The following is a 71,554-nucleotide window of genomic DNA, read 5'->3' on the forward strand; positions in this document are numbered from 1 at the left end:
AGTGATCAAAGAACTAGGGTTCTTCGAGTTTCACAAACCTGAGAGAGATAAATAATACAATCGTAATACAATAGCTCTAATTCTCTCGTAAATCTGTAATTTTTATTAAGCAAAAGCCAAAATCCCTTCCTTGAGCTATCTTTCTCTATTTATAGGCTCAAGGAGGATTACATGAATTTGTTACAGATATTCTCTCCTAATTAATCGGATAATCAGGAATCATTGGAGACAATCTCATAATTGATTATGATCTTCAAAAGTTCATCTCAAAATATGTAGAATGTACGACCATGCTGGTCGTAAGGAAAACTCAATTGCCATGCCTGTAATGTCTTATTGGTCGATACTCTAACAGAACTCTACCAGGTGTCAGCCACGTGTTTAAAATTGCCTGCCACATCATCCATGACTGTTTTTTGGATAACATTTGCCCCCCATGTTTATTTATTACGACCAACAATAAATAAACTTTAAGGAAATGACTCTTCGATTACCCCACTAGATCTGTCAGAGGAGTTCGTGCATCCTTGGGAAAAGTAACCTACCCCTGTCCAATCACGGCTTTTCGGTTCCCAAGTAACCTATTGACAGCTATCACCCTTCCCCACGCTTCGAAAAGAGGAAACTGATGATTACTTCCTCTTTCATGCCACGAACAAAAATTATATATAGCCTTCTTAAAGTCTTCTTTTCCTTTTTACGCAAGTTATTTCTCCTTCAAGAAACCCTAAAATCTGAACCTTCATTCTCTCTGAAGACCATCTTTCAGTGTTTCAAGAACCAGCCGTCTATTCGTCTAGCTCGAATCTTCTTCAAACCTCCACGATCTTTGCTTTGGTAAGTTTCGAAACCTTTCTGCTCTTTATTTTGTCGTGCATGCCTCTGTGAGTTAACTGTTAAGTTCTGGTGTTGTCTGTGTTTTTGGGTTGAGATGCATGAAAGTAGGGGATTTATCGGGTGATAGTAGATAGGATGATTTTTCTTTGCCATTTAGAAGTTATGAGTTAGTTTGATAGCCGAGATCATAAATTTATGACGTAAAACCGAAGTAAAAATTCGATTTTTACGCTAGTTGAAAAACCGAGTTTTTCCCGCCCTTAAAGGAGTTGAAAAAGCTTTTTCAAAAACTTTTTACTTTCACTTTTTTATCTGCTTTTCAAACTGTTCGTGCGAAAAAATTAGTTTTTTGTTAGAATGTTGCTGTATAAAAGTTTGACTTTTATACACGACCAGCGTTATTCTAACAAACTTTCTAGATTCTCCATCCTCACCTCCCCATTTTTCTATTCGCAGATTTTAATGCCAGATTTGTGGGGAGGTGAGCGGCCAATCGACGACGATCTTCTTGCACAACTACTTGAAGGCGAAGAACAGCCGACCCAGCGTGTTCACGAGATTCCCTTCTCAAGACTTTCTTCTTCTAGACCTCAACCATCACCACCTAAAATGGCCCGCTCTAAATCTCCAGGGAAAAAGAAACCAAACCCTGAAAACAATCCAAATCCTCCTGCCCAGCCTGATTCGCAGGCTAGGGTTCCCTTGACCAGTGGTCGAGAAAACGTTGCCCCGGACCCTCGAATTCAGGTCAGGGCTCGCCCTCGGCATTCAAACCTTCCTGATGTCGAGTGGTATCTTTTTCCCACCAGCCAGGTGACTCCCTGGATGCTTGCCAATTACCTTAGGAAGTATCCTCTCACCGGGGTCAATCTCAAGATCCCTGCTGTTGACCAGAGGGCTAATTTGCCTGGGGGCGTCTACAGCGCCTGGTCAAGGTACCACATAGAGGTGGGGGCTACCCTTCCTCTACATCCGTTCTATCAGGGGGTGGCAAACTACTTCGGTGTTGCCCCCTTTCAAATTACTCCAAATGGATATAGAATGCTTGTTGCACTCTATATCCTTTACAAACTCAAAAAATGGCCAGAGCCCACTCCCCACGAGGTCAACTTCCTTTTTGACCTTAAGTCCAACCCTCAACAGTACGGGACGGGCTTTTTTCACTTTTGTCACCAGGAAACAAACTGCACGTTCCTGAGTGACACTACCCATATCTCCAACGTGGGGAAATACAATCAGGAGTATTTCCTCATGCCAGACATGACTACGAACAACTTGGCCTTCGCTCGAGGAGGTAAATGTCCTTTCCACTGGTCGCTACTTTTCTTAGCAAGTTTCTTTGTACTTATCTAAAGTATCTTGTGCCTTTCAGGACCATGGTTACGCCCGAACCCAACACCAGACATGGTGTTGAGGTCCAACACATTGGCCAGGATGGCTGATGCTGAAAAAAGCGTTAAGTCTCTGGTCACTAATGAAAACTTGAGGCTCTCTGGCCTCCTGACCCCTCGTCAGGAAATGAGGGAACCCGCGGTGGCAGATGCCACTGCCGAGGGGCATCCCGAGCAACAACCCCCAGTGTCCCCTCCCCGAAGGAGACCGACTGGGATTACGATCAGGGAACCAACTGGCGCCCCTCCAGCAGAAAGGCCTTCTGCCCCCCAAGGGAAGGGGAAACAAAAGGCAATAGAAGTTGTCGTAGACTTGGATGAGTCTTCAGACGAAAATGGTACTGTTATTTCGCTTTTAAATAGCTTGCCAATTCCCTGTCACTTATTTGACGGGGACGGCAATTTTACGTATACTCCAAATCTAGGGCCAGACTTCTTCGTGCCAGAGAGTGTGTGTATGACTAGTAGAGTCAGTAGTGTAGCGACAAGTAGTAGTAGCTCGGGTATTGGACTTTGTGATTTTTCCTTACTTCTTTTTTTTTTTTTTTTTTTGATCAAGAAGGAAAAACTTCATTGAAACAAAACAGACAAATACAACCCAGGCCAAAGCCTTAAAACCGGAACCAACTAACAGACTAGATCTTCCCTCACATTACATACAATTGAAGCTTCTGTAAAAAGAGCTTAAACTGAGGGGAATCTGTCCTGGTATGAACCAAACACAATCTATACTTCACTAGTGTAATAATTTCTTTAGCTATACAATAAGCAGTCAAAGAATAACCTTCATGTAAGCATCTATTCCTATTTCTCCAAATACTATAAACCACAGCGGCTAGAATCAAGTTTAAAGTGAGACTAAGACTATTACTAAACCCAACATGTAAATTGACTGTCCAAGCCGAGTACAAATGGGACCAAGCAGGGAAACCAATCCAGGTGAATATGACCTCCAGCACCTTTAAGGAGAAGCAGCAGTCAAAAAATAGATGCTGGTGGCTCTCCAAATGATCAGCACAAACCGGACACAGTAAGCTAGATAAGTGCATATGAACTTTGGCAAGATTATCTCTGGTCAAAAGGTAAGAATTGAGCACCATCCAAAGCATAAATCGATGCTTAGGAAGAATAGACCGATGCCAAATAGTTCTTTTATACTCAGCTATTTCCTGGTTTAAACCACTGATATAGAGTAAGGCTGGTTTAAACTTCCCAGAACAACCAGCAGCCAACACCTCATTTTTACTAAACTTATTTCTGAGATGGCACAGTTTCCGCCAGTACCAACTAGTGTCCAACTTCAACCCATAGCTCCAAAAATCAGCCCCCTTCAAATAGACGTGTTGCACCCATTTGACCCATAAAGTATCCTGTTTATTCGTGACTGCCCAGATATACTTAGCCAACAAAGCTCTATTCCAACTGGACCTTTCTCTAAGCCCGAGGCCTCCAAAAGCCTTAGGACGACACACCTGCTGCCATGAAGCAAAATGAAGCTTACTTCGAGTCCCCGAAGCCCCCCAAAGGAACTGTCTACACAGTTTATCGACCTCCTTAATAATGCTCTGAGGAAGAATGAATACATTCATCCAGAAATTGCATAAACCGAATAGAACAGATTGGATGAGAAGCAGTCTACCTGCATAAGAAAGGTGCTTGCTAGACCAGGAGAAAAGTTTCGTTCTAATTTTTTGAATAATGATCTCACAATCCGAGTGCTTCCACTTTGTAGGTCTAAGAGGGACCCCTAGGTAATGCAGAGGAAAGGATCCTTCAGTGAGATTCAACAGCTGACAAATCCCGTGTTTATCCTCTAGAGGAACTCCTCCAAAGTAAATCAAAGACTTCATTAAGTTTAATTGAAGCCCAGAAGCCTCACCAAAAACCCCAAGAGCACACTTAAGAACATTAACAGCCCTAATATTGCCTTTGCAAAACAGAATAATGTCATCGGCAAAACACAAATTAATCAAATTAATGCTCTTACACAATGGATGATATCGGAAAAGAGGGGATCTGGAAGCCCACTGAATGCTTCTAGTCAAGTATTCCATTATGATCACAAATAAGAGCGGAGACATAGGATCCCCTTGCCGTAATCCTCTTTTTCCTTTGAAACTGCCCTGAACCCGGCCATTTAACAGCAAGAAGTAGTTAGTATTTCGGACACATTGCATCACCCAACCTATAAACTTCATAGGAAAACAAACCGCCTTCAATAGGTTCTCCAAAAATAACCAATCAACGGTGTCGTACGCCTTACTTCTTTTTTGATGTACTATAATTTGTCATCTATTTTTGTCTTACTATCTGCAATGCTTATCTTCTTCTGCAGAAATGGCCTCCCCCAATGTTTTCGACTTATACTAGACTCAGGAGGAGGAGGAGGAGGTTCCCCTGGTCCGACGGAGGAAATCGGCCAGGAGACACGACGATGAATCTAGCCAAGCACCCTCGGCCAAGAAGGGTCGAGCAGGTGATCCTTCCAAGGATGGGCCCTCTAAGCAACCTTCTGCTCAACCACCTACTCCTGCTGAGAAGGAGGTTCCGCCTACTCCCACAAACCCTTCGCCTGCGGCTCAAAAAGAACAGGCCCAGCAAGCCAAACTTCCTAGGGCCAGACTCTCAAGCCGTTCCCTGCTATCAGCTAAAGATCGCCTTTCTCATATCCTGAAGCATGACTGTTGCAGGGAGGCAATGGATGAGGTTGAGAACATGGGGGTCGACTAGATCCTCAACAGGGCTCTTAACGAAGTGGCCAGTGTAAGTACTCTTTCTCTTTTTGCGATCTTGGCTCTTATCTTTCCTTCTTGTAATATAGCCTAACTCTTACTCTTTGACTGCAGGCCATGCTGACAATGACCATTGCTCATACTCGCGCTAGCGCTAGCATCGAGCAGTCTCAGGCGAAGGTCATCGAGGAGCTTCAAGCCACAGAGGCTAGGCATGCTGGGGAGTTGGAGGTGGTCACCCAGTAGAAGCATGCCCTGGTGGAAAAACTGGCAGAGAAGCAAGCTTCTCAGGAAGCAGAGGGATGACTACCTGGAGTCCAGCTGAATCCAATGGCGTGAAGTTAAGAAACTTAGGGAGGAGCATCTCGCTAAGGACGCGACCATTGCTGTTCTTAAAAGCCAGATAGAGCAGCTTAAGCTCACCAACGCCAAGGACCTGGAGAGGTATAAGAACGCGACACTTCGGTGTTTCTACGATTTTTGGAAACACAACCAAAGTGCCAATTTCAGTTACCTCCCAGAAGATGCTAGGAAGACCGAGCTAGCCCGCTGCACTGCTCGGTTAGCTGCCGAAGAGAGAGCTAGGGTCCCTGCTTCCCCAAGCATTCAGCCAGCCGCCGAAGTGGAGGGAGGAGAAGCTGGATGAGAGGTGGTCAATCAAAATGCTCCAATGGATCCTCCTGCTCCTCAAGCTCCTTAGAGTTTTTTGTTTTTTTTTTTTTTTTGCTTTTCTTTAATTACACGACCTACTGGTCGTGATGTAAAGACCATGATTTCTTTTTTAATTTTGCTGCATGGGCAGCATATTTTCCTTTTACTTTTGAACAATTACATCCAAGCAGTACTGCTTGCGGTGTAAAAGAATTCCCTTTGATATTATAATATTTCTACTTATTATAACATCTGTTCGCATGACCGAACTTAGCATAGTACTTTGGCTTGATTTAACAAAATATAAATTTTGAAAAATACTCTAAGTACCGTAGCATGCTTTCACTTATTTTTTTCATGTGTTTACATACCTCTTGGTATGCTTTGCTATCGATGTACCTTATATGCCCCCCAAGTGACTGAGGAGCTTTAAGTCATTGGTCACTTGCCTTGACCATGACTTGTACGACCATTACTGCTTGGCATAAAATGCAACACTTTTAATACAGCAAAACAACACACGTAATGAACAAATACTTGTAAAAAAAAATTACAAAGGTTGGCAAGAATGACTGGCTGTGCACAGTCCCTTATAATTCTCGTATTAAAATGGACTAAACATGTCTTTACGAGTGATCTTTTAAAAATATCTTACACTTATAAGCGATCAGTCATACAACATGACGAACCCTTTTTCAAAACTTGTAAAAAGTAAAAATTAATACAAGTCAGTCCTTTAAGAAGGATTGTTTATTGATAATACTTGCGTAGGTGTTCTCCATTCCAATAGCGCAGAACGAGATCTCCATTTAAGCGTGCAAGTTTGTATGTGCCTGGGTGAAGGACTTCTTCAATCTAGTAAGGTCCTTCCCAGTTTGGTCTGAGTACTCCAGCAGCTGGGTCGCGGGTGTTTAAGAAAACTCGTCGAAGTACTAGGTCCCTGACGCTGAAATTTCTTTCTTTTACTTTCGAGTTAAAATACCGGGCGACTTTTTGCTGGTACGCAGCTACTCGAAGTTGGGCTTTTTCTCATTTCTCCTCAAGCGAGTCTAGGGACTCCATTAATAGTTGGCTATTCTGGTCTTGGTCGTATGTGATTCTTCGATGTGAGGGCGGATCTAACTCGACTGGCAACATGGCTTCATACCCGTATGCTAAGGAAAACGGGGTATGACCTATTGCTGTTCGATGAGAAGTTCTATACGACCAGAGTACCTCGGGCAGCTGTTCTGGCCATGCTCCTTTAGCTTCTTCGAGCCTTTTCTTCAGGGTATCCTTAAGTGTTTTATTCACTGCTTCGACTTGCCCATTTTCTTGTGGATGCGCGACTAAAGAAAAGCTTTTGACGATTCCATGCCTTTTGCAGAAGTCTGTGAATAGGTCACTGTCAAACTGGGTGTCGTTGTCTAAGACAATCTTCCGAGGCAATCCATACCGGCAAACAATGTTCTTGATGACAAAGTCAAGAACTTTCTTTGTCGTTATGGTAGCGAGTGGCTCAGCTTCGGCCCATTTGGTGAAGTAGTCGACTGCTACAACTACGTATTTTACTCCACCCTTTCCCATTGGCAAGGATCCAATTAAATCGATCCCCCATACTGCGAAGGGCCATGGACTTTGCATCTGCTTTAACTCGTTGGGAGATGCACGTGGGATCTTGGAAAATCTCTGACACTTATCACATTTTCGCACAAACTCCATTGAGTATTCCTTCATAGTTGGCCAGAAGTAACCCTGCCTCATAATCTTTTTCGACAAGCTCTGCCCCCCAGGGTGATTCCCACAGAAGCCTTCATGTACTTCCCTCATCAGTTTTTTAGCCTTTTCTGGTGTAATACATCTGAGCAGTGGCGTGGAGTATCCTCTTCGGTATAGAATACCATCGACCAATATGTACCTAGCAGCCTGTCTCTGAAGAGTCCTGGCTTTGTTTCTATCTGCTGGTAGTACACCATTCGTGAGATACTCCAAGTACGGTGCCATCCATGTATCTTTTATCCGAATTTCCATACTAGTTTCATCTGCGCGTATGCTCGGCTCGCGTAGTCGTTCCACTGGCACTATATTTAAAGTGTCAGCATCTTTTGCACTCGCGAGTTTGGCTAAGGCATCTGCGTTTGAATTCTGATCCCGAGGTATTTGCTGGAGGGTATACTTCTCGAATTGCACCAACAGATCTTTGGTTTTGTTCAGGTAGGCCACCATTTTCAGGCCCCGTGCTTGATACTCCCCTAAGACCTGATTCACTACCAGCTGTGAATCACTGTAAATATCCAGCACTTTTATACTCATGTATTTGGCCAACCTTAGTCCAGCGAGTAGTGCTTCATATTCGGCCTCATTGTTTGATGCGGTGAAATCGAACCTAATAGCGCAGTGAAATCGATGCCCTTCTGGCGTTATCAATATCACTCCTGCTCCTGCGTGAGATTCATTGGACGATCCGTCCATGAATAACTTCCACGAAGGAGCTTCGACTTGGGGCTCAGGCGCACTAGGTTTTTCGCATTGCTCGTTACCTGGGAGCTCAATGAATTCGACGATAAGATCAGCCAAGACTTGTCCTTTTACTGCTGCTCACGGTGAATATGTAATATCGAATTGCCCGAGTTCGACTGCCCATTTTAATAAACGTCCAGCCGCCTTTGGTTTTTGCAGAACTTGCCGAAGGGGCTAGTCAGTTAAGACTGTGATGGGATGGGCTTGGAAGTAAGGACGTAACTTCCTTGAGGCCAAAATTAAGCAATAGGCTAATCTTTCGATGGAAGGATACCTCAATTCAACCCCGATTAACCTCTTGCTAACATAGTAAACCACCTTTTGAACGCCTTCTTCTTCTCGTACTAGCTCCGCACTAGCAGCATATTCGGTGATCGCCAGGTAAATGAACAAAGTTTCTCCATCTATAGGCTTTGATAAAACAGGAGGTTGTGCCATGTGGGCTTTTAAGGCTTGGAAAGCCTATTCGCAGTCTCCAGTCCACTCGAACTTTTTGTTGCCTCTAATTAGATTAAAGAAAGGGACGCATTTATCCATCGACTTTGAAATAAATCTACTGAGTGCGGCAATCCTTCCAGTTAAACTTTGCACATCCTTAATTTTCACTGGCGATTTCATGTCGATCAAGGCTTTGAACTTTTCGGGGTTGGCCTCGATTCCTCTTGAATTAACAATGAAGCCCAAAAATTTCCCTGATCCTACTCCGAAGGAACATTTGAGAGGATTTAGCTTCATCTGATATTTGTTCAAAACATTGAAACATTCCTGTAAATCCATCACATGTCCTTCTACCTTTTTTGACTTTACCAGCATGTCGTCCACGTACACCTCCATGTTTACTCCGATCAACTCCTTAAACATGTGGTTAACCAATCGCTGGTAAGTCGCACCAGTGTTTTTCAGTCCGAAGGGCTTTACTTTATAACAGTATAACCTTGTATCGGTCCGAAAGCTAGTGTGATCCTCGTCAAGGGGATGCATACTGATCTGATTGTATCCCGAGTATGCATCCATGAAAGAGAGGATCTCATGTCCTGCAGTTGCATCGACCAGCTGGTCGATTCTTGGGAGTGGGAAGCAATCTTTCGGGCAGGCTTTATTAAGGTCTGTGAAATCCACACAGGTTCGCCATTTGTCGTTAGGCTTGGGAACCAGTACTGGATTAGGGACCCACAATGGATAAAATGCCACCCTAATGAACCCATTCTCCTTCAGTCTTTCAACTTCCTCTTTTAAGGCTTTCGATCTATCCTTATCGAGCAGCCTTCTTTTCTGTTGCACAGGTGGATAACTCTTGTCAACGTTCAGGACATGACTGTTAACTGCAGGATCTATCCCAGCCGTGTCTTTATGTGACCAGGCAAAAACTTCCTGGTTCTTTCTCAAAAATTCCACCAGTGCGTGCTTCGTTGTTGCTTCTAAATTTTTCCCGACCTTTACAACTCTGGTCGGGTTTTCGTCAAGTTAGACCTCTTCAAGGTCCTCGATGGGTCCAACATCTTCCTCAAAATCCCCAAAGCGAGTATCTAAATCTCTATCCTCACTTTGGGCAACACCCTATTTGGTGACTCCATCACCGGATTGGGCTTGTGTATCAATGGCCATCTGCAACCTCTCTGGGGGAGTGCTCTTCAACGTTCCTTTCTTTGCCTTCGTGATTGAGGCATTGTAGCATTCCCTTGCTTCTCTCTGATTCCCCAACACGCGTCCTACCCCTGCGTCTGTTGGGAATTTCAAGGCTAGGTGCCATACTGAGGTGACGGCCCGAAGGTCAACCAGTACGGGCCTTCCGATTACAGCATTGTACGCCGAAGGACAATCGACTACTATGAAAGTAGCGAGTAATGTCCTGGTAGCAGGCGTTGTACCTGTTGTTACCGGAAGTCTGATTGACCCCATTGGGGTGAGTCCCTCACCAGAGAAGCCGTAAATTGTTTGGTTGCAGGGCTCTAAGTCCTTGACAGACAATTTCATGCGTTCCAGCGAAGATTTGCACAGGATGTTTACTGAACTTCCTGTATCGACTAGTACTCTCTTCACCATCATGTTGGCGATTTGAACATCCACGACCAGCGGATCAGAATGTGGGAACCGGACATGCTTGGCGTCGCTATCAGAGAAGGTTATTTCACCATCCTCTGATCGAGCCTTCTTTGATGCCCTGTCCTCCATAGTCATCATCTCGATGTCTTGGTCGTGGCGTAGGGTCCGAGCATATCGTTTCGTCGCCTTTCCACTGCTTCCCGCAAGGTGCGGGCCTCCACAGATTGTGAGTAAAGTGCCAGCTACGGGATCAGGCTGCAAAGGTGGCGGCGTTGGCGTGCAGGCGCCTGCTCGTTGCCACCTGGAGCCTCTCGTTGGGAAGTTCCTGAGGCCCGTACATATCTCCTCAAGTGTCCTTGTCTAATAATGAACTCGATTTCATCCTTTAGCTGGTTGCATTCATTTGTATCGTGTCCGTAGTCGTTATGATAACGACAGAACTTGGTTGTATCTCTCTTTGAAATATCCTTCCGAATAGGAGCGGGACTTTTGTAAGGCACACTAGAACTCGTGGCCTGATACACCTCTCCCCGAGACTTGACAAGGGCAATGTAGTTAGTGAACCGCGGTTCATAACAATTTCCCTTAGCGCGTTTATTTTCAGAGGTGGAAGGCTCATTATGCGGCCGCTTCCCCCCATTCTTGCGATTGCCATTGCCGTTCTCGTTGCCTTTGCCGTTATCGTTGGGTTTTGACCCATTGGCGGCTTTGGCGGGCTCGGCAGTCCCCTTATCCTTGCCTGGGGGCTTTCCTTCGATGGCGATGGTATCCTGGGGGCCCTCATCTCCCACTGTTTTGGCTCCAGCCGCTGCTCGAATGAAGCGTTGGACGTAATCCTTCAGTGGCTCTCCTTTTTGTTGGCGTATCTCCACCAGCTGGTTCGCCTCAATTGGGTGCACACGACCCGCATAGAATTGTCCGTAAAATTCATTTATGAACATCTCCCAAGAAACAATACTTGCAGGAGCGAATTTGAAAAACCACTCCTGTGCAGCATCAGAAAGTGTTGCAGGAAAGATCATGCACCGAGTGTCTTCGGACACTTTCTGAATGTCCATCTGTATCTCAAACTTGTTGACATGAGATACCGGGTCACCATACCCATCAAAGTTCAGAAGCATGGGCATCTTAAACTTGCTGGGAGTTTCTGCCACAACTATACTCTGAATGAAAGGAGTGCCCCTTCTCCTATCGTACTCGATATGAGACGTTCTTCCCCCGACCAGCTGTTGTACTGCCTGGTTCAAGGCATCTTTTTGGGCTTGCACTGCATCAGGAATCGCCGGGGCCTCTGCTGCTGGGGGAATGTACTCGTCATGCTGTTCCCAATGATCATTAAGTACATCTCTTAAATCTTCGTCTCTTCGCCGTTGCTCGCTTGCTCCGAGCCGATTAAAGACATTATTTTGCCTGGGCTGCCCCCCAGCGTTACATCTCTCGAGTTGGTCTTCCCTAGGTGGTGGGCTTCTGCCCCACCTCTCTCTTCATTTCTTCGACCGGCGTTTCCCCTGCCAAGTCGGCCTCGTTGTAACCATGGCCATCTCTGAAACTCTATTAACTATGGTGGGATCGACTGTCCCCTCAGTTGCCCCCTCGGGTCGGAACTTCTCGAGCGTCAGAGGGTGGCCTGCGTTGGTCGGTAGGTCCCCATGCATTATCATGCTGTGGGGGGCCCCGGACCACAGAGCTTAGCTCTGAGTTCCTTCTGTTGCTAGAAGGACGGTGCCCCCTGCTCGGTGGGTTCGGCTCTTCGCCCCTATGGCGTTTAGGACTACGGGGCTGCTACCCGACCCTATTATGCCTTGGCTGCGGGGGATTTCCTCGACCAGCCTGGGATGGAGGCTGTGTTTCAGGATCCCTTGGTGGGACATCCTCCTGAGGCATTGGCGGCTGCTCGAGCCTTTGGGGGCTCGACGGCTAGATCGGCGGGCTAGGAATGAGACCCCTTTAGGGTGGACCATTTGCGGGTTGATCAGACTGTGAGGTAGGTGCAACCTGACTACTAGCCAACTGCAGGGCTGCCATGGCCTCCCTCTGACGACGGTCCATCTCCGCCTGTCTTTCACTCAGTTCCTGGCGATGTTGCTCTATCTCTTGTTGCTGTCGCGCCATAATCTCTGCAGCGCTTTCTTGGCTGGCCCTCAAATTGGCCAGTTCATCCTACAATACCCCCAGGGTATTTCTCAGCATCTCTGAATCCAGTTCTTCCTCATCAAATTCCAAATGTGGCTCATTTTCAGCCATGTTTGGAGGAGGAGGCGGTTGAGATGGTGCAGCGCCAGCCACCTGCCCAGTTTTCTTTGTTGTTTTCGCCATTACTATTTCAACGATTTCGTATCAAGCCCTCAATGAAAGCACCAGAATGTTGACCCTTGTTTTGGTCAACTGACACAGAGTCAAAAAGCTTGATGTGGATAGATGTGTTGGAATGAATATAATGACAAAAACAGTAAAGGACACAAGAAATTATAGTGGTTCGGCCCCAAGAACTGGTAATGACCTACGTCCACTTAAGCTATTATTGATATGAGATCTCAAAGGAATGATCAAAGAACTAGGGTTCTCCGAGTTTCACAAACCTGAGAGAGATAAATAATACAATCGTAATACAATAGCTCTAATTCTCTCGTAAATCTGTAATTTTTATTAAGCAAAAGCCGAAATCCCTTCCTTGAGCTATCTTTCTCTATTTATAGGCTCAAGGAGGATTACATGAATTTGTTATAGATATTTTCTCCTAATTATTCGAATAATCAGGAATCATTGGAGACAATCTCAGAATTAATTATGATCTTCAAAAGATCATCTCGAAATATGTAGAATGTATGACCATGTTGGTCGTAAGGAAAACTCAACTGCCATGCCTATAATGTCTTACTGGTCGATACTCTAATAGAACTCTGCCAGGTGTCAGCCACGTGTTTAAAATCGCCTGCCACGTCATCTGTGCCTGTTTTTTGGATAACACCACAAAATACATATACTGAGTTGAACTCACAAAATTATTACTAAAAAATATATATACTATGCTAATAAATTTATATACTACTATTAAAATGTATATACTATAATACAAAATTATATACTACTTGTACGCCCTGATTTTCCCACGGGTTGATTAGTGAGCTGAGCTACGGCCTAATCATGATTATCTCGTGGACATCCCCACTACTGGAGCTACCGTCATAAGATCATACCTCCTTAGCTCGAGGTAACCTAAGGGTTCACCTCTGATAACTTAAGGACAGAGTCCGGGCCCTGAAGGCCGAAGGTCGAGTTAAGTATCCAGCTCGTAGTACGAGCTAGAGTTGGAGGCAGTGACCTTTAGTAAAGTCAGCCACGCAAGGTAAACGTGCATATATCAGACATCACGTGTCTGATATATCCCTGACTTCTCAGACACGCAGCAGGAACGTGCATATTCAGACACCCACGACTGGGTTGGGCCGTGCGGCCCATTATCTCCTTACCTATTCATTTGACCACACTTATGTGTCAGGTTTAGGAATTAATCAGGAATGTCACAGAATTGACATGATAGGTAAGAAGGTCACGGGATGACCTTCTTACCAACTCCCAGGTGCCTTCTCCTATAAATATGGAGACCTTGGGAGTTAATAGAGGTTGGATTCTTTATTGTAAGAAATACCCTGTAATCAAATACCCAGTATATAACAATAATACTGACTAGTGGAGTAGAAGGATTTTAACCTTTGAACCACTCAAAAAACGTACTTTGAGTCACCATTTCATTTCCTAAGATCCTATATCTGTTTCGGTTCAACACAAGCACTAATCCCTTTCTCTTCTTCTCTTAATTTCCTGTTGGCGAAGAACCGCGTCAACAGTTTGGTGCTTTCATTGAGAGCAAGTTCGATTAGTGCTGACGCAAACATCCAACTATGGTGACTACTCGATCCAGGCATGGTAACGAGGCAGAACAGCATGATGGGTAGGAGGCTCATCATACTGCCATCCCTGGTGAACAAGTTCCTGAAGCCCAGCAATGGCCAGGAAAGCAGCCGGCGGGCCAAGATGACACCGGAAGTTCGGCACCCCGGCCACTTAATCCAAACCTGTGTTATTACACTACGGTGGAGATGGAGAATGCTCAGCTGAGGAGCCAGCTAGCAATAGCTAGCCAATAGATCAAGGATGCGTTGGCCCGACTACCCCCTCTCACAACCGACGCTAACGTCGGAGAGAGGCAAGGCGAGGCTACTAAGTCTCGCTGGGGTAACCAGTCCAGGCATAGCCGCTCGGACAGATTTCCGACAGCCAACTCCACTCCTTCATCACACCATCGAGAGGCAAACTTCGAAGAAGTGCCTGGAGCCAGGCAACAGCAATACAGCCGTTCGGTCAGAACGTCGACTCCTAGCTCCCAACCATCCTCGAGAGCGCCCAGGGAGCTCGAGGAAATTCCCGAAGGAGAACCGGGGAGGGCTCGCAGCATCAACCCGTCCCCAACAACCATCCTGCGCCTCGTCCAAATCGCCAGGCTCGGGACCAGACAGAACCAGGATCACCTCTCCAGTCAGGCATCCTCCGTCTCCAATCAGATATCCATCTCCTCCTCGGCCCATCCGAGATATTCCAGCCTACGGAAGTGGCAGGAGAGATCCGCCATCAGCTGGACATTCCCGGTGTAGCAGGGCACCAAGGGAAAGCCCAGGTCCTCATCACCAATGGCGAGCTCCAAGCCTCTCTAGCAGGAGCTACTGGACCGGCAGTCGCCGGAGTGACCTTTCTGGCGAAGACCTGCGTCAGCGCCTAAGTTTGGCACAAAGCCCACAAGCCACTCGGGGAGGCGATCTGTGGGATTGCCTTAACTCCCATAGAGGGGAGCAGGTAGGAGGAGACAGCCATGCTCGCTCAGGGGGGGCCTTTTCTGAAGTACATAACGGAGGGAATGCCCTAAATAACCTATCTCAAGATAGGAGGGGCAATAACCCACCAAATATGTACAATGGATCTGGAGCTGTTGAACAGCCCCGGAATAACCAAGGACATCAGGACCAAACCCTCGAGCGCCTGGCCCAGATGGAGGAGCTGATGAGGAAGCTCCTGTCAGAAAAAGAAAAAGATGAATATGATTCTGGGGACGAGATGAAGCTCTTTGCCCCCAGCATAGCAGCAATGGCTTACCCACCTGGTTTCCGTATGCCGCACCTGTCTAAGTTCAATGGAGACGGAGACCCGTCGGATCACCTAGGGATGTTTAACACCCTGATGATGGCCCACAACATTGGCCCCGAGCTGAGGTGTCTAATCTTTCCTTCCACACTGACTGGACCTGCCAGGCAGTGGTTCAAGCAAGGTAAAAGACAGTCAATCAGCTCCTGGAAGACTTTCTCGGCAGATTTCAAAAGAGCATTCCGAGCATCCCAGGCTGCCAGCGTTCAGGCCGACTCTTTGGCCAACGTGAGGCAACAGCCCGGCGAAACTCTAAAGGCCTACCTGAGCAGATTTGTGAATGTCGCTGCTCGGGCCAGAGACGCGGATGATAGCTCCAAGCTCATGGCCATGAGAACTGGAATCCTCGTCGGAGGGGATCTCTGGAAAGACATACAAAGAAAGGGAGTCAGCTCGGTTAACGAATTCCTTAACAGGGCCCAGGAATGGATAAACTTGGAGGAAGCCGAAGCCTCAGCTGCAGGAACCAGCCAGGTCCCTGATCAGCCCGCTGGAGTTGGGACGGAGGTCATGGCAGCGACCCAAAATGTCACACAAAACAACCAGCTCGGTGGAGGCAAAAGAAAGGGGAATGGTGAAGGCAGCCAACACGGCCAAAAGAAGAATAAGTCCGTAGACAAGTTTAAGCCCGTCTACACTACTTACACAGAGCTCACCCAGTCTAGGGAGAACATTTTCCTAGCTAATTATACTCGCCTCCCCTGGAAGAGGCTCGAGCCGTTGAAGCACCAAAAGGGGAAGAGAGATACCTCCAAGTTTTGTCGCTTTCACAACGATGTTGGCCACAACACCGATGATTGTAGGCATCTAAAGGATAAGATCGAGACTCTCATCCGAGCCGGCCCCTTGGCTCAATACGCATGGAATAGAGTCCCAGTAGGTCGACCCGCTCCAGAGGTCCCGGCCAGTCAGCCCGGGTCTCGGATAGATCAGGACGTCCCTCCTCCCTTGGTTGGAGGGGAGATATCCACCATCTCTGGAGGACCACATTTTTTTGGCACGAGCAGGGGCGCCCAGAAGAGATATGTGAACAAACTGAAGGCGCATAACGGAGTAGAGTTCGTCCCGGAGCAGCGCCTGCCAAAGCAGCAACGATTGGAGAAGCAACCGATCATTTTTACGGAGGAAGATGCGGGCCATGTCCAGTTCCCTCACAATGACCCTTTGGTCGTGGCAGTTCAGCTCGCCAATCGGAGAGTGAGGAGGGTGCTGATCGACAACGGGAGCTCGGTGAACCTCCTATTCCGATCCACGTTAGAGAAGATGGGTTTGACCGTCGCCGAGCTGAAGGCGACCTCCATGATGTTATATGGTTTTTCGGGAGAAGGATCGACGGCCATAGGGACGATCAAGCTGGTGATCACCCTGGGAGAAGGACCTCGAATAGTCTCGAAACTCCTCGAGTGCGTGGTCATTAACTGCACCGCTGCGTACAACGCAATTTTGGGGCGACCTACACTCATGGCATTTGAGGCCGTCACTTCCATTCGCCACCTCGCGATGAAATTCCCTACTTCCACGAGAATATGCACTGTCCATGGCGATCAGCTCGCTTCCAGGGAATGGTACAGCATTTCCATGAAGGGAAAATCTAAACCCGGGCAGCTGGCAATGGCCATCCAAAGTGATGAAGAGGAATCTCAAGAACCCTTAGTTGATCCTGAGATTGAAAAACCTCAAAGCGCCGAAGGGGAAAATGTCATCTTAAGTGAGGATATTGACCCCCGAATAGGCGAGGACAGATCTGAGCTCCAGGCTATTGAGGAGCTCGAGGAAGTGAACATTGATCCGCAGAATCCATCACGGATGGTCAAGCTCGGGAAAAACCTCAGCAGCAAGAGGAAGGCAGAGCTGATCAGATTTCTGCGGGATAACCTGGATGTGTTTGCGTGGTCCCATGAGGACATGGTGGGAATCAGCCCGAGTGTCATCATGCATACACTTCATCTGGATAAAAGCATTCCCGCCAAGTCCCAGAAGCAAAGACGCCTAGGAACAACCCGGGCTGAAGCCTTGGAGGAAGAGGTAGCCCGGCTCAAAAAATGTGGCTTTATCCGTGAAGCCAAGTTTCCAATATGGGTCGCCAACCCCATACTGGTCCCGAACCCAACGGAAAATGGCGAACCTGTATAGACTTCTCCAACCTGAATAAAGCCTACCCCAAGGATTGTTTTCCACTACCAAGGATTGACCAGTTGGTAGATGCCACGGCGGGGCACGAGCTCATGTCATTTATGGACGCGTACTCGGGCTACAATCAGATCTCCATGAATCCGACGGATCAAGAGCACACCAGTTTCATGACCCCGACTAACGTTTATTGTTACAAGGTCATGCCGTTCGGGCAGAAGAACGCCGGAGCTACCTACCAAAGGTTAGTAAATAGAATGTTCGCAGACCAGATCAGAAAAAACATGGAAGTGTACGTTGATGACATGCTAGTCAAGTCAAAGAATGTCGATAACCATGTTTCCGACCTGGAAGAATGTTTTAAGATACTACGGGAGTATGGCATGAGGCTTAATCCACAGAAGTGCACTTTTGGTGTCGCGTCAAGGAAATTCCTGGGGTTCATTGTCAATACCCGAGGAATCGAGGCAAACCCCGACAAGATCAGATCACTGCTCGAGCTTCCCTCGCCCAGATCGCGAAAAGATGTCCAAGGCCTGACAGGAAGAGTGGCGGCCCTCAATCGGTTTATTTCCAAGTCCACCGATAAGTGTTTGCCCTTCTACAACCTGCTCCGAGAAAACAAGAAGTTCGAATGGACAGAAGAGTGCGAAAGCGCATTCCTCGACCTGAAGGCACATCTGGCCGAGCCGCCCGTACTATCCAAACCAAAAGCATGAGAGCCTCTTTTTCTCTACCTAGCTATCACTGAGGATGCAGCCAGTGCCGTATTGGTCACAGAAGAAGACCGAGTTCAGAGACCAGTCTACTACATCAGCAAGAGACTTCTCGGGGTGGAATCCCGGTACCCGTTGATGGAGAAATTGGTGTTCTGCCTTATCACGGCCTCGCGAAAGTTCAGGCCGTACTTCCAGTCCCACTCGATACACGTCATGACCGATCAGCCTTTAAGGCAGGTTTTGCAAAAACCTGAAGCTTCGGGACGTTTGTTAAAATGAGCAATCGAACTCAGTCAGTTTGAGATTTTGTACACTCTGCGAACTGCTATAAAAAGTCAGGCCCTGGCCGATTTTATGGCAGAATGCACGGGATTCCAGGAGGATCCCGCGGAGGACTCACCCCAAGTCACCTCGCCCCAGGCGTCGTGGAGGATCTTTGTGGATGGTTCATCCAACGAGAACGGCTCCGGAGCTGGAATCATTTTGATATCCCCCGAGGGACGTAGATTCCACTCGGCGCTGAGATTCGAGTTCAAGTCCTCCAACAACGAGGCCGAATACGAAGCTTTGTTGGCCGGGCTGAGGATAGCCCAGGAGTTGAAGGCGAGCTTCATCCATTGCTTCAGTGACTCCCAGCTCGTGGTAAACCAGGTTCTGGGCGAATATCAAGCACGGGGACCCAAGATGGCCGCCTATCTGGAAAAGGTAAAAGGTGAGCTGTCCGCGTTTAGGCAAGGCTCGATCGAATAGATACCTCGGGAGCAGAACGCTAACGCAGATGCTCTTACCAAGCTCGCCACCTCTGAGGAAATGGAGACCTTGGGGTTAGTACCAATAGAATTCTTGGAAAAACCAAGCATAGAAGATGTCAGGACGGAGGTCGAGATGATCGATGCCAGGCCGACCTGGATGACCCCCATCCTTGAGTATCTCGTCGAGGGAAAGCTGCCTGAAGGGTGTAATGATGCACGGTGAGTCCTGTATCAAGCACCGAGGTTTACGATGGTGGATGGGGTGCTATACCGACGTGGGCACTCCCTACCTCTCCTCCGATGTGTTCTTCCAGGCGAAGCAAAGGCCATCCTGCAGGAAGTGCATGAGGGTTTTTGCGGAGATCACACTGGGGGGCAGAGCTTGGCCCTAAAGGTCCTGAGGCAAGGATATTACTGGCCCACTCTGTCCAAGGATTCGATCTCGTATGTCAAGAAGTGTGACAAGTGCCAGCGATTCGCTGCAGTTGCCCGAGCTCCTCCAGTCGAGCTGAAGATGATCTCGTCCCCATGGCCGTTCGCTATTTGGGGGATCGACTTGGTGGGCGCCCTCCCTACTGGAAAAGGCGGGGTCCGTTACGCCGTGGTAGCCATCGACTACTTTACGAAGTGGACCGAGGCAGAGCCTTTGGCGACGATAACATCCAAAAAAGTGCTTGACTTCGTGGTTAAAAGCATTGTTTGCCGATTCGGCCTGCCCAAGAAGATCGTCTCCGATAATGGCACTCAGTTCGACAGCGACCTGTTCACCGAGTTTTGTGAAAGGTACGGAATTGTGAAAAGTTTCTCCTTCGTGGCCTATCCTCAGGCGAATGGCCAGGTCGAAGCTGTCAACAAGACTCTAAAGGCGAGCCTCAAGAAGAGATTAGATGAAGCGAAGGGGGTCTGGCCAGAAAAGCTCCCCCAGGTCCTATGGGCATACCGGACCTCGCATCGGACTCCTACCGGTCATACTCCTTTCTCCCTAACCTTTGGGAGTGAGGTAGTCCTCCCCGTGGAAATTAAGGTGCTTTCACATAGGGTCCAGTCTTATGACCAAGATCGCAACCACGAGCTACTGTGCAATTCCCTTGACCTAGTTGATGAAAGGCGAGAAGATTCGCAACTCCAGCTCGCCCATTATCAGCAAAAGATCACTCGCTATTTCAACTCCAAAGTCAAAAAGCGTGCCTTTAGCGTTGGCGACCTGGTCCTAAGGAGAGTCTTCTTAGCCGGTAAGGACCCCAAAGATGGAGTCTTGGGACCGAACTGGGAAGGACCATATCAAGTCATCGAGGTCATTAAGGAAGGAACTTATAAGTTTGCTCGGCTTGATGGAGGGGCAGTCCCGCGGACTTGGAACGCCATCCATTTAAAGAAATACTATCAATGATTCACTTGTAAGGCCTAAAAGGCCATTTTTTATGTATTAAGCAACAAGAATCCGCTTTTTCTTTATATTTGTACATGTTTTCAAGTGTAATCTAAAGTAACCACGAAAGACCCTTTCCCAGTTACTTGGGGGGCATATGGTACCTGGATATAACCAGGTCACCTTAACGACTTAGAAGTTGATTCATATCGATTGATCGTTGTTTTTCTTAAAAAATGCGAGATATTGGTAAGGGTTAACGCGAACTAAGTCCTATCCTGGATTTAACCAGGTCATAAAACTTAGAAGTTGATTTAAATATGTTGATCGTTGTTCTTCTTAAAGAGCTCGAGATATGGATAAAAGTTAACACGAACTAAGATTTCAAATTAAGTTCCTGGATATAACCGGGTCATAAAACTTAGAAGTTGATTTAAATCTGTTGATCGTTGTTCTTCTTAAAGAGCTCAAGATATGGATAAAAGTTAACACGAACTAAGTTTTCAAATTAAGTTCCTGGATATAACCGGGTCATAAAACTTGGAAGTTGATTTAAATCTGTTGATCGTTGTTCTTCTTAAAGAGCTCGAGATATGGATAAAAGTTAACACGAACTAAGTTTTCAAATTAAGTTCCTGGATATAACCGGGTCATAAAACTTAGAAGTTGATTTAAATCTGTTGATCGTTATTCTTCTTAAAGAGCTCGAGATATGGATAAAAGTTAACACGAACTAAGTTTTCAAATTAAGTTCCTGGATATAACCGGGTCATAAAACTTAGAAGTTGATTTAAATCTATTGATCGTTGTTCTTCCTAAAGAGCTCGAGATATGGATAAAGATTAACGCGAACTAAGTTTTTCAAAAATTGTAACTTAAATGCGTAGGGGCAAGAAAGAGAATCAATTAAAAATAAAATTGAGTTAAATTGTCTCGATTTGGAAGCACCTCATGCAAAGGTTACACACAAAAAATGTTAAGTTAAGAATATTGAAGGAAAGGGCACGAGCGGGGAAGGCCCTAAGCTCCGCCAGGTGGCCCCTTGGAGGTCGTTGTCTCGCCCTGCTCGGCTGCGCCGGAGCCATCCCCGGCCTCGGAGGGTGCTTCTTTATCAAGGCGAGCTTGGAACTTCACCAGCAAGCGCTCCCAGAGGTTCGCTGACAGGAAGGAGAAGTCAGCGTCCGGATTGTAGGCCCAGCAATGGTAGAACAGGTCTTCCAAGGCCTTCTCCGAAGCTGTCCGCTCGGCCTCCAGGGCGGCCTTGGCCTTAGCCTTCGCTGCATCTAGGTCTGTCCGCGCGGTGGCAAGGGCGGTCTCGAGCTCTTGAACCTTTGGGCGAGTTTTTTCCAACTCGGCCTGCGAGGCCGCCAGGGCATCCTTAGCCGCTTGCAGAGAAGTCTGGTGCTCTCTCCTCATGTCCTCGAGCTGAGTTTTGGTCCTAGCGATGCTTTGATGAAGGGCAATGGCGCTCTGCGAAGGCGGAAAGGCAATTGCCTTAGAAAAAAGAGAAGAAAGAAAAAAAAAAAAAAAGGCAAAGTGTAATAATAAAAAGCCATAAAAGGGTAAAGTCAGCTTACCGTTAGGGTCATGCCCAGTGAAGACTCCAGCACGCCCATCGGGCTCATTGTCTCGATGGCTCGAAGCTCCTTCTCGTTGAACTTGTATATGTGGTTGACGGCGTAGTTCGCGGACTCATACACCATTCCCCGAAAGGCCTCTAGGATCTTCTCCAGGTCCTGGGGATTGACTGGGATGCGTACCTCGGAGGGTACAATCGCCGAAGCCCCGAGCTCCGTTCCTGCGTCCCGGGCGGCGGATGGAGCTTGCGGAGGGGGTGGGGGCATGTTGCTTCCCCCTGCAGCAGGAGGAAGCGCTCCCACGACCTGGGCAGCTGGGGCTTGTTCCTTCTCCTTTGCAGGAGACTTGGTGGGGATCCCGGCGGCGTGCTTGGACGTCCGGAGCCTTTTCATTCTTGGCCCAGCGGCCCCAGCTGGGGGGTTCCCCCCGGCGAACGCACCTCGCAGGCTCTCTTCGGGCTGAGACATCTCTTCTGTCAAAACAAAGACATGGTTAGTACAAGAGTTAGCAATCATACAGAAACAAAAACAAAGGGGGAAAAAGAGAAATTAAAGTATATGTATACTAAAAGGGATCCTACCCCCAGGGCTAGAAGAACCTATGGTTACGACCATCGGCTCCGGAGCTCCCGCAGGAGAATCTAAGTCGATTATCTCCTGAGCTGGTGCAAGTTCTGGATCTGACTCCGGTTTCGGGCTAGATTCTTCTACATACTGCCTAAGCCCCGGAGCTACGGCACCCCTCCAGAGTGATGGCCATGACTGTAACGACCCGAATTTGCTAATTGGGCTTAGGGCCCTGATTAGTGTGCCAGGAGGGCAATAAGTGATTTAATTTGCTTGTATGTGAATTTATGTGTATATATGTTGTATATGTGTGATATGTCTGTACAGCACGATCCGAGACAGTCCTGAGGAGCAGTTGGCCAGAGAGTCACAACGGGGTTGAGATTCGGACTCGGGGCGAGTCGAGGGATAATTCGGGTGTTAGTTGAGTTATGGGGTTATCGGAACATAGAAATAAATATTTGGAGATATATTTGAGGATAGAATTCCTAGGCGGAAATATTTGGGGAATTTACCATTTTTGCCTTCGGGGACGTTTTGGTACCCCGAGCCTTGAGGTAACCTTTAGACTTAAGTTATATAAAACAAATAAAAGAAAGGAACCATTTAGAAACTTATAAACTGACTCATACTTCTCCTCACACTGAAGTTAGTTTGAGCTTATCTCTCTCTCACTCTCTAAGACAACACTCAAGAGGAAACCTAAAGGAATTACCAAGGAATTGAAGGGATTTCAGCTGGGATGCTCTAGGAGCTTGAATCTTTGGGATTGAGGATCAAAATTCTGGGATTAAGCTCAGCAAGGTAAGCTCTAAACATTAAAGTTTAGCCTTTAACTTTCTGCTGGTTCTAGAGGATTGCATGTAGCTAAGCTTGCTTAATCTTTGGGTGTTTTAGCTAAGTTTTGGAGCATACTTTGATGAGGTTTTGATGTTGTTTCTGTGCTGGAGTAACCATGTTGAATATCTAGGAGTCTTAGATTGGTTTTGGTGGTAATTGGCTTGAAGAAGGGATGAAAAACTTATGGGAAATCTGGGTTCGTCGTATAGAGCCGCGGCCCTAGGAGGGGTGTGCCGCGACCCGCATGCGCTCGCAGCCATGGGAGGCTGAGAGAATTCGAGCGCGCCGTAGCCCTTGCAGGGCGCGCCGTAGCCCTTGCAGGGCGCGCCGCAGCCCGCGTGGTGGTCAGGGGAGAGCTAGCCTCTGTTTTGAGGCTAGCCGCGGCTCTAGAGGGTGGGGTCGCAGCCCTTAGTGTCAATGAGGATTTTAATGATATTTTTTACTTGGGAACTTAAAGGGTAAGGCTCGGGATGGATTTTATCATTCGGATTGATAGAATTCAAGATCCCGGAGGTTAGGGTTACGATTTGTGGTTATTTGTTGGGTTGGAATTTGATGGTCGGATATTGTTATGTGTTGTGACTAGGATTTCGGCGAGGCTCACGTTAGTGGACTGTGCTCGGGGTATCGGTGCTCAGGAAGCTCGGAACTCAGGTAAGAAAACCCATGTTTTCGTAGAGGTTGTGTGCAGGGCTGAGCCCAATGTGTTGAATGGAAATGATATGCAGGGCCGAGCCCTATATGCTAGAATTGCGGAGCATAGCTCATTATCTGTTTATGCTTGAATTCTGTGCTTGTTGCTATATTGTGTTTGATACTATATGTGTGATCGGCAAGAGCCGGGAACGGTGTAGACCGGGAACGGCATCAAGCACGATGAGTGCAAGGCCGAGAACGGCTTGAGGCCGGTAACGGCGTTGAGCACGTGGGGCGCTAGTAGCCAGGGCGAGTCCCTAAAAGGATACCTGGGATATCCTAACAGCATGGTCCGCGAACCCAGGGTTTGGTAAACGCCTGGGACGGCTAGGCCGTACGTGTTTAGCCATTGATGGCCTGCTTATATGTTTAATTCATGTATTGCATATGTTATCTGTTATGGGTTTTCTTGCTGGGCTTCGGCTCACAGATGCTCTGTGGTGTAGGTAAGGGTAAGGAGAAGATCAACCAACCATGAGTACAGCTGGCGTGAGGCGGCGTGTACATGACCGGCCAGCCTGGCTGTCACAGCTAGGGGATTTTGGGAGATGCTTGTAAATGAACTTAGATTTTGTCGCCTAGTCAACTCTGACCGGTTTTGTGTTGTAAATATTTTCTAAACTATGTTTTGGGATCCCAAATGTAAATTTTTATAGTTAAATGTGAAAAAAACTACTTTCTCTAATGTTCTCCTTGTAATTGGGGCTTAGTGACACGTTTTGAGTTAAAACCTCAATTAGCGAGTTGAAAGCACGATTTTAAACACACTTAGTAACGGATCTAAGGAGGTAGGGCGTTACAATGATCGAAGGTTGGTCCCATACTCCTCGAATAGGATCGACCTAAAGGCTAGGGTGTTATCTACTACTACGGTACCTCTAGGCCAGCTATCTTGGTAGTCCAACACAAGCCGGTCGACACAGTGGAGCAGGGTTGTGTTCAAGTCCGGATCACTTCGGTGACGATGGACGAGCTGCCTAGGATTGAACCTAGCTAGTCGGGGGTCTGTTGTGGCCTTATCTAAACTCCTAAACAAGTAAGGGTTACCTTGGCCAAAAGGACCCGCGGCTGCTCCGGACTGGATCCTCTCCTCGTCCGTCCTCTGGGCGACCTCCAGCGCCCGCTTCCTGTTCCTCACGAGGGGAACTTCGTCGTCCTCGTCCTCCTCATCTTCATTTCCCGCGACCTCCTCCACGATGATGGGTCTGGTGTCGCGAGCTGGGGGAAGCCCCCGGGGCCTCCTTAGGTTCAAAGTCTGATTTGGGAAAATCAGCTTGCAGGCCACCATCGTCTCGTCTATTATGAGCACGCGATAATCCTTCTCACTGGGGGGCAAGCCTGCCAGTGTCTCGTATTGGGCCCCGAGAGTCACAGATTTCTCTGTCCTCGCGAAGATGGCTGCAGGATTAATCTAAGTCAGAAAGGGATACAGGAGGAGCTAAACGATACTTAACTTACGGGCTAAGGATGAAAAGCACTTACGAGGGCGATTGAAATAGTGGAGCTCACAGTTTCTGAACCCCGTCGACATGAAGAATTGATCCTTAAAGTCGTTGGGGTGGTTGGGCAGCTCGATGACCGCAGCCGTGTTGGGGAATCGGGTCAAGTAATAAAACTCGTCGCCTCGCCCCCGCTGATCCGGGTTGGCCTTGAGGCAGAAAAAATACAAAATATCTGTAGGAATGGGGACCTCCCACTCGTGCTTCAAAAATAAATATCTCAACCCCGCCAACAACCGATAAGAGTTGGGGGGGGGGGGGGGGGGGGGAGCTGAAATGGGGCCAATTTCACATAATTTAGGAAGTCAGCAAAATACTGGTCCAGCGAGAGGAAGGCCCCCGCCTTGAAATGCTCGCCGCTTCAAGCCGCGAATTCCTCGTCGAGCGGCGTGCAGCTCCGCTCGCCTTCTGCGGGAGGTCGGGCAATCACTGACGCTCTCCCCAGCCCGATGTTGTGGGAGAGGAATAGCTTGTTGATCTTCGTCTGGTCGGTAATCTTTGAGGCGATCCTCTCCGCCTCAAACAACGCGTCAGGAGCCACCTCGAGCTCCTGCTCCACTGTCGGCCCAAAGTTGGGAATCGGGGAATACGGCATCACCGCCTTTCCTTTGTCTTGCTGGGAGGCCGAGCTGTTGACGGTCTTCTTTGGAGCGTTCCTCTTCGGTGCCATCTGGTCGCCTAACGAACAAAAGAAAAGATTTCAGAAAAGGCGACCTAAGCATAAGGAAGAGTCAAAAGGAGTATTCTTTGCACGAGCTGAGATAAGCCCAGCCCGTGGAGAGTGAGACCACGCTGTTCAATGAACATGAGCCTGTGCTCCCAACAGATCCCCGATTACTCGGAATTCGTGTGTCAGGAGGGTCAGGTTAAAATTTTGCCTTGGAGGGAAAGTTCCAATAGGCATGAAAGGCAAAACCGCCTGTGAAGCGTGTCCTCTAAGCTACCCGATTTTGCACCCAAAATTCCAAAACTCCTACCCAGAAATTTTCCCCAGAAAATGCATCCTGTAAACCATACTCCTAAAACGATTTCCTACAGCAAAAATACCCTAACCTAAAAGGCTTTCACCCTTCATACCCACAAAAACCAGTAAACCCTTGCATGTGGCTACAGTAAATATTTACCTAAGCTACAGTGAAAAATATTTTCAAAACACACATGGTCAGGGGACTTACAAAATGTTTGGTTGGGAGGTGGATGAAGGTGTCGCCTAGGTGGGAGCTTCGCCGGAGTATTTGTTTCCAAATCTTTGAAGGAGTCCTCACGCCTGATGTAACGACCCCAAATTCACTATTAAGGCTTAAGGGCCTGGAGTAGCGTGCCTGGAGGGCATAATGGGATTTGGTGTGTGTCTTTAATGAGTTTTATGCATGATTATGATTTAATGCACGTTATATGACTATTTGATTATTTGAGATGCATGACTATGTGAATTAGTATGCATGTAGACCTGATTGTCTTAAAAAGAGCATAATTGTAATCTGGCCATTTTAGGGCATAACTGTGATAATTGTATTATGTGATTCGTGCCATGTGAGTGTGGTGTTTTTATCAGGATGCACACATCGAGACGGTCCTAGTGAGTCAATTAGTCTAAAAGTCACAACAGGATTTTATACCCGGCTCGGGAGGAGCCTAGGGGTACTTTAGGAATTTCGTAAGTTGAAGTGAGAACTAATGGTTATAGTTTTGGCGATTGGGTAACCTGGGTAACCATTTGTAACTGCTGTGAGTAACAAGTTTTAGATAGAAAATGGTAGAAATGAAATAGAAGTGAAAGGACTTAAGTGCCCTTGAAGGTTTAGTTAGGAAGGGTTATTAGGAAGGGATAAATTGGTCATTTGGCAAGGCAATTAGACAATTTTCAGCTGGGTTTATGGGGTACACGGTTTGGGCATTGGGTCATTTGGTGTTTTGATAAAATTGGAAGAGAAGAAAAAGAAGAAGAAAGAAAGGCTAGGGCAAGAAGAAGAAAGGAGAAGAGGTGTAGAAGGGGCTGAAGTGGGAGCTTAGGAGGAGATCAAGGAAGCTTTTAGGGTGGATTCTCCACTTGAGGTAAGGATCTTATGCATATTTAAGTTTGATTTCTGTTTTGACTTGTGAATCTAAAGCTTGAGTTAGTTTTTTTTAGTTTTGGTTTGAGTTGCTGAAATTAGAAATCAAGGGGTGGATTTTTGGGTGTGATGGTGTTTTGCTCTTGATTCTAGTATCTATAGGTTGTTAGATGGTTCATATGAGGTTTTGATTTGATTTTTGGGGTTTAGGTATTTGTTTGGGGTGATTTGGAGAGGTTGAAGCTCGGGAAAAACGCATGGGAAAACCCAGAAAATCTGGGTTCGCGAAGGAGCGCCGCGGCGCGAGGATGCTTCAGGATGGGGGCCAAGCCGCTGGGCGCCGCGGCCCTTGAAGGGAGTGCCGCGGCCCTAGGCCATTTTGGCAGCAAAAAGTTGAGTTTTTAGGGCTTTTGCCCGGGGACACGGGGGATGGTTCCGATGTTTTGTTTTATGGATTTAGAGGTCCCGGGAGTGCAGGATTGGTCCCGGGAAGTGGTCTTGGGCTTGGTTAGTATTAAAAGTGTTTTATGTGTGTTGTGACTAGGATTTCGGGGAGGCTCGTACTAGAGGACCGTGCTTGTGACCTTGGTGCATCGGAAAGCTCGGGATACAGGTAAGAAAACCATAACACCCGAGAATAGGGCATGGGCCCACCGTGTGAGTGCAGGGCATGGCCCTAGATTGTATTATGTGCAAATGTGTAATCTTAGATGAACTATTATATGTTTGAATGGTTATTTCCAAATGTATTATACGTGCTATTATAATGAAACGAACGGCTAAGGCCGAGAGCGGCGAAGGCCGGGTACGGCCTTGGGGCCGGAAGTAACACTCAGCACATGGGATGCTTATAGCCAGGGTGGGACCCAAGGGATACATGAGTTATCCTTACGGTGAGGACCGAGACCCCAGGCTTCGGTAAGGCCTCTGGGGCGGCATGGCCATGCTTGTTTAGTCTGATGGTTTTCCTATTTGTCAGAGGATCATGTCAGCTATATTATTTGCATATGTTATGTACTATTTGGGTTTTCTTGCTGGGCTTCGACTCACGGGTGCTCCGTGTTGCAGGTAAAAGCAAAGAGTCTGTCAACCGGCCATGAGTATGGAGAGCGTGGGGGCGGCGCGTACATGTTCGGCCTGCCCGACTGCTTTGGTTGGGGGCATTTTTGTATATGGCTGTATTTACCATTCTTTTGATAGTTGATCAAGTGTAGATCTATTTTTGAGTTGTAAATATTTTGTAAACCTTATTTTGGGATCCCAGATGTTTTATACTTAACGTTTTCAATGAAGCTAAACATTTTAAAAGAGTACAGCCTTAAACTTTGATTTATTCACACTTTTGGTTTTAGAAACCACTTAGAGTCAGTCAAAAGCACGATTTTTGTCTTAAACTCACTAAGTAGCGGCTCTAAGGTAGTAGGGCGTTACACCTGAGCTTCTTGAACGCTGAAAATGGCAGTCACAAAGAAGAGGGTTTTTTCTTCTGAGATGAAGAGAGAAGAAGGAGAGAATTCCTGAGAAATTTCAAATGAAAGGGTGGCCCATGCGTAGGGTGGCCACCCCTGTTATATACGCGAAGAGTCACGTAAAAAGGGTCGTTGGATGGCCCTGATGTGGGATCCAAGGCCCTCCACTCGAAATACGAAACGACGGTTGGGCATAGGCTAGGCCATTAAATGCGGTTCTTGGAAGACGTACCATCACCAACCATGATGTTTCATGTATCAGGCGCCTGTGTAAAATGTGGAATGTGAAGAGTTCATGGGGAAGCCTAAAAGTCCTTACTGTGGCCTTATACGACGTCATATACCACGAGCAGGGGCTTGGGGGGCAGATGTACGCCCTGATTTTCCCACGGGCTTATTAGCGAGCTGAGCTACGGCCTAATCATGATTATCTCGTGGACATCCCCACTACCGGAGCTGCCGTCATAAGATCATACCTCCTTAGCTCGAGGTAACCTAAGGGTTCGCCTCTGATAACTTAAGGACAAAGTCCGGGCCCTGAAGGCCGAAGGTCGAGTTAAGTATCCAGCTCGTAGTACGAGCTAGAGTTGGAGGCGGTGACCTTTAGTAAAGTCAGCCACGTAAGGTAAACGTGCATATATCAGACATTACGTGTCTGATATATCCCTGACTTCTCGGACACGCAGCAGGAACGTGCATATTCAGACACCCACGACTGGGTTGGGCTGTGCGGCCCATTATCTCCTTACCTATTGATTTGACCACACTTATGTGTCAGGTTTAGGAATTAATCATGAATGTCACAGAATTGACATGATAGGTAAGAAGGTCACGGGATGACCTTCTTACCAACTCCCAGGTGCCTTCTCCTATAAATATGGAGACCTTGGGAGTTAATAGAGGTTGGATTCTTTATTGTAAGAAATACTCTGTAATCAAATACCCAGTATATAGCAATAATACTGACTAGTGGAGTAGAAGGATTTTAACCTTTGAACCACTCAAAAAACGTACTTTGAGTCACCATTTCATTTCCTAAGATCATATATTTGTTTCGGTTCAACACAAGCACTAATCATTTTCTCTTCTTCTCTTAATTTCCTGTTGGCGAAGAACCGCGTCAACACTACTATTATGTATAATAAGAAAAAAACTAAACATCATTAAAAAATATATATGTATATACCATACCACAAAAAACATATACACTAGTTGAAAAATAATATACTACCAACCCATAAAAAAACTTTAAAAAATCAATAAAACTTTAAAATAAAAATTAATTAAACAAAACTAATATACATATAATACTGTATTAAAGTCATACGCTCCTAAATAAATAAATAAAATTTATAAAATATAATCATTTAAGTAATCAATAATATAAAAAAAAATCATTTCTCTATAAATTAAAATGTCATCATTGTAGGTGATTTACCATAATTTATCCAACACAATTGAAGTTGAAACATGCCAAATTTAAGAATCCCAAAAGCAAGAAAGGTAGAGCCTACATCCACATTGGAAGAGAGAGATGAGAAATTTTAAAAGCACCACGTGTCATTCAGATAAGCGACAACATCAGATCCTACCTAGCCTTCTCCTCCCTCTCTCCCTTGCTAATTATTAAATAAATATAAAATTCAATAATAAACTCAAATAAACAAATAATAAAACTAAAAAAATCCCCAATTTCCACTCAATCTCCTTGGCTCAGCCTAGGGTTTGGTCCAATCTCTCTCTCGCTCCTCGCCATTTTTGTTTTTTCGGATCCACTTGGTCTTTTCTCGATCTCCGTAAGGTACATCCTAATTGCTTTACCTTTCCTAAATATAATATCAGATTTGCATTTTCATTCACTAATTGTACGCCCTATTTTGTACAATTTCGTTTGAACTTTATGCGAAGATTATATCTTTTTTGTTATGGATGTGAGCTTTTATATTGTTCTGTTATTTTCGTTCTTTTGATTTTGGCATTTGGGAATTTTTTTTTAATTTTTTTTGGCCAGTTGTGAAAATGGGAGGAATTTGACGTGTTTTCTTCTGGATGTGGGCTTTTTTTTTTTTAATTTGAAATTGATTGAAACCATTTTAATTTAGTTATTTGGCGAGTAATTGCGATTAGTAATAGTTTGTATTTTTTTCCTATCTGGGAATCAAGCATAATTGACTTTTATTTTTATGAAATCTCTCTTATTTATGGAGTTTATAATGCTATTTTAGATCCGCGGAGTAAAACTGTGAAGTTTCAATTCGATTTTCTTAAGGGTCAAAATTCAACTGTGCTTCTACAGTACACTCTATAACCGTTAACGAGATTTAACTTTCCAATGGGCACGATTGATGATGTTCGAATAACCGTTGCTTGAAAAAATTTAGACTCTTTGTTCCTTCATTTTGGGAAGGGGACTATTTATATGAATGAAGATGAATCATTTTAAGGATTTCATATGCATGTGACATTTTGTATTCATCTTCATTTGGTTTTTTAGTCAATGTGTGCAGGTAAAACCTTCTCTTATATCTTCATTTATTTCCATTCAGGTATTAGTTAAAGACCTGATGAGTTCCAAGGACTAGAGTTGGATTTTATTCTCTTTGAGGATTTGTGAGAGTGAGAAAGAGGATGAGTGGCCGAAACACTCATTGGTGCTACAGATGCAGACGGCCAATTCGACTGCGAGGTCGAGATGCTGTTTGCCCCAGCTGTAATTGTGGATTTATTCAGGAACTTGATGATATGGTGCCAGCCAATCCAGTCGATTTGTTTGATCTGGATAGTGATGAAGACCGTGAACGGCGATTCCGACTATTGGATTCTATCTCAACATTTATGAGGCAACGGATGGTTGATAGAAGCCACAGCCTGGACATCAGAGGTAGAGCAGATCCAGTTCCTGAACATAACCCAGGGGTCGGTCCTTTGTTAATCTTTGGTGGGCAGATTCCTTTTAGATTGTCTGGAAATGGTGGGTTTGAAGCTCTCTTTAATGGGACTCCTGGTATTGGTGTAACACGTGGTAATGTTGGTGATTATTTTATTGGCCCCGGACTTGAAGAACTATTTGAGCAGCTTTCAACTAATGACCGACGAGGCCCTCCCCCAGCAGCCAGATCATCAATAGATGCAATGCCAACTGTCAAGATATCAAATAGGCATCTTCGTTCTGATTCACACTGTCCTGTTTGCAAAGATAAATTTGAGCTGGGATCTGAAGCAAGGCAAATGCCATGTGACCACTTGTATCACGCGGACTGCATTATACCATGGTTGAGCCAGCACAACTCTTGCCCTGTTTGCCGCCAAGAACTGCCAGCTCAAGGACGTAGTAACGGGAGAAGCTCAACTAATCGAAGTAGAAGCAGCAGCAGCAGTTTTGGTGGCAACACCAATACCAATGCAAGGGAAAACATTAGAACAGAAAATGGAAGGAGACATCCATTGTCATACTTGTGGCCATTTCGCTCGTCCAGCTCTAGCTCCAACCGAAACACAAGAGCTGGAACTAGCTCCCCAACTGTGCGTGAAAATAATCATCAGATGGGGTATACTGGATGGCCATTTGACGAAGGCTAATTTTTCAGGAGCATTAATTGCTCTCCGTTCACTTGTGATCAGATTTTGTCGCCAGTGGAAGTCAAGAAGTAGTTTCGGGACTCTGGAGATTACCTGTTTGATGTTTAAAATGTTAATGAAATTTATCGGGATGCTTTTTCATGTAAAGGGAATTTCTCTTTTGATTGAATGTACTACTAAATTCATCATGCCTGCTCATTCGATGTTTTCGTGATATATTTTCTAAGTCGTTTACTTTCTAACCTTTTCCCCTTTGCTTGTTTGGTTTTCATTTATATTTCTACCCATTTGGAATGTAGGAACGATAAATCTGAAACTTCAGATATTTTTCGAACATTCAATTTCATGACTGGGTCAATGATACTTTGTTTATTCAACTCAGTTGTGTGACCTTTAGAGGTGAGAAGCAACACTCCCATAGTACGGGAAAGTGTTTGAACAAGATAATAAACCACATGCCCCTTCGCTGATTACACCACCACTGACGTAGCCTTCAACTACTTAGGTCCGCCTTCTCTTTGGCAGTCATCAGACTCATTACGCATGCTCAAAACAGGGATAAAAGATATATGCGAGGAAAGTAAACAAAACGACTGAAAAAGGTAGATAACAAAGTTTTTTTTTAACCATTGATTAACTAATGTAAATGCAAAAATACCTACAGGTTAGATAGAAATGCAAAAGCACCTCAAAACGCAAGCTATTATATTCCATGGGCAGGAAAATTAGTCCAAACTCAGAAACGTCAGGAATAAGTGATGGCTTAAGCATGCAGTTGAGATAGGTGAGATAAGCAGTTCTACAACCTTCACCAACCACCTCCGCTGCCAGACCATCCGTTCCCACTTTCAGACTGGGCTGAACTCTTTTTGGGGTCAGAACCCCACCCCCCTGTGGCCCCACCAGCATCCCTTCCCCTGCCACCACTCCATTGTCCAGTATCACTGTCATTGGCACCACCACCACCCCAACTATTTCCACTGCCACTGCTCCAACCATCATCTCCATCTTTGGCAGCTGAATCCCACTTGGGAGCATCATGGCCAGAATCATGTCTTTCATTATTATTCCCTCTGCTGCTGTTGTATGAACCCCGCCCACGGCCACGCCCGCCATATGGCCTAGGCACCCCACTTGGATGTCCACCTCCACCTCCACCACTATTTCTAAAATCATTGCGGCCTACAACACAATCATGAGAAATGTAAGTCATGAATTCTCTAAAAGCAAGAACCCCGTGTTGCTGACAAAGAGAAAAAAAGCATTTTCATAGACCGTCTCAAACAGCTATGCATTAGATTACAATATCACAAACATGGACGAAGAAGGTAATATCTCTTAATTTTTTATTATTATGTTTTCTTCTTTTGGTTTTAGGAGAGAAAAGCTCCCTGTCTACAATATTTAGAGACCAAGAAACCATTAACAATTGCTATATAGGTACCTGTTCTTGAACCTGGTGTAGAGGAACGTTCCCTGTCAAAAGACTGACCTCTCCAGCCACCCTCGTTTGTTGAACCACCCCAACCACTGCCAACAGATGTCCCCGAAGAGCCCCCAGCAGCAGGACTTCGCATCGGCACCATAGCAGCAACTGATCTAATTGATGGTGCTGAATCATGCTGAGGATCATCGATATGCCGCTGAAAATATGCTACAAGGCGATCAATGTCCTCAAACATCCTTTTTCTGAACTTGAACCCTTTTGGATAGAGACCAATATACTCATGGTGCGGATTTGAACTTCGTATGTAAGTCAGAATGAAAGTACCAGGATGTTCATGGGATATGCCAAAGCAATAAACAATTCTCATAGGATGCTCTGCTTTCTCAATTTTCAAGAGTTCATCGACTTCTGCTTTCGCACCTTTCTTAAACTTGCGGTAACTTAGCATTGTCTTCAAAAGACCCACCAAAGGATCAACGTATCGATCCATTACCTATCATAAAGTTATAAAAAGCCACATGTCAGATTTCAGATAATTAACGTCAGATGGTGAAATTCCTATACTGCAAAAATGAGTCCGAACAAATGCATGAGCACCACCAACTAGCCCTAGGGAGCAATAACCATTGAAGTATAAACAGGATAATGATATGCTCCAGAATCAAAAACCAATTCTAATGGTTAGTTTTCTAAAAGTTTATACATGAGAAAGAGCAAAACAAGCTCACCAGCACTTCACAAGGGCAATCAGTTACCAAAAACAAAATTATATTCAACAATTTTCAGGACAATGAAAACTAAATCAATTTTTAGAGCTCACAAAAACTGGGCGCTCTAAAATATAGCCAGAACTAATTTAGACTCAAGACTTGGAAGATCCCACATTTATATGAAATGGCATATAAAGGAAACTAACCTCATCCAGATCTTCAAAAGTGTCCTCCCCAATTTTCAAGGTCTTTCCTATACGGAGTAAGCTGGTGATGTCCTTGTGCTCCTTTCCACCTTCAACAATGTCTTTGTGAGCATAGACTCCATCGTAAACTTTCAGAGTTAATGTTAAGAATGAAGGTCCACGTGAACTAGGACGAATAACACTTTCACCAGGATCCTTTTCAGACAAAAACTGAAACAAAAGAGATGACAAGTCATTCAATCAGCCAAGTCTTTACATTATTCAAAGAGCACAATAAATTAATAAAAACACATACATTTGATCTCGTAATTTCTCCCAACAGTATACTATGACTTATTAATCCCAATAAATGGATAACAGATCCAAATCCAAATGATACCGTAAAGATAAATAATTCAGAAAATAACCACAAAAAATCTTTTATTTAACAATAAAGAGAAAAATAACACAAAAATCTTAAGATATCATTCAAATCCGAATGTGAAAATATATCATTTGAAGTCCAAATATGCCATTATTAATAAGAATCCAAAATAAAAGTCATCAGTAAAGCAGAAAACAAACCTATAATTCATTGTGGTTGAAAAAAAAAACCTGATCATTCTTCCAAAATTCTGTAGAGTTAAATACATTACATACATACAGAAGGTTCTTTTTTTTTCTTCTAACAAATATAAAAAAATAAATATATAAATTTATTATACAACACATAAATCAATCCCACCAAAAACATGCAAAAAAATAAATAAATAATTGCACACATTATTATAGAAAACATACCTGCATTGCTTCGTCTGCAGTTATATTCTGGAAACGAGGATGAACAATCATTCTTGGCTTAAAATGTTTCTTTGCTAGTTCCTTCTCTTTGCGAGCTTTTTCTTGCTCACTTTGCAGATTGCTTCGATCTTCCTGGTAATATGGATCAAGTTCCCTAGCATTCTGATATCTGTTATTTCTCATTTCACTCTCTTTAGAAATTAGGAAAACCTGATACCTATTCTTCTGGATAGATTTAATCTTGCAAGTGAGAATGTCACCTTCATGCAACCTGTCAGATAACTCAGAGATATCCCTCCCGTCATCCGAATAGTCTTCTTTCATAAGCATCCCAGTCAATCCAGAATCCAGAACACAGATAGCCTTTTGAGCTTGAACCCTACGAATTGTGGCTTGAACAATTCTCCCTTCAGCAAGAGTATCTTCAGTTTCACCTGAGATCATATAAAACTCTTCATCCTGACTTGGCTCTTCATATTGTTTACGCCAGTCCTGAAAGCCATGCATTAATTCCCTCTTAATATCATAAAATGTTTCTATCTTATTCTCACGGTTCTTGCTTTTAGCATATTCCTCAACTGCTAGAGTTTTTAAGACAGTAGGCTGATGTCTAACATGCTCTATTGCCATCTCCATTGCATCGTCATCATCATTTGCACCGTCTTCATCGTAAACGTCTTTAGCCAACTCTTGTGCAAGAGCATAAGACTCTGGATGTATTCTTGTATCATCCAACAAATCAATGAATTGACTGCTGCTAGCCATCCCACTGCACCGAACACGCAAGAAACCAACTGCGTTGACAAACACCTTTTTACCTAGCCCATGGGCTGTCAAAAAGTCTTTCCTAGTGAATATTGCCCCAGCTCTTACCAAAGATCTTTGAAGAGATGCAGCCTTCCTGGGTCCAAGCCCAGAAACAAATTGCAACGGAGCAAATAACCATTCATGGCCTATAGCTAAATTTATGTCAAGGCCCACCTGGTTTGTAACATCTACCATGACCTGTTCAACCATCCCGTATTTCTCATCAGTGGTAAGAAAGGTTTCTAAAGGATTAAGTTTCCAAGACAAAATTTCCTTTCCTGGTCCGCATAGTGTGGATACCATGGCCAATGGGTTTTGAAGAAATCGTCCAAGGGCCACAGCCCGTTTAACAATGCCTAACAAAATCAAAGAGAAGATCAATGAATATACATATTCAATCAGAAAACATCTATGTTAGTGACAGAATACTTGCCTGATTGTCCAGGTAGCTGGTCAGATGAAACGCGAGAATTTTCGTACAAACGAGGCAAGGATTCATCTCCATACACAATGCTTAGGCCGTCCATATCATGCCCAACATCCCTTGGGTTTTCTTCCACCATCTTAAAGATAATCTGATACAGACAAGATAAAAGTAAATTCCATTTGTCAAAATGAAAAATGTTTGATGTCATTCTTGTCTCTCACTAGTTACACTCTGCTAGTTTTCTCTACTCATTCAGTAATTTATTCAATCCAATTCTTTATAACAACATTATTGAGGCCTTAAAAGCATGAAAATTTAATTTTCAGAAGTTAAATAATTTTGCAACAAGGATTATGTATTAGGTGTTTCCAGGATCAAATGGCACTGACAGAACATTTATCAGGATAGCCACAAATTTATATAGCACCCAAGCTATATTCAGATTAAATTTATCAGGATTAAATTTCTAAATTCAGATTGCATGGACCAGATATGAAGGACGATCTATTACAGTAATGACATAAAATGGAAGACAAAAAAAGGCAAGGAAATGAAAAATCCAAGCTAAGACCTAAGAGCACAGCACACCCACCTTTCACATTATATTTATGTGTTTGGTAATAAACATTACATTGACGCTGAGTTTTGTTAGTCGAATTGCATATTTTATTCTACGCTTCAGCTTGCTATAGCCATACCATGAAAAATTATATATAAACAAAATATATCTCTAAGCAAATAAGTTACTTGTACAAAAAGGTATCAAAATAGCAATTTCAACCACTATCAAAAGGACAGTTAGAAGCTCACCTCATAAATATCATCCTTCAGGCGGGTACAAGACAAATTAACAGCCCCTAGAACAACAACATGAGGTTGGTGGTCCGTCATGAACTTTAAAACCCGTTCTTGATCATTTTTCTTCCGTTGCTGGTCAGTAACATTTTGAGATCGTAAAGTGAGGGAGCCAGTATACAGAACATCTAGCACCTCTCCAGATGAATCTAGCATCACAAAAGTGGTGGCTGGTTTTCCCGGACCCCAACAGCAGGCCATGACCCTTGGTGCAGCTTCATCATCAGAGTTAATGTCATTCTCCTTCCTTTGGTATGGTCCCACAGAAACTTTGTTCCACAAAACCTTTCCGTATTCCATTAGCAACCAGTTCTTGGCTCTACTAGTCAACAAGGCTCTTGCTTCTTTCTCCATGGAAGGGAGGAGAAAAGTAAAAAGAGCATCCTGCAATATCAACTTTCGCTGCTCATTCCATAGTTGAGCAGACTTACTAACACCATCACTAAGATAGTACTCATTGAAGTCATTTATCAATTTATTTAGTTTCTTTTCTGGCAGCTTAATAGTCACTTGAAGAAGTTTTTCCTCTTCAGCTTTCTGGATGAGGAGCCACTGTGCATCCTTAAAACTAGTTAGTGGCTTTTCACGCAACCACTTCACTCCAGAAAACTGATGAAAAGAATCTATTGCAACTTTTCCATCAGATGTTGGGCAAGTTGATATCACAACATTATCCAAGTAGTTGGCTCTAACATATTTCCTGACACATGGCTCACAACTTATCTCAACAGCTGCCTGAGACAAGGCACAACTAACTGTCAGGAAAATCAAAATAACAATACCATCAAGCTTCAAAAAGAAAACTTAAATGCTAGAGAAAACGTAGTAATCAAGGCATACCATATGCCTAGCTCCTTTGAGAACAGCTTGAGGTGACTCAAACATGGCACACGTATATGTAGAAGCCATCTCTTCTGGTGTTTCCCTAGCATCCTCCAATTCATCCATCCTCTACAATGTATTGGGAAAAAAACACACACACATACACACATTTACCTAAAGTTCAACAGAACAGAATGCCAACCCCAAGAAAACAAACTTACCATCCTTTCCAACGATAACTGCAATCCAAATTGCTCAGAGCTGTACCCAAACTTGCTTGCAACATCATACAAGCCCGCCTTACTGCAAACACTATACAATGATTTCCTCTTGGGCCGCTTATATTGTCCTTCATCAGCACCAACCTCACCAGCTGGGAAATGCAGATTAAACTTGGAGTCAACATCATCAACTTCTCTTTCTGATGCTGCAGCTTTAAGTGCATTCATAATTGACTCAAAAATGGGCTGATTAAAGGCAAGCTTTCTCTCATCATAAACACGTCGAGATTCCTCCTCAAACCGCTTATTGTAGTATAACTGGAGAGCACTCTTTCGTTTCTGAAGTAGCAACCACTTTCTGTCCAGGTCCTGAATTGCCCAGAGCACCTGTAAAGAAGCACACAAGCACTTACTCATTACGTTCTGCTTTTCACCAAAACAATAGACTGTCACACACAAGATTTAACAGTTGTTTTAGCCAAGACGAACACATTCACCTTGTGCCACTTCAGACTAGGAGTTCTCTCAGTATCCTGATTGTCATCATCGGGATCCTTCAACAAGCTTAGACACTCCTCTTTCCGATACATAGCAATAAAAGGAATCTGATAATAGCAAAACAATGTTGTAAATATCTATCATCCAAATATAGGTATGTTAACATTGATTAGACACTAACATCCAACTTCTGCACATGATGAAGGTCCAAAAATCTGATGATGTCATCCCTGTTTACAGACAAATCCTGCCCATGAGTCTCACCAAACAAAGGCATCACACCAGATGTAAGTTGTTTATGTATCCAGGTACTCTCAGCCATAATACTAATTTCATCCAGAGGAGGAGAACCAGTGCTTTCCTCAGAAACCTGGAGATAAATAAGAAGAAGAAACAATGAGTGCAAATTACTCTCATACAAGAAGATATACTAACCAATTACAGGAACAAATTACAAATTTCCAAAGACTGTCAGAACCTGCATTCTTTCTGGAACATCAAGCTCCCGGATCTGGTCGTCCTTCTCTGTCATATACTTTTCAGATAGAACAATTGGTTCGAATTCATCTTCAAGTCTCCTTTCCTTCCATTCACCAGAATCCAATCCTTGTTTTCTAAGTTGTAATAATTCATCAACATCACCAAATATTTCATGAGCCTCCTGCAAAGCAGATGAGGAAACACCTGGTGCCTGCCGAGACTTCTTTCTCTTCAACTTCCTCTGTCTGGACAAGATGTTAATGTATTTAAAAAAAATATTATTATTATTATAATTTTTTTAAAAAAAAAAACACCAGGAAGTTCCTAGATGGACAATCAACACAAACAGAAGAGCAGATGTTGACTGAGAATATACCTCACAGGAACTCCACTTTCATCAAATTCTTCATCTACAATGAAGTCAGCCATTTCATCATCCTCACCAATTTCTCCGTCATCTTCCTCTTCCACTGGTTCCTCCTCTTCAGCAATGTCCTCGAGCAGAGCACCTATAGCGGTTCATTGAAAATATTTTGACTATATATACTGATTATTCTAGAAGACAAATTCAAACTGTATACCTTCATCGTCGCCAAATAAACTGCGCTTAAGCTTCTCCTCTGCAGTTCGTCCAACTTTACCACTTCCATCAAATTCCTCCTCATCAGAAAAACCAGAAGACTCCGCCGCATTATGCCTCTGAGCTTTTTTAAGCCGTTTAAACTTTTTATCCTGACAAGATTAAAAAAAGGTTCCTAAAGTTAACCACAAAACAGAAATGAATTTGACTTCAAACTACACACACAAAAAAAAACAAATAAATAAATCTGCTCAACCTTCCTGCGAGGTATGACATTGTTATACTCAAGGAGCTCATAATCATCTTCATCAAGGGTGTACTCCTCTCTATAAAAATTGCAATAAGAAACTGTCAGGGGAAACCTTATTTGATAGCTAAAACAGAGACAGAGCTGCATAGATTCATCAATAAAACTTTCAAATTGTTGTGTCTACCGAAGATGATAATAAAATAATTCTCAAGCAATATAACTTAAGGACCCTAACATGGAACATCAAATCCATTGGTCCTAGCTTAAAGAAGCACAAAAAATTCAGATTATATACTTTCCCCCTTTCATAAGAATTTAATGTAGCAACTCCAAATAATCTAGGAAAAGACAACAGCACAATGATTAAACACTCACTTTTTCTTTCTTTTCTTCTTTTTCTGCCTCTCCTCATCGCTGTCTACCCTCTCTTCCTCTTCATCTGGTTCTTCTTCATCAACATCATCCACTATAAAACCATCTTTTTCATATTCATCTTGTCCTTCTTCTGCAATTAAATAAATAAATAATCAATGGGCACGGTCAACGCTATATCAGATAAAGACAATATCTTGAGAGTGCATGATTACAAGTGACAGAGCAAACAGTTCACAATCCAACAGACCTGCCCTTCCATGCATTTCAAAATGCATCTACAAAGACATACAAACCTTGAAGGCTTAAAGTATATCTAGAAAAATGATAACAGAAATACTAAGTTATCGGAAATCCTAAAATTCAAAATGGCTGTTTCACTTCAATCTTCTCTCAAAGATAAAATTGTAATCTGACTCACAAATTACAACCACCCATTCTCGATGAGCTAATACTTTGGAATAATAATTTTTCCAGGACTATGCTTTCGTCGTATTTACTGTGAAGCAATGTTTGTTGCACATGAATATGCAAGTTTTCTTTTAAGCTGTATGGAGATATTATCTGGTTGTAGGAAATCCCTCCAACAATTGTATATTTGTTCTACAAGACTGCTCTCGTTAATGCAGATACATCTCTCTCCCACCCCCCAAAAAAATAAGTTTTCTACTCTTTACACTCTTTATCATCATAAGTGCGAACCAATGACCCAAACAGACCCAATCAAACCCAACGCCTCAAAGTTTTCAATCTTCTATCAAAAACCCAAAGACAAAAACAAGAGAAAAGAAACAAACCTACACCAACTAAACCCTAACCTTCCAATCGAACCAAGCAAGAAATTAAACCTCAGAACTCAATACAAACTAGAAAGGAAAAAAAATAAACGCAATGCAAAGGAAATAGAAGAGCATACCGTCATCCTCATCCTCTTCATCGTCGTCTCGATCATCGCCTCCATCGCCATCAACTTGTTCCCTCTCTTCCTCGTCGAGTTCGACCTCATCTGCACAAATTGAACATCAACAGTATCAAATAACACCACAATTCCATCAGAAAGAGAGAAAATAGGGCTAGGGTTTATAGCTCATTAATTGCATGGAAGAAAACGCAAAGAAAGAAGTGATTTCGATGAGAGAGAGAGTGACCAACCTTCTTCGTCCGAAACCACAGCTTTACCCATTGTGTTAGGGCACAGAATAAAGGAAAAGAGAGAGTGAGTTTGCCTGGAGAACTAAGAACCAGAGATTTCAGAGAGAGAGATGACGAAGACGAATATGTAAGAACCTGTGTGTGTAACGGAAATTGATAGGCGTGAGTACTGGTTAGAAACGACGACGGTCCTTAACTCTGTCTTGTGTCGTTTTCGTTCGACCAGCTTAATTTTTTTTTTTAGGAAAGTTTAAAAAAAATACTAAATATATCCATTTTTTTTACAAATAAGCCAATACTCATTAAAATAAATGAATCTTTAAGTTCACATGTCATATATGAAATTTCTTCCAACCAGGGAATCTTATAGAAGATTACCATTGCCCACACATGAGTCAACCACACACACTCGAAAAAATAGATAACAAAAATATAAAAAGTTCTCTTAGGAAGAAAAGACATAACTTCAACTTCTGAATCAGTCTCTACAAAATTTAAAATTAGAGTGTTCGTGGTGCAGGTTGTATGATTTTTTGTCAATTTATTGGACCGTACCGCATTACATAGACCTAAAACTGCATAAATCACATCGCAAAAATGTAGTGTAGTACAGTGTAGTGTGGCCAGTTTATACCTATCGCCAAATAATTTAACAATTAAGTATTATAATTAATAAATATTTATTATAAAGCTCATAACTAAAAAATATTTATCAAAATAATAAATATATAACAAACTAATAAATTTTTAGCAAAATAATAAAAATACAACAAACTAATAAAAAAGAAAAAAAATGTGATATAAAAGTAAAGATCTTAATTATAGATGAAATATTTTTAGGTTAAAATAGAATATATGTTAGCAGCTTATGAAACATAATGATTTTTCTAGATATTGTGTACATTATACTATATAAATATATATGTATTAAGTTTAAATGTAGTAAAATTGAAAATATATATATAAAATAAATATATAACGATGCGGTATGGTGCGGTTTAAAACGCATTTATAAAATTCAAAACCGTAAACTGCATCGCACCGTGCGGTCTGCCAAAAATGCAAACAGCAATTGCACCACGAAGGGTTCTAAAACGCAAATTGTGGTGCGATGTGAGCGGTTTGTGTGGTGTGGGTAGTTTGATGAACACCCCTACTTTGAAACCAAGCTCCAAACACCATTGTAAAGCAAAGGTGATAGCCAAAGTCTTTGCCTTTTTTGGGAGATAGGAAGCTAGTTAAATGCTTTGCAAAACAGCCTAGTGCAAAACCTTCAAAGTCACGTACGATTACACCAATACCAACTAGGCCTTCTTCGATATTTAGTGTGGCATCGACATTCAATTTAAGAGCACCTAAAGAGGGTGTTTGCCACAAAACAAGTGTAGGTATACTTTTTCGCGAAGGGCAACTAGGTGATGAGTGCATGTTTTATGCACTCAAATATTAATTTTTATCCTTAGAATGGTTTGTTTTTCCTTAATTTTTGTGTAGATTTGATGAGTTTCATTTAAGTGTGTAGGAATTGAGTTTTTAGGTGTTTTGAATGTTATTTTGGGTGTTCAAGTCAGAGAATGATGCGTTACGTCGCTTTCGAGAGGTAAGAAGTTGCTGAAATTCGTGAAAATTTAAAACCTGGAAAAGTTCAGGCGACATGTCGCCTGACATAAGGTGATGCATCGCCTGTCATATGGCGACACGCCACTCGGGATATGGCGATACATCGCCAATTGTGCCACAAAAATAGGAAAACGTGTTTTTCCACATGTTTTTCACTTGAATTAAAAAGTAGGATGGCTAAGGAGATTTCTAGAGACTAGGGCACGACCACAACACATATATAAAGGAAAAGAAACTCATTGAAGAAGGATCTAAGAAGTGAATCAAGCAATATTAATGGAGTTCTTTAGCGTTCTTTGTTTTCCCTCTTTATTTCTTTGTACTTTTCAGATAATTACAATATATTTGAGATTATAAACCACATCATGTGTGGCTAATTTTCTTATTTTGTTAAGGTGTAGATAGATCTCTTGACATGATTTTATTTCTATGATTTAATGCAAAGTCTATTTTAGTCCAATATAGTTCTTATGTTTTACTTTGAATCATTGTTGCTTTAATTATGATTTTCATATTGTTCTTTACAGTTAATGAATTATAATTAGGGTTGTATTTAGATTGTGAAGATTATTACTCGAGAGGGGAACATTCAAACAATCCGGCAGCAGGTAAAATAACTTAGGTTATGTGAGATTGAGAGATAAGCATAAATCTAGGTAACCAAGATAATTCTAGATTGTGAAACCTAGAGGTGGAATATTTAGGATTATTTCTAGAGTGGAAGTTAATGAAGGTAAGGATAAATGGTCATATAGACATATAGGCTAGATATTACTTGCACATTCATTATGTGGCACTCAAGAGAGAGTATAGATGTAACGCCCTACTACCTTAGAGCCGTTACTAAGTGAGTTTAAAATGTGCAATTAACTCGTTAAGCGAGATTTTTAGAACAAAAGTGTGATTTAAACAAAAAGACAAGGCTGTAACCTTTAAAAATACTCTATTTCATTAAAAGTTCAAGAGTTTAACATTCGGGATCCCAAAACTTGGTTTATAAAATATTTACAACTCAAAACAAGATTATAAGTAGTTAACCATCAAAACTAGGGTTTGTACAGCCATTTCTCAAAAATATCCCCAACCCAAGCAGTCGGGCAGGCCAAATATGTACGCGCCGCCCCACGCTCTCCGTACTCATGGCTAGTTGACTTTCTCTTTGCCCTTACTTGCAACACAGAGCACCCGTGAGCCGAAGCCCAGCAAGAAAACTCAAACAGTACACAACATATGCATATTATACAGTCACTACAACAGATAGCTCATAACTAGTCAGACAGTCCATATAATCAACACATATACGGCCATGCCGTCCCAGAGGCGTTACCAAAGACTGGGATCTCAGTCTATACCGTAAGGATATCCCATGTATCCACTGGGGTCTCACCCTAACCACGAGCACTCCATGTGCTAAGTGGTATTCTCGGCCCCGTTGCCGTTCTCGGCCTTCGCCGTTCTCAGCCTTCGCCGTTCTCGGCCTTCGCCGTTCTCGGCCTTCACCGTTCTCGGCCCTTCGCCGTTCATTCTGCTATTTCCACATTTAGCATTCTAAAATAACAGTCAAATATATAATCATTCATGTAATGCTACACCCTAGCTATAATACAGTCTAGGGTCGCGCCCTGCAACAAAACTATGGGTCCAAGCCCTGCTATAAGAGTGCTACAGTTTTCTTACCTGTATCCCGGGCTTTCTGATGCACTAAGGCCGCGAGCATGGTCCTCTATCCGAGCCTCTCCGAAAACCTAGTCACAACACATATAAAACACCCTTTAATGCTAACCAATCCAAAAGCACTTTCCGGGGCCAATCCCACACTCTCGGAACCCCCAAATCCCTAAAACAATGCATCGAAAACATCCCCCGAACCCCCGGAGCAAAGGCTCAAAATTGCAAAATTTCATGTTCTGAAAATGGCCTAGCGCCGCGGCGCTGCCCTAGAGGGCCGCGGCGCCCAGCAAGTCAGAAAGCCTCCCCTGCCCAGAAACAGCCTCGCACCGCGGCGTCCAAGAACAGGGCTGCGGCGCTCCTTCACGAACCCAGAAATCTGGGTTTTTCCCCTGTATTTCCCCGAGCCAAAACACTCCCAATTCATCCCAAACTCATACCTAAGTCCCCAAACCAATTCAAAACCCCAAATAGACCATTCAACAACCTATAAACATCATTACCCAGCTCAATTACACAATCACTCCCATAAATCACACTTTAGTTTCATGCCTTAATAATTCAAACCAGAAAGTTAAAAGCTTAGACCCAAACCTAAACCACACTTCAAACTCCATAACTCATAACAGAAATAAACTTTATAATTATACAAAATCCTTACCTTGAATGAATAATCCAACCCTAACTCCCTTGCTTCCAGCTCCAAGCTAAGCCTTCTAATTCCACAAGCTGAATTCTCACAAAACTAGCCATGACTATCTTTCAATTTTCATTCTTACCTTCTAGAAATCAAGTTCAAAACTTAACAAAATAGGGGGATAAATCCTTACCTCAGAGTAGTCCTTGACCTGAGTTTGGTTCCACACCCTTAAGCTCTTCACTAGCCTCAAAGAATCTCAGCTCACTTCCACTTTGCCTTCTAGGTTCTTAGTTTTTCCTCTTCCTTCTTGAGTTCTCTAGACCTCCAAAACTTGGCTTTAGTCATACTTAGCATAAAGTATTGTATATATTCATTTCCCTCAGCTAAAGCTATATAAACCTTGCCAAAAGACCATCCTATCCCTCCATCAAAATCCCTTCCTAACTAAACCTCAAGGGCACTCTTGTCCTTTCACCTATATTGCAATTCTACCACTTTTCCATCTAAAATCTGTTACCCTCAACAGTTACTAATGGTTACCCAGGTTACTTAATCACTAATAACCATTAACCACAAATTCTTAATTCAACTCACAAAATTCCCCAAAGTACCCCTAGGCTCCTTCCGAGCCGAGTATCAAATCCCGTTGTGACTTTTGAGTTATCTAGCTCTCTAAGACCGTCTCGGCACGTGCATCACATTAATATCACCACACCCACATGGCATAAACCACATAGTATAATTATCACATTTATGCCCTCAACGGGCTAAAATTACCAATTTACCCCTATCATGCAAACGGGGCCCACATGCATATTTATACCACCTAAACATGCATTCTAATCACATATTCATTTAAATTCATATATTATCATATTAATTTACTTATTGCCCTCCAGGCACACTAATCAAGGTCCTAAACCTTATTAGCAACTTAGGGTGTTACAATAGAGATAAAACAATGTTATAGGTTTTTGAACATATTGGATTGATTTAGGCACATTAATGATTAGGGGTAAGATTGTTAGAGAGTGAACTTGAAACCTTAACAATTGTTATTATCTTGAGTCTATTCACATTTAGTTATTTGTTCTTTAAAATTCATAGTTATTTATTATTTGGCTTCTTGTTATCTTTCGAAATTGATTGCTCAGATAAAGTAGGATTTAGTATTTGCTATATTTAATTTATTTAATTGATTTTAATCATTGTGGGACGATATCTGTCTTTAGACTACTTTACTACTTGTTCGATTTGTGCACTTGCAAGCATATTCATTATTTTTCGCAACAAGTTTTTGGGGCCATTGCCGGAGATTAAAAAAAATTGAATTACCATAGCAAAGAAAATATCGGATTTTAATCTAAGTATTTTTTTATTTATATATTTGTTTACTAACTTTGGTTTCTAAATTTTTTTTGTGGTTGAAGGTGTATGCGAAAAGCTCGTCCCTCAAATCTCCTACCATTAGATTCTGAAATTGAAAGAACTATATCTTCTATTAGGAGAGAGTGACGAGCTTTATCATGAAAAATGGCAGACCAAGTTAACAACAACAATGTACCAGCCAATGACAATAATGCTCCTGTGAATGCACCAATAAACTGGACCTTGAGAGACTATTTTAGGTTGATTGTGAATGACAATTATTCAGGCATTCAAAGGCAACAAGTGAATGTCAACAATTTCGAGCTTAAACCAGCCTTGGTTAACATGGTGCAACAAAATTAGTATTCTGGCCTAGCTGATGAAAACCCCAATATTCACTTGGCAACTTTCTTAGAGATTTGTGACACGATCAAGATCAATGGGGTCACGGCAGATACTATACGATTGAAGTTATTTTCATTTTTGTTGAGAGATAAAGCTCGAGCTTGGTTTCAATCTATACCTCTAGGAATTGTGACTACTCGGGAGGATATGGCACAGAAATTCATCACCAAAATTTTCCTACCATTTAAATGTCACAACTAAGGGCTGAGATTACTCAATTTAGACAGATGGAGTCCAAGTAATTGTATGAGGCATGGGATAGATTTTAAAAAGATGCTCAGAAAATGATCTCAACATGGCATAGAGGATTATTTTCAGGTCCAACTATTCTACAATGGGCTCAATGGTCCAAAAAGATCAGATATTGATGTCGCATCTGGTGGAACCATTTTATCAAAGACACTGGCAAAAGCATTAAGCTTGTTTGAGGATATGGCCATGAATAGTTGCCAATGGCAGAGTGATAGATCAACAGTTAAGAAGGCAGCTGGGGTTTTTGAAGTAGATCAAATAACATCATTGATGGCGTAGACGTCTGCTTTGACTAATCAAATTAAGGGTCTCACTGAAAATAAAGTAGTGGCAAGCCAAGAAATAGCAAGTGTTAGGAACGGTTCCTAGTGTGCAACAGAAATTGCGGTAATGGTATACAACAAAATTTTTAATATAAGCAATCTTTATATGAGGATCTTTTAATATAAAATATGTTAATCAATATATAATATGAATAGGAAATATAATACGAAAATGATTTACCTCTTGTACCTTATCAAGAATCCTTGAATCTTTTTGTATATGTTTCGATCTTCCTATCCTTGCTTGAGTACTCACACCTAGATCTTCCAATACGTTCTCTACACCTCAAGATATGGGTGAACACATAGAGAACAATGATTAATTTTGTGAATCAAAAGTGTTCTCAACATATGAGACTTTTGATTATAGGCTAGAGAGATGATAGTTTTTCTTCTCTGTATAAAACTTGTCAAAAACTTGTTGTTTCTATAATCTATCAAATAGAATATATAGACATTATCATCATCATAATAATAATAATAATGAAGAAGAAGAAAAATCAATCACTTTTTATAATAATGATGATAATAGACAAAAATCTAACATTCCATTTTAAAACCCCTTTTTAAAATGTTTAATTAATTAATTAAAAAATAAAAATGAAAAACCAATATCTAATTAAATCAGATGTGCCACACGCATAGAGCAGTCCAAGCCCTATGCGTGTGGTCTATCCCTGAAAAATGAGATTTTGATTTTTCATGTGTTTTTACTTTTAATTAATTAATAATTAAATATTCAAATAAGGTATCATCTTTTTAAGGAAAAATATAACAACTTAAATTTCAAAATTCAAAATTTGAATTTTCATCATCATCATCATCTTATTATTAATTAAATGAATATAATAATCAAAACCAATTTTGACTATCCATATTTATTTATTCACACTTAAATAAAAATAATTAATTAAAATAAATTTCTTTTATTTCTACACAATTTCAAAATTGCACAAATGCAATAATAAATTGCGCAACTTCAATTATCACATAATTGCACATTTATCCCGAAGAATAAATATTCTCTTAAATAGCTCATTCACAGCTTAACATTTGCATCAACTCTTTATTAATCTCATGATTATTCCACTATAAATATGAGACTGAACTTTTGAGAATTAAAGACATATATTTATTGAGTACTTTATTGTAACCACAAAGTGTCCATTGATATAATCATTACATACAAATTTATCCTCTATTGATGATTCATAAATAAATGGGAATAAAATTATCGTTTTACCCTTTTAATGATATCTTGATTCCTAATGTACCATTGACTTTACTAGTGAAGGTTAATTCATAATCTGATTATGAATTTGACGTCAATAACCTTTTCAGTTCCAAAAGCCAACCCAAAAGGGAACCATCATTCAATCTATAAGAAGGTTTAGATTCCATATCTGTTAAGCTATGTCATCAGCCATATACATCATTCTGTCTCTAAAACAATTGTTCTTAGCCTGATCATTCTGACAAACTGTAACACATGAATAAAAGGATCAAGTAACATATATAGGAGTTCATAGCAACTTCAGGATTAAGATCAGTTTGTATATGATCATCAGTTGATGTGTTTTATAATACTACAAAATGGTATTTAAACAAATATTATTAAAACACATCTGGTCCAGTTCTACATACTACCAACATGCAAAGTACCTCCACTAAAGTTTCCTACTACACTAGTAACCCGTTTCTAGGTCATATGTATTCATAATACTAGTGGATCGTACTAGCAGTAATTAATGTAAAGATTCCATTACTTTATTTTACTGCGAACTATTTAAGTTCATTATCTCAATCTCGATCCTCTCATACCAATATGAGATTGAGACCACGTAGATGAACTTGAGAATTTTCTGATATTTACTTAATATCATTAGCAATAATATAGTACATAAGCTACATATATACAATAATTCAATTCATTTATTTATTTCATTGAAACCATTGTCTACTATAATTACTTTTAGGGCACAATTCTCAACAATCTCCCACTTGCCCTAAATCAAATGAGGCATTTCTCTTAACCCCATGCTTCTTACATGACCATAAAAAGATTTAATAGATAAAGTCTTTGTGAACGGATCTGCAAGATTATCTTCAGAGGCAATCTTCAAGACAGCAACATCTCCTCTGTTGACTATCTCTCGGATCAAGTGATATTTCATCTTGATGTGATTTCCCCTCTTGTGACTTCTGGGTTCCTTTGAATTAGCTACTTCCCCACTGTTATCACAGTATAGAACAAGTGGTTGATCCATGCCTGGAACAACTTCAAGATCAATATAGAACTTATTGAGCCACGCAGCCTCTTTAGCTGCTTCACAAGCTACTATGTATTCGACTTCCATGGTGGAATCTGCATTACTGGATTGTTTAATACTTCTCCAAACTACAACACCTCCTCCAAGTGTGAAAACTGATCCAGATGCCGACTTTCAACTATCTTTGTCTGATTGAAAATCAGAATCAGTGTATCCAGTGGGGTTTAGGTCTCCACCTGAATACACAAGCATGTAATCTCTAGTATGCCTAAGATACTTGAGAATATTATTTACTATTGTCCAATGACCCAATCCAAGATTGGATTGATAACGGCTAACTATCCCTACTGCATAACAGATGTGCATAATATTACATACATTAGACTGCCTACTGCAGAGGCCTAGGGATACTGTCTTATGTCCTCTTCTTCTTGAGGTGTTTGTGGACATTGTTCTTTAGACAATTTAACTCTTGACCGGGTAGGCATAGTGCCCTTCTTGGAGTTTTGCATGCCAAAGTGTTCTAGCACTTTATCAATATAAGTTGCTTGAGACAGTGCCAAAATTTTGTTCTTTCAATCTCTACAGATCTGAATTCCCAAAACATATTTGGCTTCTCCCAAATCTTTCATTTGGAATTGCTCAGCTAACCATTTATTTACTTTTGTTAAGGTTTCTATGTCATTCCCAATGAGTAGAATATCATCAACGTAAAGAACGAGGAATACCACAATATTATCTTTGATTTGTTTATAAACATAAGGTTCATCAATGTTTTGTTCAAAACCAAACATTTTTATTGTTTCATCAAATCTAAGATTCCAAGATCTCAAAGCATGTTTAAGTCCATAAATAGACTTAAGAAGCTTGCAAACTTTTTGCTCTTGACCTTTAACTTCAAACCCTTTTGGTTGAGACATGTAAATGGTTTCGTCAAGATAGCCATTCAGAGAAGCTATTTTATCGTCCATTTGCCAAATCTCATAATCCATGCATGCAGCTATGGATAAGAGTATGCAGATAGATTTGAGCATGGCCACAGGTGAAAAAGTTTCTTCATAATCAACTCCTTTTTTCTATGTGTAGCCCTTTGCTACTAACCTTACTTTGAAAGTATCTACTTTCCCATCTGCTCCTCTTTTCTTCTTGAATATCTATTTGCAACCAATAGGTTTAACATTTTCAGGTGGATCTTCAAGAGTCCAGACAGAATTGGAATACATCGATTCCACTTCAAGGTCCATGGCGTTTAGCCATTTTTCTTTGTCAGAATCTTCCATTGCATCTCTATATGTCAATGGATCATCTTTTTTTGTGTCAAACACAAGCATTTGAACTTCATGTTCATAGCATACTGGTTGTTTACAAACCCTCCCACTACGGCGAAGCTCTCTATTGTTCTGACTAGAACTGGCGATATCCTCTGGTCGTTTCTCTCTTGCCACTGCTGGTGATTGGTCTTGTTTACTTGAGGCCATTTCCTCAAGTATGAATTTACTTTGAGGTTTGTGGTTATTTATATAGTCATGCTTCAGAAAAGTAGCATTTGTAGAGACAAACATTTTGTTATCTTTAGGACTATAAAATATACCACCACCTTTTGTTTCTTTGGAATATCCTACAAACGTGCACACTTCAGTGCGTGATTCCAACTTCCCAGTCTTTCCTTTAAGCACGTGTGCAGGACAACCCCATATACAGAAATGGCGTAAACTAGGTTTAGTACCAATCCATAATTCCAATGGTGTTTTCTTAATAGACTTAGATGGAACAACATTGAGTATGTATAGAGCACAATTTATTGCATAACCCCAGAATGTCAAAGGCAATTGTAACGACCCGAATTTGCTAATAAGGCTTAGGGCCTCGATTAGTGTGCCTGGAGGGCAATAAATGGATTATTATGTTAATGTATGAATTAATGTGAATATATGATAATGATGCATGTGTAGTTGAGTTAAATGTGCATGTGGGCCCCGTCTAGATATTAGGGGTATATATGTGATAAATGCGATATATATGTGATATATCTATGCAGCACGATCCGAGACAGTCCTGGGGAGCGGTTAGCCAGAAAGTTACAACAGGGTTGAGATTCCGACTCGGGGTGAGTCGAGGGGCAATTTGGGTATTAGTTATTATATGGGGTCATCGGGTTATGAAAATAAATATTTGGAGATATATTTGAGGATAGAATGTCTAGTAGGGGATATTGGGGAAATTAATATTTTGGACCTCAAGGACTTAGCGGGATTAGGTAAATGACTAAATTGCCCTTGAGTCAATTAAGGTTAAGGGCTAAGCTTAAGGGGGCAGCTTGGTCATTTTGTAAGGATAAAGTTAGATATAGTTAAGTAAGGAAACTGCTGGAACCAAAAGGAAGAATCAGTTTCTTAAGCTTAATCCTCTCAAGGTCGGTTTATTGACTTGGGTTGTGGTGTGTGAGCTTGGGAGAATTTCAACAGAAATCCAAGGCTTGAGGCTTGCTGTGAGAGAGCTTTGAAGGTGGAGGAGCAAAGAAGGCTAGGGATTATCAGCTGAGGTAAGGAGTTTAACCTTTAAATCTCTTGAGTTTCAGTTGAGTTGAAGTTAAAATCATGAGCTGCATGTGAATTGAGATTATGATGTTAGGTTGGGTTGTGAGCTGAGTTTCTTGGCTGTATGAGCTTATAGCAAAGTTTAGATGGTGTGGTTGGGAGACTTAAGCTTGATTTCTGGGTTAAATTGTTGGGTTAAGTTGATTGTGAATGAGCTGGTTTGAAGAAAGTGCAGGAAAAAGGGTGAGAAATCTGGGTTTGGAGGTGAGGGTCGTGGCCCTAGGAGGGGCGCGCGCGCAGCCCGTGCGCGCGCGCGGCCATGGGAGGCCGAAATGCTTGAGGCGCACCGCGACGCTTGGTGATGTGTGCCGCGGCCCGTGTGTGCTCTAGGGAGATGCTAGCCTCTGTTTCGAGGCTAGCCGCGGCGCTTGAGGGTAGGGTCGCGACTCTTAGTGCCAGCTTGTGTTTTTAAGGGTGTTTAGGCTTGGGAGCTCAATGGTTAAGGCTCGGGATGGATTTTATCACCTGGATTGATAGAATTCAAGGTCCCGGAGGTTAGGGTTATGGCTCAAAGTTATTTATTGGATTAGAACTTGATGGATGAATATTGTTAATGTGTTGTGACTAGGGTTTCGGCGAGACTCAAGTTAGAGGACTGTGCTCGGGACATCAGTGCTCGGAGAGCTCGGGACTCAGGTAAGAAAACCCTTGTTCCCATAGAGCTTGTATGTAGGGCTGAGCCCAATGTGTTTGAATAGAACTGGTATGCAGGGCTGAGCCCAATGTGTTTGAACTGCAAGGCGTAGCCCTTTGACTGAATTTGCTAGAATTCTGTACTTGCTTATTATGCTATGAATGTTATTATGTGAATGATCGGCAAGAGCCGGGAGTGGTGTAGGCCGAGGTTGGCAGGGGTCCGGGAACGGCAAAGGGCTGGAAACGGCATTAGGCACGTTGAGTGCAAGGCCGAGTACAGTAAGGGGCCGGGAGCAGCGTTGAGCACGTGGAGTGCGAGTTGCCAGGGCGAGTCCCTAAAAGGATACCTGGGATATCCTCACGGTGTGGACCGCGAACCCAGGGCTTGGTAAATGCTTGGGACGGCTAGGCCGTATGTGTTCAGCCCATTGGTGGCCTGTTTATATGCTTGATATATGTGTTGCATATGTTATCTGTTTGTGGGTTTTCTTGCTGGGCTTCCGCTCACAGATGCTCTGTGGTGCAGGTAAGGGTAAGGAGAAAGCCAACTGACCATGAGTGTAGCAGGCGTGAGGCGGTGTGTACATGTTGGGCCAGCCTGGCTGCCACAGCCAGTGGATTTTGGGAGATGGTTGTAAATAAACTTAGATTTTGTCGTTTAGTCGACTTGGTTCAATTTATATGATGTAAATGTTTCTAAACTGTATTTTGGGATCCCATGTGTCAAACTTTTAAGATTTTCAACGAAATGAAATTATTTCTAAAGTTTTTCTCTGTTTATGGCTTAATTACACTGTTTGACCTAAAACCTCGATTAGCAAGTTGAATGCACATTTTTAAACTCACTTAGTAACGACTCTAAGGAAGTAGGGCGTTACAGCAATGATGAGTAACTCATCATCGATCTAACCATATCTAATAAGGTTCTGTTCCGTCTTTCTGAAACACCATTTTGTTGTGGTGTTCCAGGTGCAGTGAGTTGGGATTGAATTCCATGCTCACACAAATTGTCCTCAAATTCATAATCTAAGTACTCTCCACCTAGATCTAATCAAAGTACTTTTAGTGATTTACCTAATTGCTTTTCAGCTTCTGCTCGAAATTCCTTAAACTTATCATATGTTTCAGATTTCCTTTGCATTAAGTATAGGTAACCATATCTTGAATAATCATCAATGAAACTGATGAAATATTCATAACCTCCTCTAGCTTGGACATTTAGTGGACCATAAACATCCGTATGTACAAGTTGAAGTGGTTATGTGGCTCTTGAACCTTTAGCAGAGAAAGGTCTCTTGGTCATGTTGTCTTCTCGGCATGATTCACAGAATGGGAGAGAACCAATATATAGTTATCTTAAAGGACCATCCTTTGTTAGTCTATTAATTCTTTCTAGACCAATATGTCCCAATCTCAAATGCCACAGATATGTTTCACTATCAAAATCTATCTTTTGTCTTTTAATAGATCTAGGATGTGTAGTTTTAAATAATTTAGAATTATAAACATGCTCGACCTTGGGCTCTAACTTGTAAAGTCAACCTTTAGACTTTGCAGAACAAATGTCAAAACAATATTTCGAAATAACAATCGAATTATTATTAAAAGAAGCATTAAAACCTTATTCATGCAATTTTGATGAGGAAATTAAATTTTTAGTAAATCCAGGAATAAAATAAACATTGTCTAACACAATAAATTTATTATTATCAAAATCTAGGCGAGCTTTTCCAACTTCAGCTGCCGAGATCTCCTGACCACTTCCAACTCTCATGGTCACCTCTCCATGAGCCAACTTCCTTGAAGTTCTAAGAATCTACGTAGAAAAACAAACATGGTTAGTGGCTCTGGAATCAACTATCCAGAATGATAAATCATTTTCCACTAAGCAAGATTCTAAAACAAGTAAATCAAATTTACTGTTCCTTTTGTCTTTCAGTTCAGCCAGGTACTTAGGACAATTCCTTTTCCAATGACCTTCAACTCCACAATGAAAGCATGCTCCTTTCAGTGCCTTCTTTTTCGAGTTCTTTGCAGAATTATTTTCTTGGAAGACTTGTTGGTCTTCTCTGGTTGTTTGTCCTTTTTCTTGTCCTTTCCTTGGCCACCATTCCTCTTCCTTGATTTACCATTTGAAGTGGAAGGCTTGGTTTCAGCAACATTTTCCTCCTCAACCTTAGTGGAAATTTTGTTTAGAGATTCAAAAGTTTGTAACTCATTCAACAGTTGGGTCATATTGTACTCCAACTTGTTCATAACACAGTTGGTAGTGAATGCCGCAAAAGTTGGTGCGAGAGATTCAAGTATCACACTTACTTAAGTTCTCTCATCAATGGTCGCACCATTGATTTCTGCATCGTGCAATATGTTGATCATGTCTAGGACATGTTCTCTGACAGAAACATTTTTCTTCATTTTCATATTCATGAAGCTTATAGTAGTGTTGACGTGGTTTTTCGCCAACAGCGAATTATATGAATAACTAGGATGGATTAGTGCTTAATGATAAACCGTACTAAGAAAATGATGTGGGAAGACAAATGCAAAGAAGGTGATCACTCCCTTTTACGTGGTTCGAAGGTTAAAATCCCCCTAGTCCACGAGTCTGTGTTATTGCTATATTTCTCTCTATAATTTTACAGCATCTTGCCTTGCAGAGAAAAACCCACCCTCAACACTACCCAGGGTCTTGGTATTTATAGGAGAATGATCCCTGGGTAGGTGTTGGGGTCATCCCGTGATCCTTTGATCCCTCATATCATATTTGTTACATCAATGATTAATATTTACATTTTATATTATAGTGTGATCTAATCATTAGGTAAAACAGATCATGGGTCGCATGGTCTAATTTAGGTGCGTGCGTGACATCTGATCACACACGTTTATATTGTGTATCCGGGGATTCGGGATAGAACAGACACGTGATGTCTGTTCACGCACGTTTACGTTGCATAGTCAACGTTATAAAGATCCTGGGGTACGTCGGACCTTTGGCGTACCACGAGCTAGCGTACTACTAGCTCGTGCCTATGGATGCTGCATTCCACAAGTGGTTCCAGGCAATATGTTGCCACGAACTCATCATCTCGCACTATTTGTCTAGGGAATCGTGCTAAACTTCCCCGGACAAAAGGTGGACACGTGGAACACTAATTATATCCTTTTGCTTGCCAGTTGTACCCGAGCTGCCTCAAAAGGTACGTGTTGATTTTCAGGGCGTACATTTGCCCCCCAAGTCCCTGCTCGTGTTCCATGACGTCACTACTGACTCACACGGTGGGGACTTTTAAACTCCCATTGCGATGATCCAAACCCTGCCCATCACTTGAATAGTGGACACGTGGAATGCCGTGATTAGCGTCTGTTCGGGTTTCGAAGATTGCATTAAATGGTCTGGCCACCTTTTTGCCACTGTTTCACTTTTCAAATCATGACCCTCGTATCTCGCATCAGCTTGATCGGACGGCCCTCATTTTCTTATGCCTTTTACGTATAAATAGGGCTGGCAATATTCAGTGTTCACCACCTTTCATTCGGAAATTTTCTCCATTTTCTCTTTTGAGCCTAGAAAACTCTTCTTCTTTTCCTGATTAAATTACTCCAAAATCTCCATAATCTTTCCACAAAAAACCCTCATAAACCCAGGCATCAAGGATTTCCCCCGGAACTTTTTCTCTACGTCGCTTGCATCTTTCATTTGAAGAACATATTGTAAGTTTCATGTCGTTCCGAGGCTTGTTTGTTTTGTTTTTCTTTATTGTATTACTTTGCCATGTGAATCTGCACTTTATAGTAACAAATGGTAGGCTATTTCTAAATAACTCTAGTGCATAAGTTTCGATTTTAGGCTTATTGAGTAGATCCTAAAGTATGCTTAGGATTGTGATGTTCATAATTAGGAAATTTCTGGGTGACTTCTGGGTAATTTATGGGTAAGTTTAGGAAATACCCATTTGGGATATGGAAGATGAGAGGTTTTTAGGGTATAAAACCAGGTAGCTTAGGGGTCACGCTTCTTAGGCGGTATTTCTCTAAAAACCTGCCCCCCAAGACAAGCAATAGCCTGACCCTCCTGACATACGGATCCCTGAACATCAGGGGTCTATTGGAAACCTAGGCGTGTGTCCACGACAGCGTGTGGCATCACACCGCGGGCTGAAATTACCTCAGCTCATGTATAAAATCCTTTGTTCTTTCTACAGTTTGCCCTTTCATAACTTTTAGGTCGCCTACTAAGTATTTCATCGTTCTTGTTCGCTAGGTGATCAGATGGCGCCCAAAAGGAGTGTGTCCAAGAAAAACGCGGCCGACTCATCGTCCCAGCAATCCAGCAGGGGAAAGGAGGTCGTGGTAGAGTCCCCCATCCCCCAGTTTGGTCCCACGGTGGAGAGGGAGATCGAGGTGGGACCTGATGCTTACTTTGAGGCGAAGAGGATAGTCTCGAAGATCACGACCCAAGGGAGGGTCAACAAAATTATGCTATCCCATAACATCGAGATTGAGACTGGCGTTCTTATCGCCTGACCTCCCTTTGAGGGGGAGAGGAGCTGCGCACCCCTCGAAGAAGACTTTGTAGCTTGGAGTGACGAGCACTTGAGGGCCAGGGCCTTCCTCCCCCTCGACCAGTACTTTTCTGACTTCCTCAACTATGTGAAGTTGGCACCATTTCAACTTCCTCCGAATTCGTATCGTCTGCTGGCCGGGCTGAGGTATCTTTTCCTGAAGCAGATGTGGGAGGTCCCTACCCCTGCAGATATCCTCTACTTCTTTTGCCTTAAGGCCAGCCCGGATCAACGGGGACGAGGCGATGGGTTCTACTACCTGACCTGCTTCCCGAACTCATCTGCAGTCATCGAACTGCCCAGCCATCCCAACGACTCCAAAGACCAGTTCTTTATGTCGAATGGGTTTCGCAACTACGACTACCATTATTTCAACAGTCCTCGTAAGTTTCCTTTCTATTCTCAGCTTGCAAAATCATTATATATATTTTTTATCTTTTCGCGTGTATACTGATTAGAGCATCACCGTGCAGCCATTTTTGCGAGGACGGCCAAATCAGTGACCCTTGGGGGTCAATATGACACTTTGGCGAGGCTTCCGCCTAGTGAGAAGGACTATCGCCAGCTTGTGTCTGATGAGACGATGTTGGTGTGTAAGTTAATCTCTACGGGCCAGACTTTGGCCTTGAGGAGGACGCGAGCTAACTACCCAGTAGCTCGCGAGTTGACGCCTATCCCCGAGGGAGACGCTATAGTCGGCGACGGCGACGAGCAGGACGAAGAAAATGAGGTGCCGCTCGTGCAGAAAAGGCGAGCTCCTGAGGCTGCTCGGAGGCCCGATGTGGAACAGGCTCAATCGGGGGTAGCAGCCGGGCCCTCCGGCCAAGGTAACCCATACCCTTTTAGGGACCTACACAGGGCTGCCGCAGACCTTAGGCTTGTTAGGTTTAACCCAAATCAGCTCGTACACCGTCACCAAAATGGCCCAGACTGTAACATAACCTTACTCCAGTGCATAGATCAACTAATATTACGCCATGACATGGGCCTTCCTAGGGGTACCGTAGTAGTAGACAACACCTTGTCCTTTAGGTCGACCTTCTTTGAGGAGTACGAGACCAACCTTAGGTCGTGGCCCTCCCTTCTTGAGGGTGTAGTCGCTCTAGAACTTAGACAATACATAGAGGAGTCCAGCCCTGAGGTAGATCTAGACCTAGAACCCCTTCTGATTCATGAAGTAATAAACTTAGACTCCCTTATAGATGCTCCGAGGCCGGAGGTCATGGCAATAGACTCCTCCTCTAGCTCGGAGGGTAGGACTTTTTCAATACACCTTTAGATTTCCCTTGTTATAAAACAACTTTACATGTATAATAACGTCCTTTTCCTTTTGTTTCAGGCGAGGAGATGGCACAGCCCGGAGACAACGACCTGCGCTCCATCTTTCAGGGGGGAACCCTTCCTCCGGGCCATCTGGGCCACTGGTAAAGAGACCCCGGCTGCCCAAGAAAACTCCTCTTGCCTCTGGGACAACCTCCAAATCCTCTACCAAGGGGAGAAGTCAAACCCCCGCAGCCACAGAGAATATGCCTCCACCTCCCCCACGACACCTAGCCCCTGCTCAGGAACAGGTGCCACCAGCTGGAACTTCGCCAGTCCTCATTCCCACCGTGCACATCCTGGTTAATGCCCAAGATCTGGAGAAAATCCCAGACACCTTCCGGGGAACGGTCTATGAGACCGCGAGCTATACGGTGGAGCATTTTTACAAGGCCAATCCGAAGGACTTGAGGAAGATCAAGGCGAGGAGCCCCGAGAATGTCATAGAGTCCGCGTTGGGGATGAATCTCACGGTAAGCCTACTTAGTTAAATTTATTCTTTTGCTTTCTTCCCAGTACGTGCCTAACTTTCTTTACTTTTTTGCAACCGGCTTTGGCACTACACCGTAGCGTAGCTCGGTCCAGGGCCAGGAATGACGAGCTCAGGGGCGAGCTCCAGATTGCTCAGGCCGCTCTGGCCGCTGCCCAGGCTGCCCTCGCAACTGCTCAAAAACAAGAGCAAAGTGCCAAGGCTGCCTTGACGGCTGCCTAAGAAGGCGAGCAGGCTGCGCATGCCTCCTTGGCCGCTGTGAAGGCTGAGCTCGTGGAGGCCAGGGCTAAGCAGCTGGAGGCCGAGGCCGCCACCAAGGCAAAGAAGGTGTCCTCCAGCTCCTCCATGGAGGCCATGCTCTACCACTAATGGGCCTTCAACCAGGATGACAACTTCTCTTTCCTGGCCCCCGAGGTGTGGGAGCCTTATCTCGAGAAGTTCAAGGCTCGTCTTCAACAGTAGCCACCTTCTGAGACTAGGGAGACCTCTACTACTGGTGAGCAAGAAACCGAGGAGGTGACCTCTTCAGGGAGTCCTAGTTTATTATTTTTTGTTTAAAGAACCTCTTTCTCTTCTTTTTTTTTTTGTAACCTACCATTTTCGGCTTGACACGAGGTTATTTTCCTCGAGACAATTCGTCTGTACTTTTAAATATCTATTTTTCAATTAGTCCTTGATTTTGATTATATATATTTTTTTATATGTCTATAACTCGTTCATCCAAAATTAAGGGAATAGACTTTTAGGTCGAGATAGACACTTAGACTTTGGTCGTGACCAAAATTGATGTTGATTTACATCTTACCTATTAAACATTAGGCCTTGGACCTGGTTGTATCCAGGGTTTTAAATTAAAACTTAGTTCGTGTTAACATTATTGATATTTTGTGTATTTTTAGGAAACACACTGGTCAATCAATTTTTACTAACTTCCAAGTTTTTACCTGGTTGTATCCAGGATTTTAACTTAAAACTTAGTTCGTGTTAGTATGATTAATGCCTTGTGTTTTTTAGGAAAAACACTAGTCAATCAATTTTTACTAACTTCCAAGTTTTTTTTTACCTGGTCGTAACTTCCAAGTTTTTTTTTAAAACTTAGTTCATGTTAGTATGATTGATGCCTTGTGTTTTTTTAGGAAAAACACTGGTCAATCAATTTTTACTAACTTCCAAGTTTTTTTACCTGGTCGTATCCAGGATTTTAATTTAAAACTTAGTTCGTGTTAGTATGATTGATGCCTTGTGTTTTTTAGGAAAAACACTGGTCAATCAATTTTTACTAACTTCCAAGTTTTTTTACCTGGTCGTATCCAGGATTTTAATTTAAAACTTAGTTCGTGATAGTATGATTGATGCCTTGTGTTTTTTTAGGAAAAACACTGGTCAATTAATTTTTACAAACTTCCAAGTTTTTTATTTCCTTCTCGGGGTATGTGCCCCCAAGTAATCAGAAAGATAACTTTCTCGATTACTTTGGACACGCCATCTTTCAAATCCACACGCACACGGAAATATACAACGATATAAGAAATATACTTCTCATTTTTTTAATAAAAAAGGGTGGCTTTTATAATTAAGCCTTACAAAGGTACGATTATTGATAATATTTCTTTAGGTGCACAGCGTTCCATGTCCGTGGGACTGTTTCTCCATTAAGCTGAGCTAGTTTAAAGGTCCCTTCCTTCATAACTTCTATTATTTGATAGGGTCCTTCCCAGTTTGGTCCCAAAGCTCCGTCTTTGGGATCCTTACCAGCTAAAAAGAGTCTTCGGAGCACCAGGTTGCCTAAGTTAAAGATGCGTCTCTTGACCCTTGAGTTAAAATAATGAGTGATTTTTTGTTGATAATGCGCGAGCTGTAGCTGTGAAGCCTCTCGTTTTTCATCAATTAGGTCGAGGGACACACTGAGAAATTTATCATTCTGCTCCTGGTTGAAGGCCCGGACCCTGTGCGTAGCTATCTTTGTTTCGACAAGAAGGACGACCTCACTTTTGAAAGTCAGGGAAAAATGAGTATGCCCTGTCGAAGTTCGGTGTGAGGTCCGATATGCCCACAGCACCTGCGGGAGCTGTTCGGGCCAAACTCCCTTAGCCTCGTCCAGCCTCTTCTTAAGGCTTGCCTTGAGCGTCTTATTTATAGCCTTGACTTGCCCATTAGCCCGTGGGTAGGCCACTGAAGAGAAAATCTTAATTATGTCGTGTCTTCCACAAAATTCGGTGAAGAGATCGCTATCGAATTGGGTTCCATTGTCTGATACGATCGTCCTTGGCAGTCCGAACCGGCAGACGATATTCTTAACTACAAAGTCGAGGACTTTCTTCGACATTATTGTTGCCAGGGGTTCTGCTTTCGCCCACTTCGTGAAATAATCAATGGCCACTACTGTATAACAAACTCCTCCTTTTCCCGTGGGCAGGGCTCCAATTAAATCAATTCCCCAGACCGTAAATGGCCATGGGGACGAGATCATCTTTAGCTCGACTGGTGGAGCTCGGGCGATCGTGGCAAACCCCTGGCACTTGTCACACTTTCGGACGTAGGAAATTGAATCCTTCGATAGAGTGGGCCAATAATATCCTTGCCTTAAAATCTGTAATGCTAGGTTTTTCCCCTCAGTGTGATCCCCATAAAAGCCTTCATGCACCTCCTGCAAAATAGTTTTAGCCTCCTCTGGCATAACACATCACAAAAGAGGCAAAGAAAGGCCACGTCGATACAACATCCCATCTACGATTGTATACCTCAGAGCTTGATAGAGTATCCTCCTCGCGTCATTTCGCTCTTCGGGTAACTTCCCTGTTGTAAGGTATTTGACTATGGGAGTCATCCAGGTTAGCCTGGTGTCGATCATCTCGGCCTCTCTTATATTATCCTCCATGCTTGGCCTTTCCAAGAATTCCACCAGTATTAGGCTCAAGGTTTTGGCCTCCTTGGAGGTGGCAAGTTTTTCTAGAGCATCCGCCTTGGCGTTCTATTCACGAGGGATCTGCTCGACTCGGCTATATTCAAACTCAGACAGCTCCTTCTTCACCTTGGCCAGGTAGGCCGCCATCTTGGCTCCTTGCGCTTGGTATTTCCCCTAATACTTGGTTTACCACAAGCTGGGAATCGCTGTAGCACTGGACGACCTTGGCCTTCAACTCCTTAGCCACTCTAAGCCCAGCCAATAGAGCTTCGTACTCGACCTCGTTATTGGATGCCTCGAATCCGAACCGTAGCGCGGAATGGAAACGATGCCCCTCTGGGGATATCATAATGATTCCAGCTCTGGACCCGTTCTCATTAGATGAACCATCCACAAAGACTCTCCACATGGCCTGCACCGGTTCTCCCAAAGGTTCTTCTTGGAATCCAGTGCATTCAGCCATGAAATCAGCCAGAGCTTGGCTTTTGAGTGCAGTCTATGGGACATACTCTATTTCAAATTGGCTGAGCTCAATAGCCCATTTCAATAGACGCCCCGATGCCTCAGGTTTCTGAAGTACCTGCCTTAAAGGTTGATCGGTCATGACGTGGATTGAATGGGATTGGAAGTACGGCCTAAGCTTTCTGGAGGCCGTGATAAGGCAGAAACCCATCTTTTCCATTAAAGGGTATCGTGATTCAACTCCGAGAAGTCTTTTGCTAATGTAATAGAACAACTTTTGAACACGACCCTCTTCTCGGACTAGCACGGCACTAGCCGCATCTTCCATAACAACTAAGTAAAGAAAAAGAGGCTCTCCTGCCGTTGGTTTAGACAACACCGGCGACTCAGCTAAATGTGCTTTTAGATCGAGGAAGGCTCACTCGCATTCCTCAGTCCATTCAAACTTTTTATTCCCCCGGAGCATGTTATAGAATGGCAAACATTTGTCGGTTGACTTAGAAATAAATCGATTAAGGGCTGCCACTCTTCCTGTTAGACTCTGGATGTCCTTTCATGACCTGGGTGGTGCCATTTTGATTAGCGATCTGATTTTGTCAAGGTTCGCCACTAGTGTTGACTATGAGCCCTAGAAATTTTCCTGATGCCACCTCGAATGTACACTTTTGGGGATTCAGCCTCATACCATACTTCCTCAGGATCTCAAAACATTCCTTCAGATTGGGAACATGGTTATCGGAAGTTTTTGACTTGACCAACATGTCATCAACATACACTTCCATGTTGTTCCCGATCTGATTAGTGAACATTCTGTTGACCAATCTCTGATATGTAGCTCCTACGTTCTTCAGCCCGAAGGGCATGACTTTATAACAATAAACGTTGGTCGGAGTCATGAAGCTAGTATGCTCCTGATCCGCAGGATTCATAGCGAACTGGTTATAACTCGAGTACACATACATGAAGGACATGAGCTCGTGCCCCACAGTGGCATCCACCAATTGGTCAATTCTTGGCAAGGGGAAGCAATCTTTGGGGCATGCTTTATTCAGATCAGAAAAATCGATGCAGGTCCGCCACTTTCCGTTGTGTTTTGGGACCAGAACAGGATTGGCGACCCAGATCGGGTATTTTGCCTCGCGAATAAAGCCACATTTTAAAAGTCGAGCTACTTCCTTTTCAAGGGCCGTAGCTCGGGTCATGCCCAGGCGCCTCTGTTTCTGAGACTTCACAGGCATGCTTTTGTCCAAGTTAAGGGTATGCATGATGACGCTCGGGCTGATTCCTATCATGTCTTCATGAGACCAGGCGAACACATCTAGATTTCTTTGTAGAGATTTCAGCAGCTCCACCTTTATCTCATTACTAAGGTTTTTCCTAAGCCTAACCACCCTCGAAGGGTCTTTAGGATCGATGTTTACCTCTTCGAGCTCTTCGATAGCCTGGAGCTCGGATCTATCTTCGCCTATTCTCGGGTCGATATCATCACTTAGGGTGGTACCTACACCACCGGCTTGCTGAGGTTTTTCTATCCCAGGATCAGTTCTTACTTCCTGGGATTCCTCGCTCTCGCCCTGAATGGCCATCGTCTGCTACCTGGGTTGTGACTTTCCCTTCATGGAAATGCTATAGCATTCCCTGACAGCGAGTTGATCGCCTTGGATTGTACATACCCCCATAGAGGAGGGGAATTTGACTACAAGGTGGCGTACAGAAGTTATGGCTTCGAATGCCATCAACGTAGGCCGACCCAAAATTGAATTGTATGCGGTGGGACAATCGATGACCACAAACTCGAGGAGTTTGGAAACAGTTCGTGGTCCCTCACTGAAGATTATTACAAACTCGATTAATCCTATCGCTACCGACCCTTCGCCAGAAAACCCATACAACATCACGGAGGTGGCCTTCAGCTCGGCTACAGACAACCCCATTTTTTCTAGCGTGGACCGGAACAACAGGTTCACCGAACTCCCATTATCAACTAGTATTCTCCTAACTCTCCGATTGGTGAGCTGGGTAGTTATGACTAGAGGATCGTTATGCGGGAACTGGACATGACTAGCATCCTCTTCGGTAAAACTGATTGGTTGCCTCTCCAATCGCTGCTGTTTAGGTAGATGCTGCTCTGGGATAAACTCAACTCTGTTATGAGACCTCAGTTCATTGATGTATCTCTTCTGGGAACCTCTGCTCGTGCCTGCCAGATGAGGGCCTCCGGAGATGGTGGTTGTCTTTCCCCTATTATGGGAGGAGGGGTATCTTGATTCACCCGGGCCCCGGGCTGGTTTATGGGAGCCTCCGAAGCTTGCTGACTGGTAGGGACTCGATTCCGCGCATACTGAGCCAAAGGTTCAGCTCTGATGAGTGTCTCAATCTTGTCCTTCAAATGCCTACAATCATCTGTGTTGTGACCGATGTCATTATGGAATCGACAGAATTTGGAAGGGTCTCTCTTAGCCTTTTGATTTTTCAAGGACTCTGGCTTTTTCCAGGGAAGGCAAGCAGAATTTGCTAGGAAAATGTGCTCCCTAGTTTTTGTGAGGTTGGTATAAACCGCATAGACTGGTTTGAACTTTTCCACGGTCTTGTTCTTCTTTGGACTGTGCTGGCCGCCCTCGCCATTCCCCTTTCTCTTGCTTCCACCCCATTGGTTATTCTGGGCAACGATCTGAGTCGTATTCACGACGTCCGTTTCCGCTCCAACAGGCTGGTTAAGGATTTGGCTGGTTCCCGCAATCGATGCTCGTGCTTTTTCCAAGTTTATCCATTCCTGGGCCTTGTTCAAGAATTCATCCATAGTGCTGACACCTTTCCTTTGGATTTCCTTCCACAACTCGCCCCCAACAAGGATTCCACTTCTCATAGCCATGAGTCTGGAACTCTCGTCCGCGTCCCTAGCTCGGGCCGAAATGTTTGCGAACCTGCTCAGATAAGCTTTTAAGGGTTCCCCGGGCTGTTGCTTCACGTTTTCCAGGGTATCCGCTTTGACGCGAACCGCTTGAGAGGCTCGAAATGCCCTCTTGAAATCGGCAGAGAAATTCTTCCACGAGCTGATCGACTGTTTCTTACACTGCTTGAACCACTGCCTAGCTGGCCCGATCAGAGTCGAAGGGAATATCAGGCAACTCAGCTCAAGGCCGATATTATGGGCCATCATCAGGGTATTGAACATCCCCAAGTGATCCGACGGATCCCTGTCCCCATCGAATTTGGATAGATGGGGCATCTGGAATCCCGGCGGGTATGCCGTGGCTGTGATGTTGGGGGCAAAAAGCTCGAGCTCGTCCCCTGAGTCATATTCATCTTTGCCCTTTTTTGATAAGAGTCTCTTCATTAGCTTCTCCATCTGAGCTAACCTTTCGAGGGTTTGGTACTTGATCCCTTGATTGTTCGGGGGCTATTCAACAGCTCCCGTTCCATTGTACGCGTTAGGCGGGTTATTGTCCCTCCAAGCTTGAGCTTGGTTTGGTGGGACATTCCCGTTGTCACGTATTTCGGAAGGACCATCCTCTCGATGAGTATGAATTTCATTTCTGGTCGGATCCCCTCTCTATGAGTTGAGGCGATCTCGAAGGTCGGTCCATGGATCAGCTCGAGGACTTTGTGCCGAACTTAGATGATTTCTCAGATCTCCACTAGATCTTCCACTTTGGTGGCTTTCAGTCCAATAACTCCCATTAGAGAAGCTCGGAGCCTGCCATTGAGAGTGAGGATCTGGGACATTTCTGCGCTCTCGTGGGGGGTGAGCAGGAGCAGTGGGAGGAATATTCCTCCTGCTGTTTCCGTATACAACAATGTCTCGAGCAGGATGAGGAGGAGATGGATATCTTATCGACGAAGGAGGATGTATGATTGGTGATGCAATTCTAGTTCCGTCAGGTCAGACTAAACTAGCTCGCAGTCTCTCTTCTCCACCGCCTCCAGCCCTTTGCGTCTAGTGATCCGATCGTGGCGCGGGAGGGCCAGCTGGAGCAGGTTGGCCACACGAGCTCCCCCCAGACCTCCTCCATGAATTGTCGTGAGCTCTTCTAGGTGCATTCGAAGGTGGAGCCGAACTTGGGGTTGAAGTTCTGACCGATTGGCTGACTTGTTGATGGTTCCTGGGAAAATCATCAAACATAGTTTCCTGGTGATGGTGCGACATGGGCACAGAACTCGGGGGTGAGGTTCTAACCGATCGACTGGGCCTGGGCCGACTATCCCGACTGGACTTGTGAGTCCTGCTTTGCCTCTTTCCGATGTTAACGTCACTTGCAAGAGAGGGTAGTCGGGCCAAGACTTCCTCGATTTGCTTATTTTCTTTGGCTAGATGGCTCCTCAACTGCATGTTTTCCATCTCCACCGCCGTCAGGTAACCCGAGTTCGGATTTGGCGGTAGGGGCGCTGAACTTCCGGTATCATCATGGCCCATCGACTGTTTTCCCAATCGTTGCTAAATCTCTGGGTTTTGCTCGTTGGACACAGCGGTATGGTGAGCCTCCTTCCCACCAAGCTGATCTGTTTCATTACCATGCCTTGAACGAGTGACCACCATGATGAATTTTTGTGATAGCACTAATCTAAACCCTCTCAATGAAAGCACCAGACCGTTGACGCAGTTTTTCGCCAACAACGAATTATATGAATAACTAGGATGGATTAGTGCTTAATGATAAACTGTACTAAGAAAATAATGTGGGAAGACATGCAAAGAAGGTGATCACTCCCTTTTACGTGGTTCGAAGGTTAAAATCCCCCTAGTCCACGAGTCTGTGTTATTGCTATATTTCTCTCTATAATTTTACAGCATCTTGCCGCAAAGAAAAACCCACCCTCAACACTACCCAGGGTCTTGGTATTTATAGGAGAATGATCCCTGGGTAGGTGTTGGGGTCATCCCGTGATCCTTTGATCCCTCACATCATATTTGTTACATCAATGATTAATATTTACATTTTATATTATAGTGTGGTCTAATCATTAGGTAAAACGATCATGGGCCGCAAGGTCTAATTTAGGCGTGTGACATCTGATCACACACGTTTATATTGCGTATTTGGGGATTCGAGATAGAACAGACACATGATGTTTGTTCACGCACGTTTACGTTGCATAGTCAACGTTATAAAGATCTTGGGGTACGTCAAACCTCTGGCGTACCACGAGCTAGCATACTACCAGCTCGTGCCTGTGGATGCTGCATTCCACAAGTGGTTCCAGGCAATATGTTGCCACGAACTCATCATCTCCCACTATTTGTCTAGGGAATCATGCTAAACTTCCCCGAACAAAAGGTGGACACGTGGAACTCTAATTATATCCTTTTGCTTGCCAGCTATACCCAAGCTGCCTCAAAAGGTACGTGCTGATTTTCAGGGCGTACAAGTAGCATCATGTCTGCACTTATAGGATTGCTGGCCAAACATGCCTTGTAGAGATTCCCAAATCTCATAGGTTGTTTCAATAGTTTCAAACTTCTTTCTGAGCACATCGCTCATACTAGCAAGCATATAACATTTGGCCTTATTGTTAGATAAGATCCAATTGTCATATTTCTCTCTTGCAGTTTTGGCAGCAGTGAGAGCACGAACCTTAGGACATTCCTCATTAAGAATAAACATGTGGTTTTCACATATCAAAACAATGTTCATGTTTGATTTCCATTTCATGTAATTATCACCAGTCAATTTCTCATTAGCAAGTAAGGCAGTTACAGGGTTTGGATTGGACATATTGCTGAAAATTAAATAAATAAAATATAATGAATTAATGCATATAATAAATATCAGTTTATATTTGGAATAGTAAATATGATGCATGAATGCAACACATAAAATAGCACATAAAAAATTTATTACTTATCCACGACAGACTAATTTGAAAATTAATGGACCGCCTTAGGGTAGGTCAGACTAATCACAAATTAACCTTGAGACAAGGTCTCAACTCCATAAGTGAAAACTTAAAAACTCCTTTTTCTCTTTTGACTTATGAATTACCGTTAGTTTGGTCAAGATGCACTAGTCGCGCTCGAAAGCCTAGATACATCTTCGAAGTGTAACCCATTATTTTTCGATCATGACTTAACTCAAGAGTGTGCCTTAGGGTCAGTCAAATTTGAAATATATCACCAATCTTATTCTCATAAGAGAAGTCAACCTTGAGATAAAATAAACATATTCGGAAGCCTTTCCATAGGGACCGCAAACGGAGGCGACACGAGGCCCTTCCTATGCCTCTCGGTGTTCAACCAATAATGGAAACCATGAGACTTATTGTCATAATTTCCTCTCCCACTCACTATTAAAAAAAATTGTGTTTTTCTCAAAATCAATATTTTTTAATTTGGTTGTAAAACTAATTAAATTAATTTTATCAAATGATATTCTAATAAATACTAATTCAATTATGCAAAATAAATAATCGTGCCCTAGATTTTATTTTGCCCTTTTAATTAGAATACCATTTTATTTAATAAAACAATTTTATTACATAAGAAAATAAACAAATTCAAATTCTTTTTACCATCTTAACTAATTAAGACTAAATTAATTATATGAGTTATCAAATAAAAACATATAATCAATCCTAAGTATGTTTTTAAAAACATGCATGCTTAATATATACTATGTGGGTAATATGTATGACATGTTATTATGCATGATAAATTATTAAACAATTTAATCATGTTCAAATAAATAAATAAATAAATAAAAGCGGTTTGGTGTTTTGGGTATTTCTAGAAAATTACAACACTTGCAAAAAATACACAAAAATAATTAAACTAACTAAGGCCTAATAAAAAGCAACTCCTTTGATCTTGGACCTTCTCTTTTAGGGCCCGTTTGGTTGATGGTAATGGGCTAGAAAGGAAAAGAATGGAATGTTAATGGGCCGGATTCTTTTGTTTGGTTGGAAATAACAAGTTTGGAAAAGAATTCCATTGTAATGCTTATTCCCCCAAACTAACGGAATAACTTTTCCACTTTTGAGTCAGTGGAATTATAATTCCATTCCACTGCTTACCTTTCCTTACCCTAATTACCCTTCTTTTCATTATTCACAGATCGACTTTTCATTATTCACAGATCGACAAAAATGGTTCTCTCTTCCACTCTAGCCGGAGATCTTCCTCACTCATTTTTGAGATTAGGTCTCTGAGGTTAGCTTCAGCAGTTCGTCGCCATCGCCGCTAGCTCTGCCCATTGCGAATCAGGTTGGCTATGCCTTTCTCACTCTAGCTTTTATTTAACAGTTTCTGCAATTTCTGCCATTTTTGTATCAAAATTGGTTTTAGGGCACATTATTCTTCCATGCTTAGTTTCTCTCGCTCTCTTGTTTAAATTATTTGATTTGAGTTGAGTTTTGTGGCTTTGAACTTGTTTTGTTGCTGAGAAAATGAAATGAAAAGAGATTAGAGAGAGAGAGAGAGGGAATTTTTGTTGTGAAAATAAGCCAAAAGTACTCGTTTCAAACATGGAATGATGAATTTACTTAATCATTAAAGAGATTTCGAGTATCTCGTAGCTTAGTAACTGTTCGAGATTTTTCCTTCATTTTCTTGGTTGTCAAACATAGCTCAAAGAAAATGTTGAATGAGATGTTTTGTTGCTGAGAACAAGTTTAGATAGAACCGAAATTTGAATTAGCTTCTTGTGATTCTTGCTCTTATGCCTACATTGATATCTTGATAATATGCCTAATCATCTTGTTCATTTTCATATAATCAAATATTTTGATCCTCTGTTTCTTATTATGTTTTGATGATTAATAAATTGGTATATCTGTCAAATGGGGTTATTTTTTAGTAGCAGGGATCATACATGGTTATGTATATATATTAA

The 71,554-nt window shown here is 43.0% G+C and overlaps 4 protein-coding genes and 1 non-coding gene across 5 annotated transcripts; 1 reads left to right on the forward strand and 4 right to left on the reverse strand.

Moving 5' to 3' along the window:
- Positions 1-2,875: 2,875 nt before the first annotated feature.
- LOC133825189 (uncharacterized) lies at positions 2,876-4,282 on the reverse strand. The gene has a single exon (XM_062258168.1). The coding sequence runs from the start codon at positions 4,280-4,282 to the stop codon at positions 2,876-2,878; it is 1,407 nt and encodes a 468-aa protein (XP_062114152.1).
- A 16,929-nt stretch (positions 4,283-21,211) lies between these two features.
- On the reverse strand, positions 21,212-22,279 carry LOC133821426 (uncharacterized). Its single transcript, XM_062253732.1, has 2 exons — positions 21,897-22,279; positions 21,212-21,789 (listed from the first exon to the last, which is right to left on the reverse strand). Exons 1-2 carry the CDS (start codon positions 22,161-22,163, stop codon positions 21,340-21,342), a joined length of 717 nt encoding a protein of 238 aa, XP_062109716.1. The 5' UTR covers positions 22,164-22,279; the 3' UTR covers positions 21,212-21,339.
- Positions 22,280-30,653: 8,374 nt separating this feature from the next.
- Positions 30,654-32,798, forward strand: LOC133823258 (probable E3 ubiquitin-protein ligase RHC1A). Its single transcript, XM_062255924.1, has 2 exons — positions 30,654-30,822; positions 31,568-32,798. The coding sequence occupies exon 2, from the start codon at positions 31,650-31,652 to the stop codon at positions 32,598-32,600; it is 951 nt and encodes a 316-aa protein (XP_062111908.1). The 5' UTR covers positions 30,654-30,822; positions 31,568-31,649; the 3' UTR covers positions 32,601-32,798.
- Positions 32,799-33,207: 409 nt separating this feature from the next.
- Positions 33,208-42,388, reverse strand: LOC133823257 (transcription elongation factor SPT6 homolog). Its single transcript, XM_062255923.1, has 17 exons — positions 42,208-42,388; positions 41,972-42,061; positions 41,059-41,188; positions 40,690-40,759; positions 40,435-40,585; positions 40,230-40,362; positions 39,852-40,098; positions 39,555-39,743; positions 39,373-39,480; positions 38,876-39,262; positions 38,673-38,783; positions 37,788-38,567; positions 36,984-37,125; positions 35,744-36,906; positions 34,964-35,173; positions 34,045-34,540; positions 33,208-33,782 (listed from the first exon to the last, which is right to left on the reverse strand). The coding sequence occupies exons 1-17, from the start codon at positions 42,236-42,238 to the stop codon at positions 33,409-33,411; spliced, it is 4,812 nt and encodes a 1,603-aa protein (XP_062111907.1). The 5' UTR covers positions 42,239-42,388; the 3' UTR covers positions 33,208-33,408.
- On the reverse strand, positions 37,329-37,440 carry LOC133828430 (small nucleolar RNA snoR80). Its single transcript, XR_009891041.1, has one exon. It is a non-coding gene; the product is annotated as a small nucleolar RNA snoR80 (small nucleolar RNA).
- Positions 42,389-71,554: the final 29,166 nt, after the last annotated feature.

Source organism: Humulus lupulus, chromosome 3 (genome assembly GCF_963169125.1).
Source record: "Humulus lupulus chromosome 3, drHumLupu1.1, whole genome shotgun sequence".
Lineage (NCBI taxonomy): Eukaryota > Viridiplantae > Streptophyta > Magnoliopsida > Rosales > Cannabaceae > Humulus > Humulus lupulus.

What these genes read in the sequence shown, in the direction of transcription:
- LOC133825189 (XM_062258168.1), bottom strand. Translation starts at nt 4,282, where the DNA reads ATGGAATACTTGACTAGAAGCATTCAGTGGGCTTCCAGATCCCCTCTT.
- LOC133821426 (XM_062253732.1), bottom strand. Translation starts at nt 22,163, where the DNA reads ATGCCCCCACCCCCTCCGCAAGCTCCATCCGCCGCCCGGGACGCAGGA. An exon ending in CACTGGGCATGACCCTAACG is followed by an intron (nt 21,790 to 21,896) that starts GTAAGCTGACTT and finishes CCGCCTTCGCAG; the next exon opens with AGCGCCATTGCCCTTCATCA.
- LOC133823258 (XM_062255924.1), top strand. Translation starts at nt 31,650, where the DNA reads ATGAGTGGCCGAAACACTCATTGGTGCTACAGATGCAGACGGCCAATT.
- LOC133823257 (XM_062255923.1), bottom strand. Translation starts at nt 42,238, where the DNA reads ATGGGTAAAGCTGTGGTTTCGGACGAAGAAG. An exon ending in AGTTATCGTTGGAAAGGATG is followed by an intron (nt 38,784 to 38,875) that starts GTAAGTTTGTTT and finishes AATACATTGTAG; the next exon opens with AGGATGGATGAATTGGAGGA. An exon ending in TACACCAGGTTCAAGAACAG is followed by an intron (nt 33,783 to 34,044) that starts GTACCTATATAG and finishes ATTGTGTTGTAG; the next exon opens with GCCGCAATGATTTTAGAAAT.